The following is a 72089-nucleotide window of genomic DNA, read 5'->3' on the forward strand; positions in this document are numbered from 1 at the left end:
AAAATAATCAGGCAAAAAGGGTTAAGAGCTGTATGAGGTGAGTAACTCCATGCATTTTAAGGATGAAAAGTGGCCCAGAGCTGACAAACTCAGCAGATTTTTTTTTAATACTGAATTTCCACCAATACTACAAGGCACTTTAATACATTTTTTTCTCTTCCTTTTAGTCTACGCTTAACAAAATCACTCCAATGAAAATGAAACTTTAGATTAGATCTAGAATGCTCTTTGCGATGCTAAAAGTAATTTGACTGTTTTAACTGACACATTAAAAACAGCATAATTAGTCATCTGACTTAGCTGAGAAAAACACTTGGACTGGGATTTCCTTGTGCTAATAGAAAAGGCTAACCGGAGGCTCCAAGACCATTTTACTCTGTCGTAGACACGTGACTCTACTCTCAACGAGACGGCATTTTTAATGAAAATTTCAACAATAGCCTAAAAGCATCGGTTTACCCCAACCTTTGGTCCATGCCATTCTGAGCACTTCTCTGCAGTATATATTCATAAGTCAGTGAAAAATGTGTTATAATTTTAATCCACACATTTATGTGCATCAGAATTCTTAAAATAGTATGATACTAAGACAGATAATAGGAATTTCCAAGAGGCAGCATCTGTTGTGTGACGAAGGCGCAGTTACCCACACATGAAATATTATCTGATTCTGGAGTTCAACAAGGTGCTAGGCCGTGTGCTAGGTATTTTGCGTATGACATTCCATTGAAACTTCACAGCAACACTTACTATGTAGTAAGTGCTCTTTTTCTCCCAATTACACAAGTGGGAACAACCCTACATAGGACATGCTATTTTATCACCAATTGGTAAGTGATGAAGCCAGATTTGAACCCGGGATTTTTGACTACACTTTCTAATCACTACAAACCCTGAAACACTGTAAACCCCTAACATGGGTATAAAACTCCTTTGTTTTGGGGCCACCTCCACGGCCGAGTGGTTAAGTTCGTGTGCTCCGCTGCAGCAGCCCAGGGTTCGGATCCTGAGTGCGGACATGGCACCACTTGTCAGGCCACGTTGAGGCGGCGTCCCACATCCCACAACTAGAAGGACCTACAACTAAGATATACAACTGTGTACAGGGGGGGTTTGGGGAGACAAAGCAGAAAAAAAAACACAAAAATAAAACTCCTTTGTTTTGATGATAAATAATTTAAGACAATAATTTGTTAATAAAGCAGTCCTTGGGAGCACTGCTAACCACTTCTGGTTTGGTGCTGCCTCGTTGGAATTGAGTTTTATTCAAATAAACTCTTAAAAATTTTAATATGTCTCAGCTGATCTTTTAACAGCTCTGGTGTCAGAAGACGGAACCAAAAGAGACCCTCAACAGCCCCCAGGAGCAAAGAGCAGCCAGGTGTAGCCAACTGTGAGCCCCTTCCTTGAGCTCTCCGCTTTATCACTGCCCCTGAAGGTGGTGGGCATGTCCCTCTCAGATCCTGGATCCTAGCTTCACAGCTTTTGCATTATGAGCTTTTAGACTTAATTTGAATATTTCTTTTTACGGACTGGGTCTGGAAACTGGTCAGAGTAGGACTAGGTCTGGGGTCGGGCTGGGTTCAACTTAGAAACTGGACTGGGGACAGTGTGATGCCTCAGTGAATAAGCTTTTGATTTAAGCCTGAGCACGTAGGTTAACCTTACCGGAGATAATCTTGAATTACAGTGGCCACAGTGGAGAATTTTATCCATCTTAGATAAACTTATCCATTTATAAAGTGCCCTAGAGAAGAGGGTCTTAGCCAGGCACGCATTACAAATGGCAGAGAGAAAAGTATTTTTCCTTCTCTATAGTTTCTCGTGACCTGGATGAGACCTGGTCAGACACTCCACTTGCTCTGGAGCCTGCAGATGGAATCCTGGGAAAACTGATAGAAGCTAGCAAAGGGTAAGAATTCTTACCAAAGTCAGCTCTCTCCCAGATCTCTGTCTGTCATGCCTGGTTGAGAGAGGAAGGTAAAACTTCACACTGTCCCTTCCTTTCCAAATTCAGATCAGCAGGAAAAAAACATTGGTTATCAATCCTTTCTCTCCCAGGGAGAGCTATTGACTTCCTGTTTGTCTCATTTTGTGTCCTGAGCACTTAGCTTGGCAACCATCAGGTTCAGGACCCCAAAATATGACCAGAGAGAAATATGGGTTGCTCCCCTTTTTGGCTAGATATGGCTGGGCAGAAATGTGGTCGCACTCCATTTGCAGGCAGGGTCCTATCCAACTGTTGCCAGCTCTCAAGGGAATTGTCTATCTTTGTTTCTTTTGATTATCTTTGGGAGTGGCTCTGGAACTTGGAAGAGTAGTATCTTTTTCACCCTATTTGAGGACCGCTCTTGAGTCTGTGGGGTTGTTCATTACTGCCAAGAATATTTACTGTTTGTCTCAGCTGAAATCTGACAAGATATTCAAAAGGAGGTTTTTTTAAAGTAGCTCTGTGGTTAGAAGTTGGCCAAATTGGAAGTTGCTATTTAGAGCCTGATAAGAACATTTTTTAGGCCTTCTCTCCTAGGCTAAAATGAAACTATGTACCCAGAGGGAAAGAAAAACTTTCTATAGCCATTGTGGAAGCATTTACTAAAACATTCCAAAGAAACACAGCTCTAAATCTAGAACATAGGAATCTTTTGATTTGCATCTTAGTTGATGGTCTTCTCCTGATATAAAGAAGCAAATTGAGGATCATGTAGTTGGATGGCTTGATCAGAGTCTTGATATCATTCAAGCTGCAACCCAATTCTTTGAGTAATTAAAAACAACTTTGCTTGTCTTATAAATTCACTCTTTAGAAGAACAGAAATGTGGCTCTAGAAACAATTCAAAGCCCTGCTATCCTTTTTACCAATTCCAAAACGTCTCCTATCCATCTCAAAAGGCATGGAGATATTGTAAAAGATCTGCATTTAGAAAACAAAAGCCCTTCCTGGAGAAACTTACATTCTTTCTCTGTGGCTTTAAGATGTCTATGTTCTACCTGGTCTTCTCTAGGGTCCTAGAGCCATGTCTTGAAACACAAACTTCAGGGAGGTAATTTTCATAGAACAAAACCTGAATGGATATTTTAAAAAGTTGTAGAAGGTTAGTGGAAAAGGAATCTTGGAAAAGGAATTTTCTGTGTGGTCAAGCTGACTATAAATTGGAATGGATTTGTTTATGTTTTTAAAAAATGAGTTTTAGTATCAATAGTACTAAAAATTAGAATTTTCATTTCTCTCTATTAAAAGGTCAAAGTTTTCTTGGACTATTGGTCTTCTTCTGATAAGAGATTGTGAAAGTTTTATAATTTTGCTTTTTAACTTTTGGGTAATATGCCTAGAAAACAAAGATTTTGTCTCTTACCAATATATAGGTTTCTGATAAATTTAGTATTATAAAACAGAACTGGGTAAGAATTTCCAGAACTAATGGAAAAACTGAATTCGAGCAGAATAAGAATTAATAATATGAGATTGAATGAACTGATAAGGATAATTGTGTCTTTTTTTCAATTTTCTTTGAAATACTGCTTGTTCCTTAATGTTTTACTTTTCCACGTTAGGGGAAGCTTTTTCTATTTTCTCTTAAGCTGTCTATGATTTATAGTAATTTTGTAAAGTGTACATCTATAAACAGAATTGAGACATTTAATTTTTCTACCTATTTGATCCCCCCAGAATTTGGAAACCTATTAAGTATACTTATTTTCATCTCAATATAGTTATTTGCATAAGTTTAATAAGAATCTGTTCCCTTTGTAACAGGACACAGTCAAAAACATTGGTTATATTACTAAGAATTTGACTGAAATGTCATAGTTCAGAATACGCATAAAATCAGATATGACGAGACAGTTTTAAGGAGCTACGGTTGACATTATGAAGCCAATAAAAAACACTTGGAAAAATTGGCCTGGTACCTTGCTTAAAGGGTTCCTGGCAGCCTTACCAGGTGAGTAGGGAAAGTCACTTCCTGACCAACCCAGGAACCCCAGGATATGGAGATCTCAGAAGAAAGAAATTCATAGAAATCTATAAATATTGCAGGCAAATTCTGAGAGTGAATTCCTGGCTTGTCTTCTTAGCCTGGAGAGGCTTTTAAAAGTCCTTTCTAAGATTTCTTATAAAAAGTTCCAGCAAAGCAGATTTAAAAAGAGCCTATAGAGTCAATCACTATTCTTGCTGCACTTGTGTAAATAATCAGGCCAAGTTTAATGAGATTGGACTTATTTTGCAAATAAGTTAGCCTTACTGTGGTTATCACTGATAGACAAGAGGATGATTATGGAGGAAAAGATTTTGTTTTCAGTAGAAAATAGTAATACACCTTTGAGGATATCAGATTCTAGTCTTATTCATTGTCTCTGAGGTTTTGTTATATGTCTGTAAACTGAACCAGATCCTGTACTGTATTCTTCTAGTTTCCTAAAATATCTGGCTATAGCTCTCCAAACGAACATTTCCAATTTTCTCCCACTCTTCTGATTTGGAATCATTAAGAACAGACTGCCTTTAACCTCCTTGATGGGACCATACCAGGTTCTCCCCACTACCCAGACAGCAGCCAAACTTCAGGGACTTGAATCTCGAGCTCACATCTTCCAATTATAAAAGGCTCCTCTGGACTCTTAGAACTGCATGCCAACTGGAAATCTAAAATCAAAATTGATTTAGGAGGTTCCTCCCTGGAAACAAATAGCATCTTGAGATGGACAGCTCTCCTAAGATCATAGATCAAGGTCTTCATCTCCAATATGAAAAATTTATTCCTTTGCCTTTTTGCTACTTGCTTTTTCTCTCTGTTAATGCGCAGGAAACAATGCTCCTTGATTCTGGTAATTATTGCTGAATCCACTGCTAAGGCTATAGCTTCACAACAAAAGTCCCTAGGCTTTCTTGCTAAGATGGTTTTAGACGATAAAAGTGAGTTAGATTATTTATTGGCTGGAAAAGAAAGAGTCTGTGCCATAGCAAATATCTTCTGCTGTACCTCAATGAACACCCAGTGGCAAATACGAGAAACTGACAAGCCACTTGACTAAAATTGATCTCCCTTCATATACGTTCTTTGATTTATTTGATAGCAGCTGGTTTGATTCATAGGGGCACCAGCTAAGGAGTATACTTCAGTCTCTTGGTATTATCCTGCTTATAGTTATCATTGTAGTCTCCCTGGTGTGCCATGTTCTCTCAAAGGTCTTACATGCATGTTCACAGCCATCAGCAGTACATCAGATGGTCTCACTGTGCTTGGAGAAACAGAAACAAGATGAGAAACAAACAAGATGAACAGCAAAAACAATTCTTCCGCGGATCAGACATCATAACCTATGAGTTTCATAGTGAAACAAGAACAGCTTAACTCTGATGACCAAGAATGGCACCGATACCAATTTTTGTCAATCTTTAATGTATGAGAGGATGACCAAAAGGAGAATTGTTAAATTAATTAAACAAGGAGGCCATTAGACTGATGTGGCACTAGTTCACGGCAGGCTACACGATCAAAAGAAAATCTAAATCGGTAAATGCCTCAAGCTTACAAAATCAAAATGCTAAGGGCAACCAATCACAAATAGCCAATTCAGCTTTAAGCTACAGCCAAACAATAATTTCCTTACCTCGGCCTTTTCTCTATAAAAGTCTCTTCCCAAGCCCCTACAGTGGCCTACTTCTAACAGCTTCCCGTTTGGTGCTGCCCAATTCCAACTGATTCTTGCTCAAATAAACTCTTAAAATAAAAAAGAATAGAGAAGAAAAAGTCCTTATATGTTGGAGTAGATTACAAAATACTATAAGTTTTGTGATGAAACTTGAAACTTTAAAGAAAGTTTGAGGAATATGCATTCTTTCTCCTCTTCAGCCTAGTAGCTTGATAAAAGATTGAGAAGCACTCTTCCTGGTGTAATTATTACGATTTCTTATCTTCCTCTTAGTGCTGTCAAGCTGATTGCAGCTCCTAGTGACCCTGTGTCTAGGGGACGGAAACCCTGCCCTGACTTTTTGCGCCATCCTGTCACCTTCCTGCGCTCTATCAGACAATGCTCCACTGCTATTCATAGGGTTCTTATGGTCAATTTTTTTGGAAGTGGGTGGCAAGGTCCTTCTTCCTAGTCTGTCTCAGTCTGGAAGCTCTGTTGAAGCTTGTCCACCGTGGGTGACCTTGCTGATATTGGAAATACTGGTGTCATAGCTTTCAGCATCACAGTGACATGCAGCCATCACAGTATGACAACTGACAGACAGGTGGTATGGTTTGCTGACTGGGAAATGAACCCAGGCCATGGCAGGGAGAGCACCAAATCTTAACCACTAGACCACTAAGACTGGCTTTTCCTCTCTGACCAATCCCAAATTTGGGGGAGGGTATAAAATACAGATAATTTTTCTCCACCCCATGAAAACCTATGTCTTCATATGAACATAGAGTTTGAGCTACATTTAAAAGGTAATGTAAAGTACTCAAGAGCATTTAATAAGAACATATGATAATACCCTTATGCCTAAATATGGCCTTAAAATGAAAAGAAACAGCCATTCTTCCCACAAATGCATGCCTTTCAGATTTACCATCAATACAGAAAAATAAGAAGCTGTTTCTTTTTTTTTCCCAAGATTTTTTATTTTTTTCCTTTTTCTCCCCAAAGGCCCCTGGTACATAGTTGTATATTCTTCACTGTGGGGCCTTCTAGTTGTGGCATGTGGGATGCTGCCTCAGCGTGGTTTGATGAGCAGTGCCATGTCCGCGCCCAGGATTCGAAACAACGAAACCCTGGGCCGCCTGCAGCGGAGCGCGTGAACTTAACTACTCAGCCACGGGGCTAGCCAAGAAGCTGTTTCTTTTAATACACAGACTGCAGGGCCTTTTCATCGTCTTTTTTATGAAAGAAACGTTTGCTTAATAAAAAGGTTTTGTTTTTCCTAAGGACATGTTATAATTTGTTTCTACTGTAATGTAAACAAAATTGAATCACTTATACACTATAGGATTTGCATTTTGAGACAAAGAGAGCACACTAGATGTATATGACAGATCAACCCAAAGCATATACAACAAAGCTGTTACCAAAATTGTACCAAAAACATAAAAATGAAATAGACATGTCAGTACCTGAGGTTGTATAATACATTCCATCTGAAATTGTATATAAAGGATTGGAAAACCACTCAATACTGCAATCTATTTTAGAACTTCAAAGGACAAGAAAAAGCATGTAAATGGTTTTGTTTTCCTTTGTTCTTGCTTCCTTGAGTTGTGAGATAGAAATTTACTGATTACCATCAGGAGCCATGTCTGAAAACCATTGAACTAATAATAGCACCATAGAATCCTAAAGAAAAGACTTTCTTCTCTATCATTAGCTGGTCCCCAAGGCTTACATGCAGCCTATGGAAATATATTATTTAGGCCACACAATATTAAGGCTTTTTAAAAAGTGACGTTATTTACCAACATTTAAAAATGAAGACGTATCTCTATTTTCAGAATCTCTTGGCAAATCCGGTAATCCAGTAACTCTGATCCCCCAATGGCTGGAGCTGACTAGAAACCGCCCCGCTTAGCTTCCCATCATTCTCCTCACTCCTTCCCCCACCTGCTTCACTTCCTCCTACTTCTTGCCGGGTTCTTGCAAGCATTTGAGTTTACAGCCTTCACTTTTACCCAGGTTGCATCCTCTAATTTTCACATTTCTGGTCTTGGCGCACCTATTTCCACAGCTTAAGTTCAACCAATTTTCAGTCATCTTTTTTCACCCCATCTTTATCCTTTATTTCCATCTCCAATCAGTCACAGAATCTGCATGTCCATAAGACATACTACAACTGACCTCATCTAGGATATAAGACTTCATACCAACGTTGCTATAAGCAGACTCCTGGTTTAATTCCTGACTCTCCTCTCTCCCAAAACTTAACCTATTATTAATCAGAGCCATTTTCCTAAATTTGTTCACCTTTTTACTTCTCTATGTACACATATTAATCTTGTCAGGTATTCTGAGGTTTCTTCTTAGTAACGTTACACATTTGGGGGATCTAAGTACTTTATTGTGGATGAAAATGGTGGAGTCACTTTTGCCCCCTTCCCCAGTGACTTTTACTGGAAGTCTTGGGACTTTCCTTCTTTGCCCTTTTAACCAATGACTTCTCCCTTTCCCAAGATCTTTTAGCACTTATTATCTGATGAAAAAATACTAATTCTCCCCTCTTAGCTTCTGTTTTTCCATCCTCTAATTCTCTATCCCCTAACAGATCATAAACTCTTAAGTGGTAAGGACTATATTTTCTTCTGCATACTCAGCAATGTGATGGGCAGAACACTAATTTTCATTAAACACATGTTTGAAATTAGTGAATTGAATTAGATAAATCACAAATACTGCTCCTTAGTCTAATTTTTAATCAAAATAAAGAATCTTTGAACAAGGAGAAGGAATCAGCAACACAGAGAGTGTGGCATTGAAACAAGTTTGAAGTAAGACATTCAAACAGACCATGATTCGGATCCCTACCCCTGCCTGAGAGCTGTGAGACCAGAATCAAATTATTTAAACTCAGAACTTCATAGTCCTCAGTTATATGCTGAAACTAATGATTCAGAATAATCATATCGACTTCCTAAAAGTGTCTCAAGAATGAAATAGGTTCATCTATTTAACATGCCATTTGCATTGCCTGAGGACACGCGGCACTGGGCACACTGAGCACCTTATAATATTACAATTGTATTTTAGAAAAGGAAACCAAAGTACGGTCATTCAAATAGTTAAAATTCATCTCAGAGCTAGATTCCACATGCACAGAAGTGAAGGCATCCTTGAGAGAGTGGGCTGACTACCAAGAGGAGGACAATAAATTAAAATTGACTCATATTCACTTATGAAATAAATATTTCTGTATCTCCTGGTCTGTGCCAAGCACCATGGTGGACAGTGGGGATATTGTAGTGAGAAAAAGTAGACATGGTTCCTAGCCTCATGGGATTTATAATCTGGCAAAGGAAATAGAGGCAGACATTTAGGAAACAACAAGCGTCATGTGTGTTAGGAAGAAGAAATGCTAAATGCCATGGCAGTATATATCTGGAGAGTCTAATACAGCAGGAAAGGGTTTCTGTGATGGTTAATTTTATGGGTCAGCTTGATAGGATGCCCAGATAGCTGATAAAACATTATTTCTGGATGTGTCTGTGAAGGTGTTTCCAGAAGAGATTAGCATTTGAATCAGTAGACTGAGTAAAGACGATCGCCCTTGCCAATACTGGTGGATATCATCCAATCCATAAGGCTCTGAATAGAACGAAAAGGAGGAGGAATGAATTTGCTCTTTCTGCTTGAGCCAGGGCATCTGTCTTCCGCTGCCCTCAGATAATCTGTGCTCCTGGTTCTTGAGCCTTCCAACTCAGACTGGGACTTACACCGTCCTCCCGGTCTCAGGCCTTCGGGTTTGGACTGCAACTTCACTTCTGGCTTTCCTGGCCTCTAGTTTGCAGAAAGAGAAGGGGGGACTTTTCACATGGGAATTTCACAGCATGATAATTGCTGAGAGACAATCTTTCATCATAAATATCTTTCGTATATCCATATATATCCTATTGGTTCTGTTTCTCTGGAGAAGCCTGACTAATACAGCTTCCCCAAGAAAGTGGTTTTTATTCCAAGACCTGAAAAATCAATAAGTGTTGACCAGGCTAAGAAGCGGGGTGGGGGCAGGGAAATAGGAAGTAGAGTAAGTGCGGGAATGGAAGAAGGAGATGGATTTAGGAGAATGTTTCTGAAAGTGAACACTAAGATGCGTGGTAGACAGTGAAGCCACGGAAAGAAGACCAGCATGGCTGAGTGGGGAGCATGCACTGGAGGAGCTGCATGCAGCAAAGCCGGAGAGGCAGAGGCCACGTCATAAAAGCCTTGTAAACACATTCAGGATTTTGGAGATGATGGTTAAGGGCAATCGGAGGCCATTGAATCCATTCCTATTCAAACATGGGAGTGATGTGATCCTACTGACTTCTGTTGTGTTTTGAGTTTTTTTAAATTTGTTTTTGTTTTGAGATAATTGCCATGATGACTTTTAAAAATGGCTTTTTCTGGGGAAATGATCAGAGAGGAGAATAGATATGAAAAGATGGGTATGGAGGCTACTATAGTGGCTCAGGTATAGTGAGTATATTTTTAATTTCATCCTTCATCTCTTTGTGGGACAATCCCATTCCTATTCCTAATCTAAGTGGTGTGAGTGGAGCTAACTGGCAGTAGGCCCAGACTAGCCACCTTCCTCATCACAGTATTGGTCCTAGAGTGAATAACATGCCTATATGCTGTTAAATAAAGAGGGAAAGCCAATTGTTTTTGAGGGGCTGATATGGATGCTGAGAAAAACATCTCTCCCTTGGGGGAAAGCAGATGCTAAGGATCATGTAAGTTGGAGCTCCTGGGGCATCTTTGTAGCAGCACAGAGGGAATGTGCTTAAGAAGCTAACCCAGGAGCCAGCCCCGTGGCTGAGTGGTTAAGTTCTTGTGCTCTGCTTCAGTGGCCTGGGGTTTCACCGGTTCAGATCCTGGATGCAGACATGACACCACTGGTCAGGCCATGCTGAGGTGGCATCCCGCATCCCATGTATCACAACCAGAGGCACTGACAACTAGAATACACAACTATATACTGGGGGGCTTTAGGGAGAAGAAGAAGAAAAAAAAAAAAGATTGGCAACAGTTGTTAGCTCAGGTGCCAATCTTTAAAAAAAAAAAAAAAAGAAGCTAACCCAGTAAAAAGCAGAGCTAAGTGGTCATTTGTATTTCTGACACTGAAAACTACAAAAGTCCTAAGTATTAAACCAAGTGAGGGATGATGGTGGTTAGACCAGCATGGTGGTAGAAAAAAGAAAAAAATAAGAGCAATACACTATATAAAACTGAATTTTAAAAGAATTAAATATGAAGTCATCTTTATTGTTTAGTTAAAATAGGTGCACTCGAATTTAAGATATTGCACATATGTGAGAGCACTTACCACAGGTAAGGTGTTCAACAAACAAAACAAAATTCAACAAACATGAATTTTATCAGATAAAGAATGAAAAATGAGAGGGAGACTATTGATTTATTTTGTTGGCAAAATTCTGGCATAAACATGGAATAAAAATGTCTAGCCCTAGCTTTCCAAAGCACAGATGGCATTTACAAGTTTATTTTCTGTTTTTCTGTCCTTCAGTACAGCTCTGCAGCCGTGTGCTGCCCAGGCGGCAGAACCCAGTGGCGCTTCTGGATTGGTTTTATATATAGACATTCCCAAGGCAGGCCGCTGCAGGGCTGTAGTCTTTGTTGCATTTGGCGATAACTCTCTGTTGGTTCTGCAATTACAAACTCAGTGAGTCCATGTAGTAACAAGTCACTTCCTTAAGTGGTGCCAATATCCAAGCTACATGATATCAGTGATACTTTTCCAAGGAGTCATGCCTAACACAGAATGATTTTAAAATTGACTCAATAACCAGGACCTAGATTAAGTCAATTTCATCAACAACAACTCTGTGCTTGTTTTATCACATTTGTATTCGACTGATTACGTGGGAAACAGACCAAATTGCGCCTAAGCATGTCAGTGGAAACTATCTAAATTTTCTTTTGTTTTAGGGCTTGGTATTTCCAAGAAGGACAACACTTTTGTAGAGTGTGGTTTACTGGATTACGTCTCATAGCCCCCGTTATCATGTACCTAAACCCTGGGATTAACGATTCCCTATAACCATGGCCTTTGCTTTGCTCTTGGGCTCTTGAACCGTATCTTCACACCCACGTACCTAAGCCCTGATATAACTTTTCTAAGGGATTTATGATTCTCTGTACCCATGGCCTTTTCTTTGCTATTGGGCTCTTGAACCACACATTCACACTCTTATCTACCCACTTGGGGAAATATTTTCTCCTAGCAGTTTCTTTGACCCTAAGGTTTTCCGGTTCTCTTGACTGTTGACACTTCCTTTTTCAATTTCTGATTCTGTGAGCCACAAGATTGTATTCAAACCTGTACATACCTTACTTGCTGCATCTATTTCTCCCTGACTTTAGTTCAGGTCCCTATTTCTTGCTATCAAAAAGAAACCTCCAAATATATATCTGTACATCATGTTAAACTCAACATCCTCAAAGTAAAAAAATCAATTTTCTCTCTAACTATGCCTTTAGATATGTTCCCTCAAATAAAGTGAGGCACAAACAAAACATCATTTATTTTGAGTCCTAAAAAGAAAAAGAAACACATTTGACTATTTCATTTTCATAAACGTGGTTAAATGAAATTTCTCATAAAAACCTATAAATTATGTTCCTGAAGACATCCTATCCTCATTCATATTAAATTATGTTTTAGAAAAAGATGCACCTGTTATTTTCCACCTACATTGTTTTTGTTGACTTAACGATTTGCATTTTTCACAATTGCTATTGCACCATGGCAAAAATGTTCATGTGTCTACCATTTCCCAAAAGTTGATCTCCAGTAGCTTATACAATTTATTTTCATCTGCATTTAAGTGAAAGGTCCTCATCCATATGCATCCCTTTACTATGTGCCACTTTGCATTTGGGGTAGAAGAACTAATCCTGACTGCTGCTTTCTAGGTGACACCGAGTCAGTCGTTTTAAATGACCCACCTCCTTTAATCATCATGATGACTTCATGAGGTGGCTATACCAAACGATGCAGCCAGCATTTGAACTCAGGTCAGTTTAATTCAAAGACTACACTATTTCCGCTTCACCAAGCTGACATCCTAAGAAATAAGACTTATTTCAGGAATGTGCTACATAGTTGGTATTTTTTTCTCTTTTAAGAGGGCCATTAGGTTTATAAAGTTCTGGAAATACACTGTGTTGATCTAGTCTGATCCCGTAGATTTTAACTTTTACGTCAGAAGCTATGAGATCAGAATTAAGCATTCCAGGCTGTGCTTGAGTAAACATACTCATGAAACCACAAAGAGATGCTTAAGGTTCCAAATGAAGCAACCTGTAGGGACTCACAAGGGGTTCTTAACGACTACCTTCGTTCCTGTAGCATGTTTGTAGAATGGCAATCCAACATCCTGACAGCAACAATTAATGGCTTTACTTTGTTTCCAATTTTTCAAATTATTTGCTTATCCCATCTGGTGAAATATGTTGACAAAATTACCTAATTTGTCACTTTACATTTAATACCTTTGCTGGTGAATGTTTTGATGCCAACGTTTGTAAAAAATGGGTTCTTACTTAATCTAGAAAGTAGGGATTATATATTTTTCCATCTTTAAATATGAATTAAGATGCCAGCTTTATAAATAGCCCCATTAATGTTGAGGAATGTAAACTCATATAGCCAATCTCTTTTATAAGTTTTATTAAAATAATACATTAACAAAGTAAAAAACCAAAATGTCACAGAACTTATTATGAAAATCCTTCTCTCAGAGGCAAAAGTCATGCACTGCCTTTGGTTTAGGTCTTTCAACAGTTGGTGCCATGGTTTTATATATATATATATATATATGTTTCAAGTCATTGATTTTAAACAAGATCATCAATTCTCCCTTGTAAATGGTGAGGAATTTTTCTCACTACCCTCCTAATCTATCATTCTGTCATTTCCAGACATATATATATATATTTTATATATTGTGTTATATATATATGTCATTGTTTTTATATATATATATTCTTATTTTTGTTATCTTTTAACTTCAAATTATATCCTCATAACTCAATTTTTCTCTTTTTGAGGAAGATTAGCCCTGAGCTAACATCTGCTGCCCATCCTCCTCTTTTTGCTGAGGAAGAGTGGCCCTGAGCTAACATCCGTGCTCATCTTCCTCTACTTTATATGTGGGACACCTGCCCCAGCATGGCTTGACAAGCGGTGGATAGATCCACACCCGGGATCCGAACCGGTGAACCCCAGGCCACCGAAGCAGAGCATGTAAACTTAAGTGCCACGCCACTGGGCTGGCCCTTTTGTAGCTCTATTTTTGTTCCACCAACTTGAATCAGGAATTTCTCAAGTCTCCTGTGGAAGATGAGAATCTTATCCCTCAACACTTCTCCCTTCTTTGTTTTCCTTCTTCCACTGAACCTTTTTCTACACTTCTAATTTATATCACCAAGATTGAAAAAAATGTATACTTTATTCTACATCCAAACATAAATTGCCCATTTTTAACTCATCAGTTGTCTCTAATTGTGGAAAACTAACAAAAGGTTATGTAAATTTCGTTCACTCTAAACCTAGGCTTGATAATAAATATAAATATATTGAAAGTTAAAACAAAATTGGAAGGAAGCTCAAACTCTAGCAAAAACACCTTCCAATTTGCTTCCCTTCCCCAATGATTGCTCAGTGTCCTTAATGTGGGATAGCTATACACTGCTAGGCGTTAGCATAATGGATCATCTGTGGTTTTTGTTCTCTTTGTTTACCCAACAAATGGCATTATAAAACCTCCATCTGGAGATGTTTCAATTAGAGACCATTTAGCTGCCCTTGGGAACAAAGATATAGATGGAATAGAAGAATAGATATTTCTCCTACTTCATCTATAAAATCTAGGTAATTTATGATTCGAGATATATGATATAGGGTCACCAACGTGGCTGACCATGGCCTTTCTGAAACAACAAAGAAACAGGCCCTTGCAAGTGAATAATGCTTAGGTTAGGACATATCCACACAGACAGGGCAGGTGGATATTTTGTTTGATAGCAAATAGTCATAAGATTCTGACAGCTAAATGACCTGTGACTCATATAATATCCTTTCAAGAGACCCCAAGAGTCATGGGTACAAGGGACTCAGTCCTCCTAGCCAGAGGCAGCATGATAAATAAATGCTGAAAAGTTGAAGAAATTGCAGTATACAACAGATGATGCAGCTTTGTCATGTCTCAAAAGGACATATTAGAGTGGATTCACAGTTTGTGGCAATACTAAAAATAAGAAGCCCCAGGCCTTAATGGGCAGCTCTATTAACATCTTCTCTAATGTAGCTAAAGCAATTTCTATCCCCCATTTCCCATTCTTACTCATGCACACGTAAATACATCATTCACTTGAAAGTAGGGCTTTAACCTTGTTAAGACAATTTCTCAAAATCAAGAAAAGCAATTAAGTTCGCTTTCTGCATATGTCTACCAATTTATGTGAATCAGAAAAGATGACCTGATAAAAGTAAAAAATGTCTTTTAAAAAGATATTCTATATCTAGCTTAACTTTTCTCATCTGTTACATACACTGTTGCGTGTAGTACAAACATCTAACCTCACATTTGTCCCAACATGGACCAGTTGGACATATCAGAGATGAAGGGAAATAACCCAAAGAAGCAAGAAAACAAAATTCAAAAATTATATAGCTATCTGTATTATAATATATACAGTCATGTCATTTAATGACAGGGAAATGTTCTGAGAAATGCATCATTAGGTGATTTCGCCATTGTGTGAACATCACAGAGTGCACTTACACAAACCTAGATGGTATAGTTACTACACACCTAGCCCGTGTGGTACTAATCTTATGAGACCACCATCGTATATGTGGTCTGTCATTGACTGAAGTGTTGTTATGGGCAGATGACTGGAATTATAGATACATAATTATTTATCTATGTCTATCTATCTTTCTGTCTATACATATACACACACATATATATTCACTGCCACAGACTACAAAAATAAAAGTCTTCCAACTATGTGAATAAAATAAGAAAGGACACCAAAGATTGTATTTCCCTCTCCAAATATCAAAAGGACTTAACTTTCATTGAAAAAAGCAAGCAGTTGCTGAGAAACACAACCAATAATCTTTTAATTCAAAGTAAAAGGACATAAAACAAATAATGCAGAGGAAAAATGGATAAGTTGCCTGCCTGAAGAATCTATGGCACATAGGAATGAAGGATGACAAGAAAAAGAGGTAAGTTTTTCTTTTACCATTCCATTGAATGTACTTTGCAATCTGGACAGGTAAATCAGATAAACCAGATGGCTGTGAAAAGGTGGGGAATCAAAAGAAGAGGAAATTAGCTTTGCAACTGACGATCGAAGTGAGCTGGACAGAGATGGATAAAATACAAACTAAAGACCTATAACTTGCAAGACACAAGTTTCACTCAAACTGACCGTCGTGGTGATATGCTGACACGTAAAGAAATGCGGCAATATGAAGCAAGAAGTGAACCCACAGCGTAGGAAAGGCTATAGTTAACAAGAAAGTGTTTCAGGACTGAGTGACCAAATGAACAGCCACACCAAGTCATACCTCTGACCATCATTACACAGTCTAGAAAAAACCAAAAAATTAGAAGTTCCAAATAGAACCTCTTTTATCTTTTATTAATCATAAGCAGAAACATCTGATACAAAATAAAAGCTTAAATACTACTCCCCACCCAAAAAAATGTACAAGCGAATAAGGAAACATAAGAAAAAAGACAGATGAATGCATTTTAGTAAAAGACTTTCTGAAGGAAACAGAAGTTCAAAGAAATTGAAAGCAAACTCAAAGAAGAAAGAAGACATAATTAAACATCCACAGAATTTGAAAAAAGTACAGTAAGATTTAAGTAAAGAAATAAAAGTTGACAATATACAATGTTGGCATTAGGGTCTTTTACGTCCAGCCATTATAAGGTAGTAAGAAATGAATTTACTGTCTCATCTTAGCCAGAAAACTAGACAAAATGCATGAAGTAATAGTTTTTATTTATTGGATAACAACCAATGCAGCAATGTGACCTCTAAGAGAAGGAAAATAAAGGAAGACCTATAATCTTTCCAACTTTCTTCCTGAAAACAAATTTCACACTGCAGAGCTGTTAGCCTCACTGAGTAGAGTAGACAGACATCAGATTTCAGGGACTCTGAGGCAGCTGGAAGTTGCAGGACTGAATTCCAGATTGGAGGGAGTTAGACAAAAAATGAGCTCCAGAAATCTTCACAGAGTCCCATAGAATTCTTGCTGTATCTAAAGATACATACAAGTGGGTTCAACTCTATGAAGTCAGGCAAAAGGCAACCCGTGATCTTTTAGTGAATAATCCTTAGAGCTCATGCAGAACCAGAACTCATTTGAATTCCCATCAGCTAGAGTGGGGAGATTCTGTTGACCTCTCCAGGCTCACTTTATGAGTGTCTAACCTACCCCTAGCACAATGGCTACTCTAGACTTACTCTGAGCAAAATTTAAAAGTAAGATCCAAAAGGTTCAAACTGAAAAGCAAAGAATTTAACTATCAACCAGATAACAGGCCAACTCTCTTGAAAATAAGACAACAAAATCAAACACTCAACAGCATAAAATCTGTAATGGTCAGCATTCAATGAAAACTAATATACATATAAAGAAGCATGAAAATGTGGTCCACACACATGAGAAAAGTTGTCTGATAGAAACATACTGGGAAATGACAAATTATGGAATCAACATAGCAGGATGTTATCACAGCTGCGATAATTATGTTCAAGTATGGAAAGGAGAACATGAATGTAGTAAGGAGAGAAATGGAAGATATCATGAATAAAAAATGACAGATATAATACTTGGAACAAACAGCATTATTTTTTTTACTGGGTAAGAGTAACAGGAGATGACATTACAGGAAAAAAAGGTCAGTAACTTGAAAACATAAGAATATAAACTGTTCAAAATAAAACACAAGGAGAAAATGATTTTAAAAAATGATAATAATGACTTATGGGACAGTCTCAAGTGATCTAACATATTTGTAATTTGAGTCCAATGAGGAGAATTTGGGCAGACAAAATATTTGAGAAAAAAACAGCCAAATATTTTCCAAATTTGATGTAATTTATAAGCCCACAGACACAAAACTGTACACTGTCTGCAAGAAATTTTTTCTAAATATCATGATAGAGGTTAAGAGCAAAAGGAAGAAAAGGTATATAACACGCAAACACCAATTATAAGAAGAACGGAATGGCTTTATTAATATCAACAAATCAAGAATATTACCATGCATAAGGATGGAAATTTCATAATTATATCAAGGTCAATGTATTAACAAGAAATAATCTGAAATGTGCATGTATCCAAAAACAGCTTCAAAATACATGAGGCAAAAATTTACACAGCTGAAAGGAGAAATATACAAATCTACAAAGCTGTTTGGACACATTAATACTTCCCTCTGAGTAATTTAGAAAACAAGTAAACAGAATTTCAGCAAGGGTATAGAAGACCTTAGTAGTTTCCTCAACCAACTTGACCCAGAAGACGTTTGTAGAAATGCGCTCCCAACAGTTGCAGGATGCACATTGTGCTCTGGTTTATAAGGAAGATTCACCCAAGCAAACCATATGCTAGGGCATGAAACAACCTTACTAAACTTAATAACAATTGCAATCATACTGACCATGTTTGCAGCCAAAATGAAACTAAAGTAGAAACCAATAGCACAAAAATGTCTGGAAACAAAGACAAAATATGTGGCCATTAAACAATGCACTACAAAATAACAAATGAGTTAAGGAAGAAAGCATAAAGGGAATTTGAAAATATTTTTAACTAAATATAAATGAAAAACATCAAAAAATTGTGGTGTGCAGCTAAAGCAGTGTTTAAAGGGAAATTTATAGCTTTAAATAACTATATTAGAAAAGAAGGAATGTCTATCAACGTCTTCAATTTCACTGTTAAGAAGCCAGAAAGTGAAGAGCAAATTAACTGCAAGGTATGCAGAAGAGTAAATAATAATAAGAACAAAAATCAGTGGAACAGGAAGTAAAAAACATTAGACAAAACTAATGAAACTGAAAGCTTGTGTCTAGAAAAGATCAATGAAATTGATAAATTCCTAGCTAGACTGATTAAAAAAGAAAAACGGAAAGTCAAATTACCAATATAATGAGAGAAGAAATAATGCTATGCATTTGAAAGATATTAAAAGAGTAATAACAGAATGTTATAAGCAACTTTGTGCCAATGAAATATGAAACTAAAATGAAATGGACAAATTATGTGAAAGACACAAGCTATCAAAATTAAGTAAAAAAGAAAACAGAAAATCTTAATATATCTACAACAATTAAAGTAATTCGATTCATAGTGAAACATCTTCCTACAATGAACTAATTAGTGTCAGATTGCTTTGTTGGAGAATTCTTTCAAAGACTTAAGGAAAAAAATAACACTGATCATCTACAAACTCTTTCAATAAAAAAAGGGGAAGAAATACTTCCCAACACATTTTACCAGGTGAGTATTATCCTGATAACAAAGCCAGGCAAAGACAGTAGAAGGAAAAACATTACATGATGAAATGCTAAATATTTTTTTCCTTAAGATTGTGGACAAGATTAAACTCTCACCATTTTGATTCAAAATTTTGTCACAGGACCTAGCTGGTGCAGTAAGACAAGAAAAAGAAATGAAAGGCATACAAGTTGGACAGACAGAACTAAAAACTATGTTTATTCAAAGATGACATGACTAAGTATGTAGAAAATCCTAGATAACCTATAAAAATGCTACTAGAATTAGCATGGGAGTTTAAAAATGTCACACGATTCAAGGTCAATGTACAAAATCGAGTTTATATACTAGTAATAACAATTGAAAATTGAATTTAAAATAACAATATCACTTATAATATCTTCACATTCATAAAAATGTAGGATACTTTTAACAAAATATGTGTCATTATTATCTACTGAAAACAATAATATATTGCTGAGAAAAATTAAGACCTAAATGAATAGAGAGATACAGCAAGTTCGTGTGTGAGATACTTCAAATTGTTAAGATGTTAAACCTCCTGTGCAGATTCAACATTAGTTCATTCAAAATGCAAGCAGGTTTTTTCCAATAGACAAGATGATTCTGAAATGTATATAGAAATGTAAGGGGTCTGGAAGAGCCAAAACTCTTTTTAAAAAAGAAATATCCATTAGGAAGACTTGAGCTACTTGATCTCAAGATTTATTACAATGCTGTAGTAATCAAGACACTATAAAATGGCATAGGAATAGACGTAAACACTGATGGAAAAGAATAGAGACTCCAGAAATGCATTCACACGTACATGGTCAATTAATTTTCAACAAAGAAGCGAAAATAATTCTGTGTAAAATGATAGTCTTCAACAAATGACTGTGGAATACCTGGATTTCTAAATGAAAAACGTTGGCCCACAAATCTTACCTCAAACCACATGCAAAAAATTTATAGCAAGTGGATTATAAGCCTATACATTGGAACTGAAAGAATAAAACTTTTATAAGAAAACATGGAATATTTTGGCAACTTCAGCACAGGCAAAACCTTATAAAATTAAACAGGCACTTAGCATATGACCCAGTCATTTCACTTCTAGAGTTTTACCCATAAAAAACGAAAAACTATTTTCACACAAAGACATGAACACAATTTTTAATAAAAGATTTATTCGCAACAGCCAAAAACTGTAATGGATTTTAAAAATTTAATATGTTAGTGCAATGGGATAGATTCACCAATATCAAACAACGAACTTCTGATAGACAACGTGGATGAAGCACAGTAACATTATGCTGAGTGAAAGAAGTCAGACCATAAATAGTATGATACTGTATGATTCCATTCACGTGGAACTTTAGGAGAGAAAAATCTAATTTAGAGTAATAGAAAGTAAACCACAGGCTGGCCACGTGGCGCAGTGCTTAAGTTCGCATGTTCTGCTCCCATGCCCTGGGGTTTGCTGGTTCAGATCCCAGGTGCAGACCTACACACTGCTTGTCAAGCCATGCTGTGGCAGGCTTCCCACATAAAATGGAGGAAGATGGCCACAGATGTTAGCTCAGGGCCACTTTTCCTCAGCAAAAAGAGGAGGATAGGTGGCAGATGTTAGCTCAAGGCTAATCTTCCTAAAAAAAAAAAAAAAAAAGTAAACCAGTGTTTACCTGGGGGAAAGAGTGACATTGAAAGATGGGGACTGATTAGCAAGGAGCAAAGGGGAAACTTTTGTCGATGGAAATGTCCTGTATCTTGATTATGGTGATTATATGAGTGTATATATTTGTTAAAACATCAAACATAAAATGTGTTCATTTTAATGTGCTTAACTATACATCAGTGAATTTTAATTAAAAACAAAATGTCATTAGGAGTAGCTAAACATAAAAGTCATAGCTGAAAATGAAATCAATAAAATGGAGGGCAGGAGAAATAACAGATATAAAAGCAAGAAGATATTTGACAAATGCATAATTGGTACTTTTACCAAAAATCAGAAAGAAGAAGACAAAAAATATTCAAGACATAAGGAAACAACGTTTTTATGAATGAAAGCAGAATCTGTATATGCAGACTGACATTGTATTATGTGCCAAGAAAATCCAATATAGACTAATGACTGAGACAAGTTTTGAATTAGTACTGAACCTATACAGAAAGAAAATAATAATAATAATAAAAGTTAACACAAGCGTAGAGGATTGCATTGGGTCCCCTCAAAAGATATGTCCAATTCCTAACCCTGATATCTGTGAATGTGACTTTACTTGGAAATAGGTCTTTGCAGGTGTAATTAAGTTAAAGATCATGGGGTGAAATTATGCTAGATTTAGGATGGGCCCTAAATCCAGTGCTTGATGCCCCTAAAGAGAAAAGTGAGGGAGATTAGAGAAACAGGCTAGAAGGTCATGTGCAGAGAGGAGCAGAGAATGGAGTTATTTAGCTACGAGCTGAGGAACACCAAGAATTGCCAACAGCCACTGGAAGAAGAAGAAAAAGACAGTGAAGGGTAAGTAGAAGGAGGAGAAGGAAGCGGCAGAAGAGGAGGAGGAGGAGACAGGAAGAAAGAGATGGTGGGCGGAACTTCAATTACATTAATATTTTCATATTTCATAGTCTGGGAGGCAGAGGATAATGTTCGTATTAACAAATCAAAAAAATATGTATGCTTTAAATTTATAAGAACTGTCACCAGGAGAACAAATTTATAAAAGGGACAAAAACAAAAGGAAACAAAATAATCTTACAGTATATGGTAAAATATATATAAAACAAAGAGAACGAGATTTTCACTTAAAAAAAAAACCTATTTTACATCCATTTTAAGTAAGGAATATTATGTATAGTCAAGCAAAAACAATAATGTCATCTATAAGTGTAGTCAAGCAAAAACAATAATGTCATCTATAAGTGAAGAAGTTCAGACTTCTTCATAGCTATATTTGATGCTGGAGAATCGTGAAACAGTATCTAAAATGCTCTCAGAGAAATAAAGTGAATCCTCATAATAATATCCTCAGAAAACTTGTAATCTCGGGATCATTAATTCTAGTTCTGTATGTTTGAGTAACTCAATTTCTCTTTCCCTCAGTTTTCTCACCTGAACATTTGAAATAACAACAGCATCTACCCCATACAAAATTAAATGCTATAATACATGTAATACCCAGGGAACAATGGCTTGCACATCATAAGCACTCAAGAAATGTTAACTAGAGCCTAAGTCAGACTGTTTCAAGCATGTATGAGCTCCAGGAGCTCAGAACGTACTAGCTCTCTTTGAAAAAGCTATTTAAGGAGGAAATATAACCACCCAAAATATGAATAGAAGAACTGAGTAGTTATGATAAAGAGACTGGTTGTGAGTAAACAATTATGCAAATTGTGGCTACAGAAATTACTATAAATGTCATAACCCTTGATAATGTGGAAATAATATTATTGATGCATCAGAAGCAGAAAGATGCATTATGTGGAATTTGGCTGATTTCCCCACCTATTAGGGCAGGAAGTTAAAGATATACGTATAGCTGATAAATCAAATATTTATGATAAAGATAATACTTAAAGGTTTAAAGTTAATCAAAAAAACCGCTAAAATAGCTATAAATCTTTCAACTGATCAAAGAGAAAACATTCATTAGTTTAATAGAAAAAAAAGACAAGAAAAACACGGGCCATAGAATTATAATTTTTGAAAAAAGCAATAGGAATCTTAAAAGCAGAAATCCTAATATAAAATTAAATTAAAAAACTAAAACTAAAAATATCTGGCAAATCAATAAAGATAAATGGGAAGAACTTACAAAACGAAAAATTTTCCATATTGATTAAAAATGCAAAATCAAATAACGTGCTATATATAAGAAAAGCTTCTAGAATAAAGTGAATCAAAAAACAAAAAATAAAGAGTGTTGGCAAAAATATACAAAGGAATGCGAATTTTTTAAAAAGTAGGTCGTGATTATCAGAAAAAGTTGAACTGGCAGAAAGCAATAAAGGGAAAAAAGACTTTAGTGATAACATTTACACACCACATTAAACAACTAAGTGACATGAATATTTATGCCCCAAACAAACAGAGCATCAAAATTTATGAAGTACGCAAAACAAACTAAACCAACCTGGAATGGATGGAGAGGATTTAATATGATTAACAAGCTTGTTCCCAAGATGCTTATACTGAACTCGAAAAGTAAAACATTGAGTTAATAAGTCTCAAAAAGAAAATTTCCACTATTCTCCAAAGTAGAAATCATACTTTTGATCACAACATAACAAAATTAGAAGTTAATAACAGAAGTAAGAAAATGAGCATCTCAAGTATACACTATGAAGGCATATTCTCTGGGTTGGAATCCATCTGATTAGGGATAATTAGTTAAATTCTTTGAAGCACAGATTTCTCTTATTAAAAATTAGAATAGTAATAGCATATACAACATATGGTGTTTTAGAGCTATATTAAAGCTCTAAAATCTATTAGTCAGCTAGGGCTGCCATAAAAAAAAAAATACTATAGATGGGTGGTTTTAACACAGAAATGTATTTCTCACACTTCTGGAGACTGGAAGTTCAAGATCAAAGTGTCTGCAGGGTTGGTTTCTCCTGAGGCCTCTCTCCGTGGTTTGAGATGGCCACCTTCTCATTGTGAACTCACATGTCCTTTCCTCTGTGCATGTATGGAGAGAGAGAGATCCCTGCTGTCTCTCCCTCTTCTTATAAGGAAACTAGTCCTATCAGATTAGACCAACCCTTGTGAGCTTATTTAACTTTAATTACTCCTAAAGGCCTTGTCTCCAAATACAGTGATAGTGGGGGCTAAGACTTCAACACATGAATTTTTGGAGAGACATATTTCAGTCCACAAGAAGCAGATTACACAAAATCATGTAGACCTTAGCGTGATCACTGGAACCTAATAAACATGCAATGCATGTCTACTTTTAGTCCATTCACCCTAATGTGTATTAATAGAATAATGGAAATTCAGAATTTTAGGTATTGAAACACCATCTAGGTCATTTTTATCTTTCTTAGTTATGGTTCCCTCATGGTGCAAATCAAATAGGTCATCTCTGGGAAGGTTTCCTATCACCCTCTTTCCTTTCCCAGCAAATTTTATAGCTTAGTCCTTGGTGAAATTCTATGCCTTGTACCTACCTATATTGTAGTACCTAACAATCTCTCCCTGAATGTTTCCCAAAAATATCTGTCTCCTTTATTGTCTTTATAAGATGCCTGCCTACTATGTTATATTCACACTTAAACACTCAATTCTTAGTTCAGTGTCTATTGTAAAGTAGATATTGAATACATGTTAGTTGAAAGAATGAATGACTCTTTTATTATCTGCTTGGATTCCCATGGTATATAGGACTTGTCTCGATAACAGTATCTTTCTATCCACTGATGGTATTTAAATGCAGTAGAACTTCCAGAGGAAAATGGACAGTGAAGAGCAAATATTGGAGACAGTGACTATTTAGTCAAAGAAACTGCTAGAATGAATGAGCTCTTTTTCCCCCTTATGTTAAAGAGTGTGGATAAAGCAATCTAAAAGGCAAGAGGAAATAAGTTTTAAGATCCAGTTTAATTTTGACTACAAAATATACCTGTAACTCAAAAGGTTATATACTTAGATATGCTAAAACCAAAACAAAAAAAATGGAAGAGGAAAAATATTCATTGCAGTATGAAACCATCAATCATTCTAATTCCTTAATAATGTACCAAGAATCTTTGGAATAATGTACACATTTGCTAGGTTTCCAAGCAATTCAGTCTTGGGGCTTACATTTCTACAGACCACATTATAAAAATCAAAGATGTATACAGTATCATTTGAAAGTGCCTCACAAAAAGAATTATTTTATCTGTAATTTAATTAATAATATAAAATTAAAAAATGAAAAAGCAAAACATGAGACGGTAAATTCAAATTGTTAAAAGAAAAAATCTGCCAACCAAGAATAATATCCCTGGCAAAACCATCCTTAAAAATGAAGGAGAGAGAAAGACTTTCGCAGATAAGCAAAAACTGAGGGAGTTCATCACCACTAGACCTGCCTTATAAGAAGTGGTAAGGGAGTTGAAATGAATAGGCGGAAAGCAGCAACAGGAAAGCACATGAAAGCACAAATCTCACAGGTAAAGGGAAATATAGGCAAATATAGAATATAGTAATACTGTAATGGTGGCACATAAATCACTTTTAACCCTTGCACAAAAGTTATAAAAGAATTAAGAATAAATATAACCCCCAGAATTTGTTAGTGGATACTCAACGTAAAAAGTAAACTTTGACATCATCAACAAAAGAGGGGGGCAAGTGAAGATAAAGTACTTTAGTATGTGATTGAAATTCAGCTGCTATCAGCTTAACATAGAATGTTGTAACCATAAGAGATTCACTGCAAACCTGGTAGTAATCACAAAGAAAAAACCTATCTTAGATACAGAAAAGATAAAGAGAAAATAATCAGAGCATTTTTGCTACAAAAAATCATCAAACCACAAAGAAAAACAACAAAAGAACAAGAGAGGAACAAGGTAACTACAAAACAGAAAACAATGAGCAAAATGGCAACAGTGAGTCCTTACCTATCAGTAATTATTTAAATGTGAATGGATTAAACTCATGAATCAAGAGACAGAGTGGTTGAATGGATTATAAAAAAAAACAGGACCTAATGATATGCTGTCTACAAGAGACTCACCTTAGACTTAAGGACATGGGCTAAAAGTGAAGGGATGAAAAAAGATGTTCCATGCAAATAGCAACCAAAAGAGAGGAGGAGTGGCCACACTTACATCAGATAAAATAGGTTTTAAGTCAAAAACTGTCACGAAATACAAAGAAGATCATTAAACAATGATACAGTTCAATTCAACGGGAAGATATTACAATATAAATATATTTGCAACCAACATCAAAACACTTAATTAAATAAGGAGACATTCACAGATCTGAAGGAAGGAATAGGCGGCAATACAATAATAGCATTTCAATAATGGATAGATCATCCAAACAGAAGTTCAATGAGAAAATAGCAGACAAGAACGCGACTATAGGAAAAAATGGACCTAACAAGCATACGCAAAATTGTTCACCCAACAGCAGCAGAATACACATTCTTTTCAGGAGCACATAGAACATTCTCTATGATAGACCACATGCTAAGTCATAAAAGAAGTCTTAACAAATTTAAGAAGATTGAAATCATTTGAAGTATCTTTTCCAACCACAATGGAAAAAAAGATCTCAATATCATGAATGTAGAGAAATACAACAGCATACTCTTTTGTTAAAAAATTATTTTATTGAAGTCATATTGGCTTATAACGCTGTGTAAATTTCAGCTGTACATTATTATATTTTAGTTTCTGTATAGACTGTGTCCTGTTCACCACCAATAGTGTAGTGGTATAAAAATCCATCATCATATATATGTGTCCCTTTACCCCTTTTGCTTTCCTCCTACCTCCTTTCCCTCTGGTAACCACTAATCTCTTCTTATCTATGTGTTTGTTTATCTCCAACATATGAGTGAAATCATACAGTATTGTCTTTCTCTATCTGACTTATTTCACTTAACATAATGCTCTCAAGGTCCATCCATGTTTTTGGAAATGGCATGATTTTGCCTTTTTTATGGCTCCATTGTATACATATACGACATCTTCTTTATGCATTCACCCACTGATGGGTGCTTGGTTTGCTTCCACATCTTGGCTATTGTGAAAAATGCTGTGATGAATATAGGAGTGCAAAAAATATTTTTGAATTATTTCATGTACTTTGGATAAATACCCAGTAGTGGATCATATGATATTTCTATTTTTAATTTTTTGAGTAAAACAGCACACTCTTGAGTAACCACTGGGTCAGTCTTTTGGTATCTATAAGAGGTGATGCATGTTAACTAAACTTGTTGGGGTAATCATTTAACAATACATGTAAGTCAAATTATTATGCTATATATCTTAAACTTACACAGTTCTGTATGTCAATTATATCTCAATAAAACTGGAAAAAATACTCATACTACCCAAATCCATCTACAAATTTAACACAATCTCTACCAAAATACCAAGGACATATTCTAGAGAAATAAAAAAAAAAATCCTAAAACTCATTTGGAACCACAAAAGACCCTAAACAGCCAAAGCAATTTTGAGAAAGAAGAACAAAGCTGGAGGCATCACACTTCCTGATTTCAAAATATATTACAAAGCTACAGTAAGCAAAACAGTATAGTATTGGCATAAAAATAAACGTACAGACCAAAAGAACAGAATATAGAGCCCAGAAATAAGCCCATGCATCGATGATCAACTGATCTTTGACAAGAGTGCCAGGACTGCACTGTAGAGAAAGGATAATCTCTTCAATAAATGATGATGGGAAAACTGGATATTCACATGCAAAAGAATGAAACTGGATCCTTGTCTTAGACCATACGTAAAAATCGTCTCAAAATGGATTGAAGACTGAAAGATAAGACCCGAAATCATAAAATTCCAAGAATAAAACACAGGGGAAATCTTCCTGACATTGGTCTTAGCAATGATCTCTGGTAATGACACCAATGAATCAGACGACAAAAGCAAAAATATAAAACAGGACTACATCAAACTGAAAGCTTCTGCACAGCAAGGAAATAATCAATAGAGTGAAAAGGCAACCTGCGGAATAGGACAAAATATTTGCACATCATATTTTTGACAAAAGGTTAATTTTCAAAATATATAAGGGACTCCTAGAACTCAATAGCAAAAAAATAAGTAACCTTGTTTACAAAACAGGTAAAGGACGTTTATAGACATTTCATCAAACACATGCAAACATCCATCAGGTATATGAAAAGATGCTCATAACTGCTAATCATCAGGGAAAGGCAAATCAGCAATACTGTTTCTGGATATCTGTCCAAAAGATTTGAACTCAGGATGTCAATAACACAAATATCGATCAACAGATGAATGAATAAAGAAAATGTGGTATATGTATACAAAGAAATATTATTTAACCTGCAAAAAGAAGGAAATTCTGCAATATGCTATAACATGGATGAACTTCGAGGACATTATGCTAAGTGAAATCTCCAGTCACAGAAGGATAAATACTACTTGATTCCTTTTATATGAGGCATCTAAAATAGCCAAACTCATAGAAGTAGAAAATAGAATGGTGGTTACTCGAGCTCGGGAGGAGGTCATACAGGGAATTGTTCAACGGCTATAAACTTACAGTCATATAAAATGAGAAAGTTCCAGAGATCTGTTGTACAACATAGTGCCTATAGTTAACAATAAGGTATTGTGCACTTCAAAATTTGTTAAGAAGGTAGGTCTAGGAAAAATTCTCTGTTTTTTCTTCACTCTCACACTCGCAAGTCTTCTGACACCAGATGTGTAGGTTTTCTACACCAAGCAATTCTCTGACACCAGCTAGGTGTCCTATAAGCCAATTTAATTCTGATGCTAACAGGAGTTAGTGCAGACTCCAAGGTTAAGGGCTCATAAAACTGCCCTCCGCCGCTTCAGAAGCCAATCACATTTGAGGCTATCATCCGTGCTTCTGACCAACCAGCTATAAATTGCAGAGGTTCCCAGGACCTCCTCCTCAGGTTCGATCAATCATTTGCTAGAACAGATTACAGAACTCAGGGAAACACTTAGATTTATTGGTTTATTGTATTATAAGATATAGATGAACAGCCGGATACAGAGATACATAGGCGAGGTCTGGAAGCGTCCTGAGCACAGGAGCTTCTGTCCCCGTGGAGCTGTAGTATGCCGCTCCCCCAACATGTGGATGTGTTTACAACCCAAAGCTCTCTGAACCCTGTACTTTTGGGATTTTTATGGCGGCTTCGCCGAGTCAGCCAATTGATCATTAACTCAATCTCCAGCCTGTCTCCCCTTCCTGGAGGATGAGAGTAGGGCTGAAAGTTTTAACCTTCTAACCGTGGCTTGGTCTTTCTGGTAACCAACCCCCATGGTTAAGCTATCCAGGAGCCCACTAAAAGCCACCTCTTTGGAACAAAAGACATTCCTATCACCTAGAAAATCCCAAGGGGTTTAGGAGCTCCGTATCAGGAACCAGGGTCAAAGACAAAATATTAGAACAAAAGATGCTTCTAGTGCTCTTACCACTTAGGAAACTACAAAGGTTTTAGAAGTGCCAGGAACCAGGGTGAGTAACCAATATACATATTTTCTATTATTTCATTCTCATGTTAAGTACTCTTACTGCAAAAAAAAAGGCACACAAGGAAACTTTTGCAGGTGATGGATATGTTTATTACCTTGATTCACACAAGTGTATACACGTATCCAAACTCAACAAATTGTATATATTAAGTACGTGCAGTTTTTTGTATACCAATTATACCTCAATAAAGCTGGGGAAAGAGTACAAAACAACGCCTTCTGACAAGAGTATTTAATAAGTGGATAATAAGGAAATATGCAAAGTGAGAAGTATTACATGAAAGGGAAGCATTATCATTAAGTTGCATTAGTTTTAGAAACTATATAATTTACTAAATTCACATGCTCTTTGTATTTGGGGAAAAAGTTTTAATTAAAGAGGAGTTTTGCTTTAAATTTTCAGAATATTTTGTCACAGTGCTGTTAAAATTCCCTTACTTTATTTTTTTTTTCTCATGTGCAATTTAAATGCAATATAGCGTTAGTCTCCAGGCATAAACATTTAAATAGGTGTCTAGCCACTACCTAATTTTTTTGTCTCAGAACATTTTGGTACCATTTAAGCTCATCTTCTTATTTCCCCGTTGGGTTTGGAATAATGATATCAGATGATGTATACTCCATAATGAGAAATAAAGCCAATGGGCCATAAGAGCCACCAAAAAGTATGTATACTAAAACTGTTCATCATCACAAATACGTTCAGATTCTGTCATTTTACTTTCTTTGTTCTGCTTTAGATTCCCATGTTTCTGCAACTTTTTCTGACTCAACCATGGTCGGCAGTCCTCAGAGATGCCTTTATCTACGTTTCTTAACTATGCGCCTTGTCTTGCCTTTCCTAACAAGTAGCAGGAAACTGATGAGAGCAAATATCCCAGGTCCTAGGATTCTAGAGTTCTAATTTGCTAGAGTCTCTCTTATGTGCTTAGCTGCCTTACATCTTTTTTGGAAGAAAGTGGTAAATAAGTGCATACATAAAAATCTATACCCATTGTTTGCCTAATCAATCATTCATACATTCAATACCTATTTACTGAGTGTTAGTATATGCTTGGCAACGTTCCAGGTGGTCAGATACTTTGGGAGAATAAGGTAAACAACTTTTTTGTCCTCACAGAAGTTATAGGCCTAAAGGCACAGTTTTAATGCAGCCTTGTTCATATACCTGTCTTAATTCATTTTCCTATATTGACAATTTGCCCTGGAGACCTGAATTAGCTCTTTAAACTGAACTCCCAGAGCTGGCCATTTCTGAGAACTTTCCCAAATGTGTACTGTGGCCATCTACAAGCTAAGGAAACAACACACTGTTAAACACATATTTTATTATAGTAGAACCTCTAGAGAGAAAGAGAAATCCCAATACTTTACAGCAGGAGGACAATGCAGCTATGACTATGAGCTAGAGATGCTCTGTCGAGTTCTGTGATCCACAATAATGCTCCACTCATCATGTGAAGACAAGAATAAACCTCTGGTCTCTTTAGCTGAGACTTTCAGAGATCTTCCATGGAGCTGTTTGCTAGCAGTCAATTATGCTACTGGTACAGTTAGCAAGAGAAGCCTTTGCCAATATGACAGGATTGAGTACATAGCGGAGCTAGCTTTGAAAGCAGGGTAGTTTAATGGCAAACCTCTTCTAGCAGTTGGAGATCCCCAACTCACCTTTCTTGGGCTGAGTTTTCAACATGGATTGTGTGGCTCAGGAAATGTACAAAATAATGCTCAGAGCGGAATCTTAGGTTATTTTAATGGAGAATTATCATAATTTATCTTTAAAATTTTTTATTAGACTTTATTTCTTAGAGCAGTTTTAGGTTCACAGTAAAACTGAGTGAAAGGTGTAGAGATTTTTCATATGTTCCTACCCCCACACATATATACCTCCCCTGTTATCAACATCCCCCCTCTGAGTGGTACATTTGTTACAATCGATAAACCTACATTCACGCATCATTATCACTCAAAGTCCATAGTCTACCTAATGGTTCACTCTTGGTGTTGTACATTCTACGGGTTTGGGTAAACGTATAATGACATATATCCACCATTATAGTATCATACAGATAGTTTCACTGCCTTAAGAGTCCTCTATGGTCTTCCTGTTCATCCCTAGCTCCTCCTAACAAAGAAGTTTCTACTCTAAGCTTCCCTTTTGCTTGCCAAAATCCTTGCTGACCACCATTGTGATTCCCTTTTTGCCTCCAGGCAGGTAATAATGGTCTGCAATAGTGCTGTTATTATTATCCCAACGTTTAAGAAAAGGGAAACATGAGGTATTGAGGAGTGAAAGACAAAGATTTGGGAGCATAGTGAATAAGGATACGTACAAGGACACTTGTGCATCATGGCATGTGCGTTATAGGTACTGGCACATGTTTAAAGAAATAAGCTCTGCTGTGACCTGCCATGTTGTAGGACACATTTCTCTCCAGTGTTAACTTCAACTAGTTTTTGTGTGTATGAGGAATATTGGCCCTGAGCTAACATCTGTTGCAAATCTTCCTGCATTTTTGTGGGTTGTTGCCACAACATGGCTTGATGAGTGGCGCTACGTCCGCTCCCTGGATCTGAATCTGTGTACTCAGGGCCACTGAAGCAGAGCACATGAACTTACCAGGCCGGCCCCATCAACTACTTTTATTAAAATACTGCCTAAATATTAAATTTTGCATAATCTGCTTATCCTTACATGTCTTATATAATATAAAACCAAAGAATTAAAAGTAATTAATATAAACTCAAAGTAAGTGTTAAAGTAACTTCTATGTCAATCGAGTCAGTATGTGGGTATAACTACCATGTGATACAAAAATCATAAATATGATTCCCACATACTGACTCTTTTCTGGTTAGCTTTTAAATTTTGACAAATTATAAGGTTACTCTTTTTAAAACTTTTACTATGGAAAGTGGTAACTTCAGGTATTGCTAAATGAATAATAAAAATTTTCTTTCTAAAGGAAAAGCAACCAAATGTAACAATTTCTGGAACTTAATATACTAAAGGAAAGTAAGATCATTCTGTAATAGCAGCTGATGAGTTTTTTCTGAAGTAGAAAATTTTTTCTTATTACATATTTCTTTATTATAAGAAAGCTATTGTCTTCAAAGAGACATTGTACTTAGTAAACAAAACTGACAGAATATTTGTTCAAATTTGCCTCAAAAATTCATAGTGGTAGAATTAAAGATCACATTTTTCTCATTAGTTTGAGATGTTGGAGCATGGCTTTAAACTTGAATCAAGAGGCCTAGTTTAAATCTGTTTGGGGACCCCATGATGTCCACTGAATTATAGAAAACATTACCTTCATAACTAATCTTCTGTCCCTAAGTCATGGATAAAAATAGGAGAAAATATCTTCCATCTGTGATTACCCCCAGGGAACTGGCCTTTAGCTAAATCTTTTTTACTTCTTCAGAATTTCTCTTTTCTCTCCCTATCTGCTGCCAGCTCACTTTGAGACAAAGAATATGTACAACTAAACTGCATAAGATCATTTGGACTTGCCCATGATTAGGGTATCCTTTCATTCAAGCATAATTTTATTATATTCATTCTGTTTTACCTGTACTTAAAGAGGAGCATCTCACCCCCATGACTAAAGACATTGGCACAGGTTTTAAGGAACTAAGCAGATTCTTATACGTAAAATAACTTCTCTTTTTTCTGCAACAGTAGTCCTCAAAGTGTGTCCCAGAGACTTATTTTCACTAAGTCCACAAGGGCAAAAGCAATTTAACAGTAAGGAAAAAAGATGTTGTTTTTCACTCTCATGCTCTCATGGGTATACAGTGAGTTTTCCTGAAGCTACATCACGTGTTGTATCTCAACGGTTGAAATGCTAAAAAAGACATGAGAAATTAACTATTTTCTATTAAGGAGACATTAAAGAGATTTGCAAATATGTAAAACAATTCCACTCCTCTCACTCAAGTTTTTATTTGAGAGATATAGTTATTGTTCATAAAAATAGGTTATTTGTGTGAAAATATGATGGAGTTTTTGTTGTAGTTTTAAATGAATAAATACATAAATGTTTTTAAAATATCTTAATTTTCATTATGGTAAATATCAATAGATTTAACCCACACATACAAAGGCTCTTTGGGGCCCTCAATAATTTTTAATAATATGAAGACCAAAAAGTTTGAGAAGTGCAACCATAGTGGCATGAGGGCATAAGTCCTCAGACATGACCTGGCTCATCCATCCTATTTTAACCCTCTAAATTTAGGTTACATGTTTAAATATTATCTCAATACTTTAAGATATTGAGAGCACAATCATTCCATAAAATCTGCAGATTCACAGAAAAACCTTATTCATAGGCTCTGGGTTAAACAACTTTTGTCACCAACCTGACTAGTATACCTAGATATATTTTTCGTTAGGCACCTGGGTTTTAAGTCTCAGAATGTTATGAAAGTCTGTTCACATCTTTAAGCCACAATATATTCCCCATGAAGCAATCAGATAAGTTCTGTTAAGATGTAAAATAGGCATGTCCTTCCTTTGCCCAGAACCCTCCTATGGCTTCCCACGTCCTTCAGAATCAAAGCCAAGTGTGTACTAAGAGAGCCCTACATGTGCTGGTCCCCAAGACCTCTCTGACATCCTCTCCTACTGCCTTAAAGCTTCACCATTGCTTCTTTAACCACACTTGTTGGTCCTTGAACATACCAGGCTTGCCACCACCTCAGGGCCTTTGATCCTGCTGTTTTCTATCCAGAATGCTATTTCCCAAGACAGCTGCACAGCTGCCTCCCCACTTTCTCAAGTCTTTATCCAAAGTCACCTCCTCAGAGAGGCCTACAATACTTACCCTAGACATTTTAACCTCCTGGAAATTTCATAATCCCTTTCCTACTCTATGTGTTCTCCTTGTTAGCAGTTATCTCTACTTAACATGAAATATATTTTCATTTATTTGGTTTATTGTTTAAGATAAGCTCCATGATAGCAGAGATTTTTATGTGTTTTATTCATAACGATTTGAAAATCTATATTGTCTGTTGTTTTTAATATGGCTATTGTTTTTGTTGAGATTGCTGTCATGCATAGCTTAACGATGGGGATACATTCTGAGAAATGCGTTGTCAGGCAATTCTGTTGTTGTGCTAACATCATAGAGTGTGCTTGCACAGACATGGATGGTATAGCCTACTGCACATCTAGGCTATATGGTACTAATTTTACGGAACCGCCGTCATATGTGCAGTCCATCATTGACTGAAACACCTTTATGTGGCTCGTGACTGTATTAAGAAAGTAGATCCCAAAGAAGTGAATGGAAAGAACAAGGCAGCTCATGACCACCAGGTGGCAGCACAGATAGAGGGTGGGGGAGGCACCCAGGAGAAAGGACTTAATCAGTAGGAATAGAAGAGAATTCCTGAAGACGGTTCGCTCATATGTGGAAGAGAAAGAAACAAACAAACACATAAATACAGAAAACAGATTCGTAGTTACCAGAGGGGAAGGGGGTAGTGGTCGGGTGAAAGGGGTAAAGGGGCACATATGTATGGTGATGATGGAAACTAGACTTTTGGTGGTGAACACAATGCAGCCTATACAGAAGTCGAAATGCAATGACGTACACCTGAAATTTATATAATGTTCTAAACCAATGTGATCTCAATAAAATAAATTTTAAAAAAGAAAAGAAAAGTATTCTTGAAGACGGAAGTTCCCAGTCTCTGGGTCCTGCATTTGGACTGAGGAGAGACTGTGGTGGGTGCACAGGAGGTAGGGGAAGAGAAGGGAGGAAAGCCAAAAAGGGTCCAGGGATGCAGGCCAGAGAGGGGCTTGGTAGCCTTTCAGCATTTTTAAAAACAGTGTCTTAGAACAGAAATTACAAAAATTGAAAGAACACCTGCAGAATTGTAATCCACTTACATACTAAAGATTAAAGGCGTCTTATAGCTGAGCCTACTCAGAACCTCAAGGGCTGACAGATCATTAAGGAAAGAGAAAAAAGAAAAAGAGTGATAATAATGGGGAGAGTTGACATGTAAAATCCTGAATAGTCTCAGGTTAGTGGGGAGATCAGATGGAATCTAGCCATGAAAAGGAGCCAGAGTGAAGGGAAACAAATGTCACATCATCATTCGGTGGCTATTTGGCAGCATTTGAATACTGATCCATCTCCTGTTCCTGCCTCTTCTGGCCTTGAGGACCACAGGCTGGTATTGTGAGTGGATCCTTACAGCTCTAGCCCTGGAATAGTCTGATTTCTCCCTCTCACCTTTCTCCAGCCTGTACATTCTGGAAGTCTATTCTTCTTTCCCACACCAAAGACTGCTTGGGTTGGCCATCGACTCTGTTACCTTGATTTTCTATCATGCTCCATCCCTCCTTCCTCTTTCAGATCACTCTTGCCAGTTCTTTTGCTTCCTCTCTTTTTAGTATTCTTAGCTCTCTTTTCCAAGTCCTTGACTAACTTAATCACCTGCATGAAGCCCAGAAGAAGGTCGCTAATAGTGTCTTAAAATCTGAACATTTTTCTCCTTATACTATACATTTCTATCAGTACTACAGTTTATCTGAATTGTAAAGGCAATTACATGTGCAAAATGCTAAAGATCCCACACTTATGTCCTAACATCCACACCTCTGGGTTTCTGGTAAAGGTATGTACCCCAGATTCCTTTTCACTGTTAGTGAATACGATACCACTATCATTATCTTCCTTCTGGCATGGCATGCAATAAACCACCTGATATTTATAGCAACGCCCTTTTTTTCTACATACAAACCACCTTTAACTGAGAATTTTGATTCTTGTTCTATGGAACATTGGGTTCTTAGTAGCATTTCTAAATTGGGGAATTGGACTGTTAAACCTTGCTCTATAACCCACGTTCAATGTCACCTTTCAGACTGCTTTTCAGCATGAAAGATTTCTGCCACCTGTCCTCCTGCCTGCTGCCAAGTCTAGAATATTAGGTGTCTCTTTTCGTCTGACTCTCTTCCTTGTCTGACCATTGAAATTTTTCATGGGCTGACCTGCAGCATTCAGCCAAAAGCCATGACAGCAACCTCCTCAAATGTGGTTTGAATTGAACATTATAAGCACAAATGTAGCTAAAAAGCCAGGGAGTAGTTTTAAGTGCTTGTCAGACTAAAGGGCTATCCATTTGTCTTTGATGAATGGTTTTGACCTTGGATAAAATCACTGCCCAAACTACTTTCAGACACACACACACACACACACACACACACACATACACACTCCTAGAAGAGCTGAAGGGGTTTGCAGCTTTTTTCAAGTTGAAGTCTTAGAGACCCTTTCCACATTATTTGTCTCAGGGCCCTCTGCTTAGCTTTTGACACAACTTGTGCCAGTTCTTTGCAAAGCTATAGCTCTCTGTGACTTAAAAATTTTATACCGTGGACAACTTATAAGTTTCACTCAAATTTAGTCTATCTCTATTTCCCTTTGACAATATAGTTGCCATGAATGTCATTCAACAGCAGTTCATTAAATTGAGCCTCAGTGTTTGTATATCACATCTCTTCCATCCACCGTTTTCAGATTGTTCCACCCTAGTTATGCCTACAGCCGCCGTGTTGTCATTCTTCCTTCCCACAAGAGCAGCACAGTGAATCCAAGGTCCACTGAGCCTGCCTTACATGCCAGTGAGCACATTGACAGCTCCAGGACCTCATTATCTTGATGCTCTGTCCATCCATTTGATGCTAAGCCTAGCAAGCAAGAGTGCCAGCAAAACTGGGAGATGAATAAAATGCCCCATCTCCATGTGGTAGATTGAGCAGAAGCACTGCTCTGTGACTCTAAAATAGAAAAGTCTCTGAAAGAAATATACTTTAGGAAAGCTTTCCTAAATACAAATATATTTTGCCTCAAATACTTAACTTTTCTGCATGACCAGTGGATGACAACTCCTTCTGAGCCAGGCGCTGAAAGGGAACATGGGAGGATTTGAAGGTAAATGTCATGTGAGGAAATCACAAAATAAAAATGTGCTGGAAAACTATAGGATTTCCTCAAGTCATTTTAAATGTTCACAATATTTGTATCACCAGCAGCCTTGGTGGTCTAGTGGTTAAAATTCGGTGCTCTCACTGCCTGGCCCAGGGTTTGTTCCCCAGTCAGGGAACCACACCACCCATCTGTCAGGTGTCATACTGTGGTGCTGTGTGTTGCTGTGATGTTGAAAGCTAGACCACTGAGATTTCAAATACCAACAGGGTCACCATGGTGAACAGATTTCAGCGGAGCTTCCAGAATAAGATGGACTAGAAAAAAGGATTTGGCCACCTACTTCCAAAAGAATTGGCCATGAAAAGCCTATGAATACCAGCAGAGCATTGTCTGACACAGTGATGGAAGGTGAGAAGATGGCACAAAAAGACCGGGCAGGGTTCTGCTCTGTGGTACACAGGGGCACTAGGAGTCAGAATGGACTCGAAGGCACTAACAACAAATATGCATATATAAAATTAAAATTCACTTAAGGTACTTGGGAAGCAAAAGTAGTCATTTGTGTTCAGTTACCCTTTGTAAGTTTCTGATACTTCCCCCCTAAGATCAATATTTTTCTCCTGCAGAATGCTTGTAACCACTGAAGACACTTCAAAAATTTCAGAAACAGAAACTTAAACAGTTTTCTTTGTGCAATACAAATTGTCTTCTTGGCTTTTCAGAAGGGTTCGCACTACCAAAATGTTTTAAATATATAATTTAATAGCAAATTATAAATGATAAGAAAAGATATATATATAGTATAATACAAAATTATTCATATTAATGCTAATCAGATATTGTAAAATCTTTACATATTACTAGGACCAATCTTTTTGAAACCGCTAGTACTGATAGCTTTGATGTATTTATTGAAAAAAGTAGCTACGAAACAGCTTTGCTGTTGTACACTCCTGATACTGCCCTTTTGTGTGAATAGGATATATTTATCTCTATCCCCACATTGGGGAGGATTAAAAGAAATAATATGAAAATAATTTATAAACCACAATATAATCTAAAAATAAAATGTATTACTACTATAAGAATATTTATGAGCTATAAGTCACTCAAGAAATGTGTTCTTATTTTTTAGTACTCCATATAATTAGATAGGCTTGATATTTTGCCTATAATTTCAACCTTGAATTTCTGTTCTGGTTGAACAGGTGATTCTCAGTTATTACCATTGGTATTTAAATTTCTATTATAGTAATTACTCTGTCCATTATAAGTGCTTAAAATCAGATGCAGAACTGTACACTTTTACCAACTCTCTCCTTACTTGCTGCCTCACAGGCGGACCACATCTGTCTGCGAATTAGCCAAGAACATGGAGGAAATCCCACAGCGACTAGCCAACCACAAGAACGAGTAAGTCAAGCTTGGATGCATCAGTTAATTCAAGATTTTTTATTGCCCTTATTTTTAAAATTCTCAAAGATATAAAAATAATTGCAATCGAACTTGGGTCCATATTTAGCCTCATTATATTATGTGGTGATTACAACTTTTAAAAAATTAGATTAATGAATCTGAATGTGAGCATAGCAAGATCTTTACACACATAAGAATTATTGAGATCTTAATATGTAAAAAGTCTTGTTCTAACTGATTTACGTATGCTAACTAGCTTAATCCATAAGACTCTCATAAGAAAGAATAGGACTCTTGTCATTAATTAGAAGATGAAAAATAAAAGGTAATAAAAGACAAATATTTTATCTGAGTTTACATAGCAAGATGTAGATGACAAACCTGGGCTTCACACTCCCACTCCTACAGTTTGGCTCACAATATACACTCGTAGTCACTAAACTACCCTACTTTTCTTTTCTGTTTTAAAGGAACAGACATTTTAAGGAAAATAGTCATCCTGCTGACCAAGGGTACTCTATATATTCTTAAAACTTCCATTGGAAACTTTGAAGGAGAAAGAAGAGACATTGTACTATATAGATCTTCCTTAACCTGCCATGGGGTTATGTCCCAATAAACTCAATATAAGTTGAAAATATGGTAAGTCAAAAATGCATTTGATACATGTAACTTACCGAACATCATAGCTTAGCCTAGCCTAACTTAGATGTACTCGGAACACTTACATTAGCCAACAGTGGGGCATAATCATCTAACAACACAAAAACTATTTTATAATAAAGTATTGAATATCTCATGTAATTTATTGAACACTGTACTGAAAGTGAAAAACAGAATGGGTGTCTGGGTACAGAATGGGTCGAAGTGTATCTGTCATTCACCCTGTGATTGCCTCTGCCCAGCGTCACAGGAAAGGATTGTACTGCTTATCACTAGCTTGGGAAAAATCAAAATTCAAAATTTGAAGCGTGGTTTCTACTGAACACTTTTTGCTTTGCACTATCTTAAAGGCGAAAAACTGCAAGTCAAACCATTATAAGTCAGGGACCATCTGTATTCACCAAATATCTGCTGCCATCTCATCATTCTCTCAAAGTGACATTTTCAAAGTGCTTCTGAAATGAAGCAAATGCATCTGTATGAATAGCTGAGTCATTCATGTTAGAAATGATCAATAAAACCTGGTGATTTTCATCACCGGAAAGAAAGAAGCATTATAAGTGGAACTATGGACAACTGAAAAGAACATATATATATTTGTGTATATACATACATATATGTATATATATATAAATTAGAGAGTATGAACAAAGATGAAGGACATGAGAGCTGACAGTCACCTCTAAGAGGAAAAGAGTGTCACCAAATACCAGAGAGTGTGGTGTAATTTAATATTTTAAGTAAAAATTTTAGAAAGATGAATCATTTTATCTAGTGCCAGATTTCCTAGATACAAATAGAATATAGCTGAAAAGTGACTCCCTATTGTCCCGAAAGCCACAAAGCCACTGTCAGAAAACCTATTAATGCACTTGAACTCAGACACCAAGAATAGACTCAGCACTGAGTCACATCAGGTTGGACCAGGGAAAGGCACTGGGAGAAGGGAAAGCACCGATTCAGGAAGAGTCCCGAAGACCTGAGGCATTTGCTGCCACCTTTCTTCTTAGCGTTTGCAAGAAATTACACAGCATTTCAAAGAGTGACATTTTGCACAGCTTTTGCAGCTCTTTTCTTTCTAAAGTAGGGGTGGAAATTGGGCTTGTGTGGGGTTGTGTGGGTAACAAAAGACTTGATTACTCTTTCGATGATTTTAATGGTTCAAGGAGCCAGCTCCATTGAGTTGATATGGTTCCCGGGAGACCCAAATCTTCCTTTAATCAAGGATGCTTAACCATGGTTGAACAATAGAAACCTTTAGGAGATTTTTAAAATTTCAATGCCCAACTGGACACAAGGACTATTAAATCAAAATTTCTGAGGGCAGAATCTATGAATCAATATTTTTTTAAGGCTATTAAGGTTGGAAACTATTTCTGTGTCTTTCTCAAACTTTGGTTTGCATCAGAATCACCTGGAGGGTTTATTAAAACACAGATGGCTGGGCCCTGAGCTCCAGAGTTTCTGATTCAGTTTCTGATTCAGGTTTCTGATTCAGTTTCTGATTCTGATTCAGGTTGGGGCCCAAGAGTTTGTATTTCTAGCAAGTGCCACGAGGATGCTGCTGCTGCCGAGTGGATGACCTGCAAAATGAGAATTTGACTTCTCATACTGAGAACCAGAGCTAACCAGAGTAAGAGGCACCTACATTGAAAGTGAGATGGACTTGCTCCCAGGCTGGCCTAACTTTTTACCTGTGCGCTTTGGAAGCCCTGCAGAGCTGGGACTAGGTAAGTAGCGTGTTTGTACTGTGGCTAAACCCTAACCTCTTGCAGTGTCCTCTCTAGACCTGTGACTGGCTAGCTTCTTGTGAAACAGATCTTCCAAATTCATTGTCAACCTGGTGACATCTACATTGTATCTGTAGTCCTACTGGAAACCACAGCCAGTACAACTCAACAATACTTATCCTTTCCATGATCTTGTAGAATAATGATGAGGCATAAATTGTAACTTTCGAGCTTGAGAGAAGTTTGACATAAAAATCCCTGATTATCTTTCTTCTACTTTGAGGTTTAATTGCCCTGACCCCCCACCCCTCACCCCTCAGCAAAAGAGTTATAGCCACCTTTCAAGAACTTATCAAAAGAGAAGATCTCCAAGTAATCCATTCTTTCAAATCCTCTGTTCTTTGACTCTTGTTAAAAAATATCATTTTTTTAAAATTTTTTAGCCAAGTTAAAAATGAGGGAGAATAAGAATACCACTATAGCTTGAAGTCTACCTTTATAAAAATTTCAATAATTATTTCCACAATCAGAATTAATTTGTTTTTCCCCTTTTCTTGACTTCTCTCATAAAATATATATGGTATTTAAAATATGCACCAGGCTTCCTAGAGTAAACAACTATTTCTCTGCCATTTTAAAATCTCTTGCGTCTTCAACTGCTCTATATCATGACTCAAGTTTCATATAGAATGAAATAATAATAACTAATTTCAATAAAATCCACTTTTAAAAATAAAGACATAAACTAGATTCTCCATGGGTTTAAATGTGTAAAAAGAGTCACACAAACTCCAGATAAATAGTATTCACGTGGTTGTCAGATTTCTAGGGAGATGATCCCCTCTGGAATTGGGTAAGAGTTAAATTTGAAGACAAAACTCAAGAGAACCACAGCAGTTATAGTTGTTCTGCCTATTCCACATCCTTTTCTTAGAAGAGGATGTTTCTTTTTACTTTCTTTCAAAGATGAAGAGAAATGACAGAATTAATAATTCGTTATTTTTAGTCTTTGATAGAAATAAGATGTCTGAAGAAAGAAGCTGAAATGCAGCGTTATTGACTAAGTAAAACTTTCTCTCTCTAGGATTTCACCTAGGTACTCCATTAACTGAAGGGAAATCCAAACTAAGTGGATAAGGAATATTATTTCTAGTCATAACACAACAGCATGGATGTAATCTTTTAATAATATTTAAAGTAATTAGGAACACATTTGAAATCCAAGAAGAGATTTTTAGTAATGACTATTTACAAGGAGAATATGAGTTTTTTTGGACACTATGATGAATGAATCATGCAATAAACTCTAAAGTTGAGTTAGTATATTTCTTTCTTATGGGTGAAAAAGAATTATCGTAAGTAGCATTCTAAGGCTTTGTTTATTTTTTAGAGGGAGCTTCGATTCAACATCCACTTCCTTTTTGACTAATTGAATGTATCCTTATTTCTCAGTTGTACATTGGATTCTACTCTTTATGTTTCAAAAGGTTTTGAATGTGAGAAAATAACAACGGAGGATTCAAGCACCAGCATCATAAACAGTGCTTTCATTTATTTGGAAAGATTCCAAAAGAACAAGGAACTAGAAACACACGCAAATTATGGGACTCTTCCGTGGAAGATTTTGTGCTTCATTATGTAATTTCTTCCCCATCGCTGATTAATCACTAAGTCCTTGGAGTTCTATCTCCAAAAATGGCTCAATCCATTACTTACCTCTACCACCATTTCCTCCATGCAATCATTTTTTTCTTTAGAATATTTCTGGAGGCTTCTAAACAGTCTCCTTAGCTGCACCCTTTCTGTTCATCCTCCACACAGAAAGCAGAGTGCCCTTTCTGAATATTATTTTCCTTCGCTTAAAATCCTTAGATGGCCTCTTATTGTACTTAACAAGAAATCCTGCAAGCTCAAGTAAGGTCTTTCTCTCTATCTCTATAATTTTATTTCAAACCACTTGTTCTCTCACTCACTAAGCTCCAGCCACCCCATCCTTTTCTCGGTTCCTAATCTCTTTTCTGACTCAGGACTTTTGCTAGGAGCACTCTTTCTCCCACTCGTTGCTTGGAGAGCTTCCTCTTATCACTCAAGTCTCAAATTAATTATCATCTCTGGTTTTTCTTGACCATGCTGTCTAAACTATTCTCCTTTATATTTTATATACCACTATAGTATTTTCTTTATAGTCTCTCTTTCACAAATGTTTTCATAGCAGCAATTGCATTTTTACTATTTGACCTCAGACATCACAATTCCCATGGTAGGAATACATCCCATGGTAGAGCTGACCACAGATTTAATTATAAGTTTATTTGTTTACTTGTTATTGGTCTTCCATTACATTATAAGCTCCAAGCGGCAGGCATCATGCCTGTCTGGTTCACCTATTTGTCTCCAATAGTTAGCACAGTGCAGGGCCTAAAAGAGTCATCTGTAAAAACATGTGAAATAAAAGGATAAACTCGAAAATAAGTTAATGCCATCTACCACATAGCCCAAATATTCCTCTCTTAAATAGCAATAAGTCCTCAGTTTGCATCCATCTCTTGCATTAATACAACCTCTAAAAAAAAGAGTTAAAAATAAACCAAAAAACAGCTAATTTTTATCAGCCTAAAGTTGTATTAACCAAAACTCCACTATTCAGATTCATATTCAGATATGTTGAATAATCAACTGTTACAACATGACGTATAGTTAAATCAGCTGGGTTACAGAAAAATTCCATAGGCCCTTAGATAATGTTAGCATTCTTTTGAAAAGCTATACTTCTAAAACAACGCCTTTATGTCATGATATAAAAAAGTGTACTAATCAGTTTCACTAGTAATTTAATTTATAAAAACAATTCTTCAGTTAAAATTCTGGAATGTAATGTGCTGTGTCCTGAGGAAATCTGTTGCAGCATCAAATGAAAAATGTAAATAGCTCTCTGAAGAACTTATTCCTGCTTTATGGTATGTAAATTTTAGAGGCGTGTTCTTAGACTATCTTGTCCATGGAGATGCTGTTCTACACAGAAATGTCTAAAAGCACTTGGAGAGATGTCTGAGAAGGACAGCAGGGAACTTCTCAAGGTACCTTGCGAGATCACTTCCACTAAAGTTTGTGCTAAAGATTTGCTGACTTGGAAACTGGATTTAATCTTTTATTTATTTGAAAAAGATCTAATAAGCAGATTCAATCTGCCTTCTTCTGGGCTAGGCACACGTATACACACAGAAAAAGGATGAATTTTTTTAAATTCCTCACCTCCCATTCTCACTTAAACCTATTTCAATCAAACTTTTACCTCCTCCTCAATTGGGTCAAAAGTGCTCTTCATGATGTCACCACTGATCTCCACATTGCTAAATACAAGGGTCAATTCTCAGTCCTCAACCTACTGCACCTGTCAGGAGTATCTGAAATAGTTGTTCCTTTTTATAGGAAACAATTTCTTGACTTGGCTTCCAGAATAGCATACTCTTAATTTTCTGACTGGTCATTTTTTTTCAGTCTTTTTTGCTGAGACTCTGTCCCTTTTATCATATCTCTCCCCTCTAAAAGTGGGATTTCCTAGTCTTTGTTTCTTGGATCCCTTCAGCTCTGTTTCTGCAGTCATTTTCCTAGTGATCTCACACAGTTTAATATTCTTAAATACCATCTGAATGACGAGGACCAATTTTGTATCTCCAGTGTAGATTTCTTGCGTGAATTTAAATCTCCATTTGGATGAATTTAAATCTTCATTTGGATGTCTAATAGACATCTCAAAACTTAACATTTCCATATTGGTTTGCTAGAGCTGTCATAGCAAACAAGAGAAATTTATTTTCCCACAATTCTGGAGGCCAGAGGTCTGAGGTCAAGGTGTTAGCAGGGTTGATTTTTTCTGAGGTCTCTCTCCTTGACTTATAGATGGCTCTGTTCTCCCTGTGTCTTCACGTGGTCTTCCCTCTGGGCGTGTGTGTCCCAGTTTCTCTTCTTATGAAGACACCGGTAATGTTGGATTAGGGCCTACCCTAATGACTTCATTTTAACTCAGCCACTTCTTTAAAGGCTCTGTCTCCAAATAGAGTCACAACCTGAGGTGCGGGGAGTTACGGCTTCAATATATGAGTTTTGAGGGAACACAATTCAGCCTATAACAATGTCCAGAACTGAATTATTCAAATTCCCCCACAAGCCTGTACAATGTCAGTCTCTACCAATTAGGAAGTGACAATTTCATCCTTCTAGTTGCTGCGGTCGAAAACTTTGGAATCGTCCCTGAGTCTTCTTTCTCTCTTATCTCCATATCCAACCTATTAGTAAATCCCACTGGCTCCACTTGCAAAAACCCAGGATCCAATCTTTGTTCACTATCTCTACTGCTGTCATGCCAGCCAAGCTACAAACATCTCAGGTCTTGATTATTTTGATAGCTTCCTAACTGGCCATCTTGCTTCCAAGGTTGTCCTCCTATACTCTATTCCCAACCCAGCAACTAGAGTGAGACCTTTCAAAATGGAGTCAGGTTATATCACTTCTCTTCTTAAAATTGTCCAGTGTCTCACTTGTAACCCAGACTAACATCAAATCCTTAAAGTGATCAATAAGGCCCTCTATGATATGGCCCTCTTGCCCTCTCACATTATTTCCCACTATACTCCTTTTCACTGAGTTTCAGCCATACAGAACCACTTGTTGTCACTTTAAAATTCTAGGTACTTTCCTGCCTTCAGCTTCACAAAACCTGCATACAAAGACCATCAGCGAAATCTGTTGATCACACAAAGCTGGATTTATTAGAATGTTGAATGTGGGAGAGGGTTGCCTTGGTAAAGTGTCAGAAGTATCTCAGAAAGGGAAGTCAGGGATTTGGAGGCTGAGGTTAGTCATAGATTGGTTTTAGGGCAAAAGCCAGAGATTGGTGAGAAATTGTGATCTAAGCGAGTTGTTCAACCAGTCAGTGGGCTTTGGAACCCATGAGTTCTGTTAAATCAGTTTGTCTATGATTTTATCTTGAAATATCTGAGTCTGAACTAGTTGATGTTCAAACAGTTGTAACTTAGTTTTGTGTCACATGTCAATTTCACTATGTTCTTCCGTTTTATAAGTAAGTATGGGTTTATGAGCTCTGGTTTCTTGTTCATTCCTGAGGCTTTGCATCAACTTGCTTCTTCTTGTAGCAGACTTCTCCAAGATACTCTCATGGCTAGCTCCCTCATCTACAGAATTTTCTCAAATATCACTTTCTGAGCATGGACTGTCCTGACCACCATATTTAAAATCCAATTCTCGCCCCACCACTACTCTCAATTCCTTTTATTCTGCTTCATCTTCCCAGTAGAGGTTACTACCTTCTAAAATCTAACAAGTTTATTTTATTATTGGGTTTATTGTCTATCTACCCACATTATGATGTAAGCTCAGTGAGGGACTGGCAACTTTGTTCATCTTTGTTCGTTTATATCTCAAACAATTAAATGCTGCCTCATACATAAAAGTGTTCATAAATATGTCAAGTGAATTACTGAATGAATAAATGAATGAATGAGACCTACTCAGTGCTCTTTGAGAGACTTACAACAAAGTTCCTTTAAAGTGATTAAGGGCAGAGGGACTGAGTCAAACTCTTCAGACTCATGAGACAGGTAGTTAAACTTGTATGCCGACATATTAAATACAATAAGAGACAAACACACATTATTGGGATACTTAGAGTATTCTCAGTATTAAACTATTAACTTCATATACATTACGTGATATGAAACTCTAGAAAAGACAAATCTAATACTTAGTGACAGAAAACAGATCAGTGGCTGCCCAAGGCTGGGGCTAGCAGTGGGGACTGACTGAGAAGGGTTGCATGGGAACCTTTTGGGGTGATTGAATTGTTCTACGTCTTGATTGTGGTCATAATTACAAGGGTGCATACATTTCTCAAGACTCATCAAATTCTATATTTAAAGCAAGTGCATTTTATTATGTAAAAATTATACCTCCATAAAGTTGATTTAAAAACAAAACAAAGAAACAAACAAAAAATTCAAATCTCTAACACTTACATCTAGCTCATTGCTACTACTTTGCCCTGCTCAATAAGATATGCACACTCTCTATTTTGTGTTAATTTCTCAGGGTACCTGCTGTCTCACAGTTTTACAAATAAAGCAAACACTTGAAAATTGGTTCTTGTTGATCTCTACTTTCTGCAGAACATCCCAGTAATCATTTCTTTGTCAAGGCAGGGTACAATGCAAATTAATTCATGCACAGCTATCTCAAGTTTCCTTTCTGTACTGACCCTACGGTGAGTCTAACTTGACTGGGCATGATGTTTCTTAAATCTCTCAGCAATGCATTAAGTAACCATCTCCGTTCAATACATGATTTTCACTTTAGAGAACGTTTCATTCTCTAAAAGTGACATTTTCCTGACCAGAATCCCAGTTTCCCAGACAACTTGGTGTTTTCATGTACATACTAATTCTAGTAACCAAAAAATATGGATAATGCTGAAAATGTATGAAGTCTATGTTGTGGTCTCAGCTCCAACTAGTCATTCTTGGTTCCAAAGCTGTCAAATGATCAGCATCAGATTGTGCCATTCCTCAATCAGGCCTGTGGCCCTATTTCTTCCTAATACCTAACAACTCTATCTTGTTAAAGCTGCCTTGATAGAATTGTCTTTGGTGTGGCCTATTGGTGGTTGCTTCATTTTACCCCAGCAGTAAAGGCTGCTGGGGTCGCCTGTTGATTACTTCCACCCATTCTACACACACTAGGTTGCAGAACTCTGTGGCATCATTCACTGCCTCAGTGTGACAAGACGACAGCCTTGCAGGACTTCACGGTTAGTAATTCTGCCGTCCTCCTATGTCGTTAGTATGACCCCGAAGTGATGGACGGGCTGGATGTGATAGAGCAAAGAATAACAGTATCACGAAAGTTTGAAATTATCCTTTTCTATGTAGATTAGCTGGGAGCTGGCTGTTATAAAGGAGACTTCTGCTCAACGTGCTCCTCTTCTTGGTCCAACTTTTTCATTCTCAGTTGGCACATCCTGAGAGGCAGCATGGGCTTGGGAGTTAGGAAGGCCAAATCCAAACCCTGGCTCTCTTCCTTACCATCCTGTTCACCTGGAGAAAACTGATTAATACTTCAGCTTCCTGAGCTATCACCTTGAAGGGTGGTTTCAAGAAGAGTGACAATGAAGGAAGGCTACTAAAGATGCTGACATGAGGTCATATTGCAGAACCACCGTTTACTAACCGTGTGACCTGCAGCAAGGTGTTTCTCCTCTCCGAGCTTCAGCGTTTTCAAAAACAAAATGGCGATCAGAGTACCTGCTTTGTGCGATTAGTGCTAGGATAAAATAATAATACATAAAAAGTGGCTAGAACACTGCTTGCTGAATAGCATGTACTCAATAAATACAGCAGTTGTTATGAATATACTTGTACCTTACATATTGAAATTATATAGTAAAAAGCAGCTTTTTTAGATCAGACAGTGGAAAACCATGGTTGGAATAAAAGGAATGTGATCTCATTGTTTCCCTAGAACTTTAATTCTGGGTAAACTTTTGATGTAGACAAAACTTACTGTAGTCACCTACCATTTCTTGTTGTTTTCGGTGCCTCTTTATCCATCCACCTTGCTGCCCACTTTTCCCAGTGCCCTTTCCCACCCTGACCACTGCTGTACCATTAAACACCACTCTAGTTTAATTCCTCAAGATAGTTTTCTGCTTTGGAATTAAGCAGGAAGGCAAATACCAATGGCAACCTAATCTTTAATTCTCTCAGCAGCGAAATACCCTAAATAAGTTTCTGTGCACAATTCTTCAAGAGTCCTTGGAAGATCACCCCAACACTAATCATTTCTGGCACATAGTGGTCTGGGTTAGAAGGCCCTAAAGTAACTCTGGCAGATTGTTTTCCCCCTCACATTAGGCCAGTCTGGCCAGGAAATCCTAAAGTCTTTTTGATACCGAGTAGTTCCTCTGACAAATGTTCCATAATTGTACTGGTCAGGGCACTTAGCTGCAAATAATGGAGTTAGCCCTAACAGGTTTAAGTAGAAAGAGATTTATTACAAGGCTTCAGAAAGCTTACAGAATTTCTTGGAATACCAGAAAATAAGACACGGAGAATGCACAGCAAGAAGGTCTGCGGCCAAGAGAAATGCCCGCCCACACTGGAAGGTTCTAGAGGGAAGCCGTTGCCTTGCCCTATTGCTGAGCACCCACCCAGAGTGTTGGGCACCTGACAGGGCCGTGTCTACCCTGACCGCCACAAAGAACCCATGTTCTGCCCCCATTCTTGCCTAAAAAGCTGCACATTTGACAGTTCCCAGTGTTCATTTCCTCTTTCCGAGTTCCTACCCTCACATGCCTGTGTGGTAGAAGCTGGGCTACATGCAGAACCCTCCTGCAGAGGAAAAGTAGTTTAAGCTTTCCAGCTGCCAGTGACCCACAAGTGACAGAAGAGGCCTTTCAAGGCGAGTACTCTGTAAATACTGTCCCAAAATTCTCTTATGAGGGAAATTAGCAAAATTATTAATCCTTAATTTAAAAAAATAACCATTATCCTGCAACTGCCTTTGCATTCTGAAAGCACCTCACTGTCATTGTGGCTGGGTAGTCACAAAGCAGATCGTCATCCTCTGGGTAATCTTGAATTTCCTCTGATTAGATAAATGCATGGATTTAATTTTAACAATTATAGAAATCTAAAGTCTCCAGTGCAGTATTTTTTATTCCCGTCAAGAAACTGAGTGGGTTAATGGATAGATGGAAATAGAATGAAGAAGGTATCTTCTCAGAGCCAGAGGTGGGGTGGGGGGTAATGTGTATTTTGAAGGTGAGACTGGAGCATATGAAAGCAACCTCCATTCATTTCTCACTCTATGAAGTTCACCCTTGCTTACACAACTTCTATGTATGTGTGGTGTGTGTCTGCATAAAATGTGCAGTGTATTTTCGATGAAAGCAACGACTGTGTTTTTTTTGTTCTTGGGTTTTTTTCTAGTCGATGACACTTGTGCTAGGAATAAATGTCATCGAATGGATAAATAAATGAAAGTCTGAATTAATAGGATCCAGCACTGGGCGGGGGAGGAGGGAGGTGACAAGTCATTGACTGTTCTTTACCTTGTATAAAGGAAGGACTGTAAAATCAACATCTTGAGTAAAATGTTTCTAATTCTAATCATTTTTAAGGTTTAACCCCTGTGATAGGAAGAAAAGTTTTATGATAGAAATACTGAAGGCAAGTTATCTGCTGTTTAAATACCTCTCCAAATATGATGCAAAGTCTTAAAAGAGCACAAAAGCAACTCAAAAAAATCACATATACTTGCCATTCTTTATGAAAAACTTTTTTATAGTTTCCTCAAGTATTTCAAAATTACTATATCTTAATTGGTATCGAGAAAGAAGATCTGCTCCCCAACATAAGTTCGTGATGCTACAGTTCTGCTAAAGAAAAAATTTATTAAATTCAGAATTTTTAAAAAATTATTTTATTGAGATCATATTGGCTTAAAACATTGTGTAAATTCCAGGAGGACGTGATTACATATCCGTTTCTGTACAGACTACATCGTGTTCACCACCAATAACCAGAATTATTTTGTAAGAAATAGGATTAAATATTAAATATTAAAATAGGATTAAAACGGATATGACTCACTTGTCAGCTTTCTCTACAAAAACACAACAAGCATCCAATGGGGAAAGCATCAAAACCCAAATAAAAAGTTTCATATTTCTAAGTCAGAAGATGAGTGGGTGAGACTGGCTACTGGAGAAATATGAAAGCATTTTATAAGTGTAAGTTACTGTAAAAATATAAGATGGTATCATCTGAGTGCCATCTTCTCTAGAAACCACCAAAATATGACTTTCAAATTTGACAGCTGTGTAACATTAAAATAAGGACCATCTCCCACCATAACCAACTCTTAAAAGGTGTTTTTAGTAACCAAAACCCATCACATATTTGTTAACATTATGGTTTGTATACAGTTTTTCATACCACCAAATGTCATTGCTCACCCCACTTACCTGGTAAACTCCTATTAGTCCTTCAAAACCCAGCTTAGATATCCCGTCCTCTAGAAAGACAACCTGAAGTCCTTACCTAGGAGTAAATTTTCTTATAATATTGGATTGTCATTTATTGTCTACAGTTCTACCACCATTTCTGGAAGATAGAGACTGTATATTATATATTTCATTATTTCAGTGATAAAACAAATTCTGACACATAAAATAATTGCTCATACACGCTCTGAATTGTTCATACACACTACTTGTTTTTCTAAGGTTGTCTTTTTTTTCTTTTCCTCTCATGCTTTCTTTCCTCTTTCCTGCTCATTCACCTCTACCCACATGATTCTTCCTCCCCTCTACTTGCAGTTTAACAGCCTAGGATTTACCTCCCACGTGGAAGGCTTCCACCATTGTTTAATTTAAAAATACAATTAAATTATGCACACTATTCTGCGTCTTGCTTTTGTCACTCAACAGTGTCACTCATATAAATTGCTTCATATCATCTGAAATAGCTCTTTTTAATGGTTGCATTGTATTCCATATTGTGGTTGTATCATAATTTATCATCATTCTCCTCCTGACAGTCCCCATTTTGTTCTCAGTTTAGTTAATATAAACCATAACAATAATAGTTATAACACTCTAGTAGAGTTCACTATATGCCAGACATTATTCTAAAGTGTTATACCTGTGTTATGTCATTTAATTCTATGCTATGGATTCCCAGATGTGTGATTTCTTGATCAAAAGAAGTACGTATTATTAATTTTAGCAGATTTGAGAGGTTTCTTTTAAAAGACAGAAATAATTCACTTTTCTACCAAAAGTGTCCGAGTATACCATTTTCCCACACTGACTGAAACAATCAATGTTATTAATCTTTTCAATATATTAGTCCTGTGGAAAGTAATGGCTCATAGTTGTGTTGATATACATCTTCTTTACTACTGATGAGGATGAGCATCTCGTGTGTTTATGGCACACCCTGATTCCATGAAATTCCTTTCCATATCTTGCCAATTTTACTTTCCTTCTCACATAGCTATTAACCTTCTTGCTGTCCTCTGTATGGCAGGAATTATTTTCCAAATATTTCTTTTTTCATACTGACCTAATTTACGGTTACTTTACCGTACACGGTGTCTAACTTCTATGTAGTTGAATAGGTGCAGCTTTATTTTACGGTATTTTTTTATGACTACTCATATGCTTCTATCTAATCTCCTGAATTTTATTACAAAAGTCACATTATTAATTTGTCTTTAATTCATTTGGAATTTAATTGCATATATGGTATGAGGGAGGAGAATAACTTAATTTTCTTTCAAACAGGAAATCAACACTTCCAAGGTTATTTATTAAGAATTCCGTCCTTTTCACATTGAACTAAAATATACATTTATTGTTATAAGTTAGCTTTCATTATATAATAAGTATCATTTCTGTATTCTCTATTCTTTTCCAGAGATATGCCTATCTATGCATATGACAATACAGCATCGATTTGCTTATATGTTCATAAATTATTATGCTTTTCTTGAACACTTTTCCACAAGAATTATAAATTAATGTTGTTCATTTTCTCCAAAAATGAGTTTTTGATTGTAATTGTAATTTATTAAATTTATATATGTAACGTGAAATAATTTATTTTTTGCTATTAAGTCTTTCCATCCAATAACCTAGTACTTTCCACTGGTTTATCATGCTCTGCATACAGGGTTTGGCCGCTGTTGTTAGTTATTCCCAAATATTTTATAAATATTGTAACTCTTGCAAATGAAATATTTTTACCGTTTCTTTCTCTAGTTGTTCATTGCTAGAATAAGGAAGAACTATTGATTTTTTCATATTTCTTATATCCAGCCAATTTGTCTTATGATTTTAATAATTTCAATCGCTTTTTTAACTAGAGATCTTTGTGTTTTTAGAAATACAATTTTCAAATAAATCAATGGTTTTATGGGTTTTTTCCTAATATTTATACAGTTATTTATTTTCTTTTTATATGAAGTTTATCAAAACCTCTAAATTATTGTTAATGAATAATAGTTATACTGATGACAGCTATAGCAGTCATAATAACAATCGCTCTTAGTTTTGGTAAATGGTCTATCTATTATTTAACTAATCTCCTTCAATTCTTTCTTCCTGAAATTTTTAAGAATTAAGAAATGGGGAGGAGTTTGAGGAAATCTTTTCTTGTCCAGCAATTATTGCCATAATCAAGTGATTTTTCTTTTATTTTCTGTGTGTAATGGGTTATGTAATAAATATCCTAAAATTGTACCATAATTGTATTCCTGAAATAGACCCCTTTTAGTATTATTCTATTATTTTAGATACACTGCAAGATTTTATTTAGAATTTAGGCTATAGCTTTTTTTTCTTATTTTATCTTTTATTTTAAAACGTCATCCTGGTTTTATACAATTTGTTAGAAAGCTGTTCATGTTTTCCCATGCTTAGAATGGTTCATATATCCTTGAAATGATCTGTGAACCTATTTGATGTTTTTGTTTTTCCAGTGGTAGAGTTTTAATTTTTTCCAATGTTTTCAAGAGTTACTGGTCAATTTTTCAGTTCTTCTTAATCAATTTGACCATAGATGTCTTAGTGAGAATTGTTCATTTCTTCTGCATGTTCGTTTTTCTTCTGTAGGGTGACCTAGAGTAGTCTGCTATGACCCATTTCATCTCTCCTGTATTCATGGCTAATTGTCTTTTCTCATCCCTACTCTCATATGTACTCTCTGCTCTTGATTTCTTGTATGTTTTTGTTCTTTTCAAAAATTCCACTTTTAGACTTATTCTACTTTTGTGTTTTTCTGCTTAACTTACTTCAGGTTTTATTATCATTATTTTCTCTTACAATCTTTTTGGGGGTTTTGCTTACTTAGTTTGAGTTTTTAAAATTTCCTAAAATAGATACTAAATCCTTTTTTAATTTTTTTTATTGAGAACACTGGTTTATAACATTACATAAATCTCAGGTGTACATCATTATATTTTGACTTCTGTATAGATTACAAAGTGTTCGCGACCAAAAGTCTAGTCGCCATCCATCACCATACGAATATGCCCCTTTACCCCTTTCGTCCTCCCCTTACCTCCATTCCCCTCTGGTAACAACCAAGCTATTCTCTGTTGCTATGTGCTTGTTTATTGTTGTTGTTTTATCTTCCAAATGTGTGAAATCATACTGTATTTGGCTTCTTTTGACTTATTTCACTTAGCATAATACCCTCAATAAATCCTCTATTCTTATTCATCTTCTAACAATGAAAACATAAAGTATGAGTTCCCTGAGATTCGGGAGTATGTAAGGTCTCATTTTCCTCGTTTCTGTGTAATTTACAATGTCCTATTTCATTTCTCCTTGATTCAAAGTTTATCTAGGATTCTGCTCCTTAATTCTCAAGTAGGTAAATTATTTTTTATATTATGTACTTTATTTTTACTATTATTTTATTGTGTTAACCACTTTATTATTTATTGCTGATTTTTCGGAGAATTATTAGAGAATATTAGAGAGTTGAGAAGGCCTTGTGTGAAAGTGCTCACGTAGCTTGTGGGGGAACCACCAGGAGAGTTCTCGGAGCTGCAGGGACTCCCACAGAGCCAAGGTCTTATTTGAAACGAGCCCCCTGTAAGCCTCAGAGGCTGTATGGTCAGAAAAGGCAGATAGGCTACACTTGCTATGGGAGTGGAAGGGAGTTAAGCTCAGGTGGTCTCCTTCCCAAAGTTCTCAATAACAAATATTCAACACACAGGTATGTAATTGAATTATGCATCTTCACTCCTCTAATGTTGTTTATTCATTCATTTCTCTTTCCAAGACCTATTTGTGGAATATATTTTTAAATTTTGACTGTAATTATAATCTTCTATCATTAGGAACCTAAGATCCTATTGCTAAAAAGTGGCAGAGTTGGGACTTGATCCAAAATTTTATTATACTAGATCTCTTTGTTTCTATCACAGGAAATTATCTTTGTCCCACCTGAATCTAGGTAAATAATTCAGGAAACATATTTTGCCATTATCCTTATGTGAATACAGTACCAATAATTATGTATCTGGAGTTCTTTTTCAGCATTAGATTGAACTATCGTGGTTTTCAAACTTTGTTAGACATTTAAATACTTAATAAGCAAGTTAAAGTAAAGACGCCTGGGGCGTGCCCCTTGGAAGTCTGATTCACAGGTCAAGGATTTGTCTTGTGTATCTTTATCTTTTTTTTAATTGAGATATAATTAACTTATAGTGCATGTTTATTTTTAATTATTTTAATTATCATATTATCTTCGTTCATAGGAAAGTTTAAGAATCATTTTACTAAGCAAAACCCATACCATTATTACTCGTAATTCCAATATAAGGCCAGCTGCCTAGAGTTCAGGTTTACTCCTTCTGACCAGGATAGGTAGGGTGATCATCTAGTGAGGATGCTCAGAAAAGTCCTGGTTTACATTTGTTGTGAAGATTTCATTCCCTTTTAAAGCTTTTTAGTAAAGCTTTTCACTCTCAAAAGTGTCCCAGTTTGCTTAATAAATTATAATGTAACTTTACACATAGGTCACATCTGTTGGCTTTGTCTTACCGACACTCACTCCTTCATTTCATGAGTAACAATCTCAATTCTTTGGGAAATTACTCCTTCTCATTTTCAATCTCTGTGATTCAGAAAGCTGACATTACCCTCAATCCACAGTTCCCGGGGTAGGCATGTGTCCCCAAGCGGGCCAATTAGAACAATTCATTTTTCTGGTTCCAATTTTGGTTCTAAGATGTTCATGCTACCCAATCTGGGACAAAAAACATACACATGGGGCCCTCAGCTAGACCTTTTGGGAATTTCTTTTCCCCTACAGAGATATTACACCTGTTTAGGTAAGTTACTGGTTAACGTCCTGCCTGAGAACGAAGTTAACACCAAGGAAAGCAGATTTCTGATGACATTATTTGAACATCCCAATTCATTAGTAAATGTAGAAAACCCGGTGGTTTTCAGTTTGCCAACAGTGTGAGGCAACAAATTTTCTTAAAAGCCTTCTGCCATAAACAACTACAAATCTGGATATCAGAAAACTGTTTCATGCGGTGGAAATGGGCATGCCAGTCTGTGATTAGTGAGGAAAAAGACATTGGTGAGTTCAGCCCACAATCATCCTGTTCTCTGCCTGGGGACAATTTCCTGCCCGCAGGTCAGAGTCCAAGCACACACAGTAGTCAGCGCGCAGAGATCAGTGTTTACAATGGCAGAAACAGGAAGGTAGCACTTCAGAAAGAAGAAACTTATGCAGACGAGAAGCTCTAAAAGTCCATGGCAAGGTACTTTCGAGCCCATTGCTGAGCGATAGGTTGTACAAGCACAGGGTGAGGCCACCTCAGGCTGCTAAATAGTTGAGCGGAACAGATACATAAGAAGAATAACAGTCTAGAGGAAGTACATTAGTAGAGGATATTGGAGTTCTGGCCCCGCCAGGTTGGCGATATCTTCTAAAATCCTCAATAATATTCACAGCATCCAGTTTGAACACCAGAAAGCCTGGCCTTAGGAGTCAGAACCATGCCCTAGAAGAAAACCATAACAAAACCAAAAACTATTCTTTTTTTGTTATACCACTTTATTGAAGTATGAATGACATACAAAAAACTGTACATATTTAATATATTCAACTTGATGAGCCATGAGGCCTGCTTACATTTGAAGGTCAGAAAGAAAAGGAAAAGCCAGCACAGGAGGACCAAAAGGGCAAGGTCAATAGAATAGAAGGAAAACGGGAGAATGTGGTGCCCTTGAGGTCAAAGGCTAAGACGGCACTAAAAAAAAAAAGGTTAACTCTGATGCTCTAGGAAGATCAGTTAAGATGAAGATTGAGAATTAACTATTGGATTTGGCAAAACGGAGATCACTGATAAATTTTAAAAGAGCAATTTGAATGGAGAGGTCAGGAGAAAAGCCTGACTTAAGTGAGATAAAAAGAGAAGGAGAAGCTCTATTTAAACATAGGAGCTAACCACATTCATTTATTTTCTCTCACTCCCCAAGCCCACAACAATAACAAATGACATAAAAAGAATAATGCTATTAATTCATAAAGACAAAGAAAATGTGAGAAGGGATATAGAGGAGAAGAGAATTTAGCAAATATTTGGAAGAGAGAAAATTGACACACTGGTTGTAGCTGACTTAGAAGAACTGGTGACACCCACTCACCTTATCCATTCCTCTTATGTGATTGCTATAAGGATTAACTTTTAAGTTGCTAATGTCCATTAAATCATATGCAACCAAACAACACCACATTGGGGGAACCAACACTACATAAAATGAGTAGTATATTACATCATCATATATTACATGGGATGGTTTGTAAAAAGCTGAAACTAACCTAAATGTCTATCGTTAGGAAATAGTCAATAACTATGCTGCATACATCCTAAAGAAAATTAGGATGACTTTTGAAAAGCAAAATGCACCTGTATTTACTGCTATGATGGGATATCCAAGATTTTTTTTTTTAAATAAAGAGAGGTAGTTGCCAATAAGAGGACATTTTGACTAAGAAAAACAAAGCAAAAATAAGCTCTATATATGTGCATTTATGTGTGTATACATTTGTATGAATATGGCAATATTTTCAGATGAATACGCAAATAAATGGAAAAATCAATTAATTTGGTTACAGTTGGGGTAGAATAGAAATGATTCCTAATTTACTACTTATAAATCTCTATGCTAGTTTACTACTACAGGAAGCGTGAATTCATTTTTTAAATTAAAAAGATCTAAGCTAGAGAGATTAATGGAAAGGGAGGCTGGAGAGAGAGAGAGAGATGCAACCATGACTTGGTGGCAAAGCCAAAACTAGAACGTGGGCCCCCTGTGCTTGTTCTTTGCACCTCCCCAGGTCTTCTCCTCTTAGTCAAGGAGACAAATCAACTCAAGCACAGGAGGAAGGTCACGGTAGAGCTTAGTCATTCAGCTTTCTGGACTGAATGGAAGAGGAAGGAATAGTTTATGTAAAGATATAATTAAAGTGATCATAGCTACAATGAGGTATGCCAGTGGACTATCAGAAATAAGATAAAAAATGGGTATTGAATGAACATTAAGGAAAAGAGGAGAAAATGCAGGCACTAATTACATGTTTAAAACTTTTCATTTTGAAAGCATATTCAGAACAAAGAGGCAAATATAAAAGGTCAGTTTAGAGGGCAAGAAATGCAGAGGAAGGCCAAGATTGACATGTGCGGTCCTGATAAGGAAGGAGAAGCTGGAGAGACTTCAGTGAGATAAAGTGATGGCAACAGCTAGAAAGGAAATTTTAGATTAAAGCAAGACTGAATAAATTAAGAAAATGAGAAGGAAGCATGAAAGGGGATTACTTTATCTGTTGCTTTCGTATAAATATTCAGTACCCACAAAAGCTAGAGTTTTAAGAGAGTAGAAGTTCTCCCTCTACCCTCAAGGAATAATCTGTTCCAGCTAAAGTGATCAGAAGGCCATATTTATAAAGTATTTTGACCCTTTCACCATGTGTTTGTTTTCCCAACTAAGCTCTAAGATTTTTTAATGCTGACGCCATATGTCCATCATATTTGTGTCACCTATATCTAGAAAAGTAATAGGTGCATGCGTGTAGTAAGTTCTCAATAATTGTCTTTGCTAAATTGATTTTTGTTCTACTGTAGACTCCCGTTATATTAATTTGCATATTTCTATTTTTAAAAGAAAAATTCTCCAAAGCCTAAGATGTAACTTTGTAGAGAAGGAATTCAGGAAACAAGTCTATAGGTGCCAATATGTACTCTTCCTTTTAAAAACACGTATCTATTTAATATAAAAAGTACTTAGTTGTGTACATAGATATCTGTTTGGAAATGCATACTTACATGTACATTTGTGTCCATATATGTAAATATCACAAATATATAAAATAGAACTCTATTTTATCAATAAAAGTTGAAAATACTGTATATAAATAAGAGTACTGATTAAGTCATTGCCATGTAAACGGGAGAAATCTTAATTTACTAAAAGAGATAGGAAAAGTTATTTTTTTGTTTTGTTTTCTTTGTGTCTCCTGACCCATTTACCCAAAGGTATTTATTTATTTGGAAACTGGGAAGCCATGTCGCTACTGCTCCAGTGCTCCTTCACTTCTTTCTTTTCCCTCCTGCTCATCTCCACCCACCCACCTTTCCAGAGCCAGTGGAATCCTACAAGAACCAGAGAACAGGAATTGGAAGAACCGAGGGTACAGTGATCAATACACTCAAGGAGACGGAATCCCTCCGAGTAAAGCACTGAGCCACAGCGCTCCCTTCAGGATGGGGAGAATCAGGTGGTATAACCAGGAAAATATCCCACTGAACACACGTTAAATCAGTGTTTTCAAACCGTGTTCCTCGGAACATTTAGGAGCATATTTCTCAAAATAAAAGAACGCAGAGATCCATTTTAATGGGAGAAAACTTATTAAACCCTAGTGTCAACATTATTTTGTTATATTACAACCAGAACAGATAAGCATGGGAATCATGATATCACAATACATGTAAACTCTATAAGCTTATCGTACTTACACAATCATGGAAAAACAAAACACCATCCACTCCACACTTTGGGACATGGCTATACCATCCTGAGTTCGTAGACTCTGCTTCTTTCAATGGGATTAGCCTTCCAAGCAACAACTCTGGCGGGAGTTTGTGTTCTCTGCCGGTTCCATTTTGCCTGTGAAATTCAGAAACCAGTAATTAACCTCAGCGTCAAGCGTATCTAGCCCAACCTACAAAGACCGACTGTATTCTAAAATGTGGAAGACAAGATATTTTTGCTTCTTTAAAGTCACTTACAACAGTGACACAAAGAAAAAATTAATATCTCAAAGACATTCTTTCCAAAATATCACAAACCAAATCTGTTAGCAAACTTAGTCTAACTATTTTTCGCCTGGGTGAGGACTGGATAAGGAAGTAAACCACATTGAAGCTTAGATGGCATCATACAAAATGAGGGTAAATTAACAACAATGCGAAGATTCATGGAAAGAGCACAAAAATTAACATGAGTTGCCAGGGTCGTCACTAGTAGAGAAAAGAAAAATGTGGCAAAATTCCCATTTCCAGGCAAAGTTAAGTGCACAGTGTTGAAAAGATGATAAATTGAAAATAAAAATAATTTCTAAACTAGTACATGAAATTAAAATAAATTTATTAAAATAAATGAAACCTCTGTAGTTCACATGCCAAAAGATAGAAAATAATGGAAAAGTTTGAAAATAGTAATTACTATATAAAAATAAAGTGAAAAAGATACCTTACAATTGCTATCAATTGCTATCAATTATGCTATAGCTTATACTTTAAAGATACAAAATTATCTTACTACTCAATGACAGCCAATGAGATACCTATAAGAATAAATTACCAATTATCTCTCAGAAATAGTAATAAAAAGTTAAATAAAATGAAAGATATACCCCACTAGAATATCAGCTTCATGACTGTGAAAACTGTATCTACAATGTTAACTGCTGTATTCCTCATGCGAACTTACACAGCAGGGACTTGGTAAAAATGTCCATTCTTGCTAAAGCTTAAAATATGCATTTCCAATTAAAATATCAATAAAATACATCTCAGAAGATGATTAAATGATTATAAATTTCATCTCTATGAATAAATAGGTAAGAATGCTAAAATGTATCAAAGGAAGAAAAGTAATAGAAATCTTGATCTATAATGTATTAAAACATATCCTTTTATGAAATTACAAAAACTAAGATATCATGGTAGCAGTAGGATAATGAGCAGGCAAATTAATGAAATAGGACAAATGGAGATATACAAACGCATGCACTCATGTACACGTGCAACTGTATAATTTGAGAATTATTTCATAGATACTGCTCAGTACTAGGCTAAGGATTTATTTTAAAAAAAGAGGGTTTTTTTAAAAAATTTTTAAGGTCTTTGCCTTAAATAAATTTTGATTTAAAATAGAAAAATCAGGTTATTTTTTAAAGAGAAGAAAACACAAGTGATCTTTGAGTGGATAATATCATGTTAAGCATAACAGCAATGCAAGTGTGGAAGACAATACAGAGGAAAGGACTGACATAGTTAACTGCTTCCTAATTAAAAGATCACGAATTTAAAAGACAAATGACAAAATGGGAAACGTGCTCATATCAACTATAAAAGAAATATTTACTATCCTTAATTAAGATCTCATGAAAATTTAAAAAGGAAGCCCTAAATTCATGGGTTTGATAATCAGTCTTTATATAGAACACTAAAAGCATGATATAAGAAAGAAAAATTGATAAATTAGACTTCATTAAAATTAAAACTTTTGATATGCAAAAGATACTTTTAGAACAAAAAGGTAAGTCAGACAGTGATAAAATATTTGCAAATCATATATATGACAAAGGACTTGTATCCTAAATATACAGAGAACACACACACACTCAAAATAAACCCTAAGAAAACAAACAAATCATTTTAAAAGGTGGGCAAAAAATCTGGACAGACACCTCACCAAAGAAGATAAACATATGGCAAGTAAGCATATGAAAAGACGAGCAAAATCATTTAAGGCCTTCCCAGTGGCTCAGTGGCTAAGTTTGTGCACTCCACTTAGGCAGCCCAGAGTTCCCTGGTTGGGATCCTGGGTGCAGACCTACACACTGCTTATCAAGCCATGCTGTGGCAGACATCCCACATATAAAATAGAGGAAGATGGGCACAGATGTTAGCTCAGGGCCAATCTTCCTCAGCAAGAAGAGGAGGATTGGCAGCAGATGTTAGCTGAGGGCTGGTCTTCCTCAGGAAAAAAAAAAGACATAAACAAAATCATACATGATTAGGGACATGCAAATTACAACAAGATACTGCTACACACATTAGAATGGCTAAGATCCAAAAAACTGACTGGTGTGGATACGGAACAGTAGGAACTCTCATTCTTTGCTCATGGGAATGCAAAATGCCACAGTCAACTGGAAGACAGTTTGGTAGTTTCTTTCAAAACTAAAAATAGTCTTACAGTATGATCAACCATTCACACTACTAGGCATTCACCCAACTGATATAAAAGCTTACATCCACACGAAATCTATATGTGAATGCTCATGACAGCTTTCTTCATAATCATCCAAAACTGGAGAAATTTTCTTTAGAAATGGTCTTTAGATGTGAAAGGACAAACTGTGGTACATCCACACAATGGAATACTATTCAGTGATGAAAAGAAATGAGCTGTTAAGCTATGAGAAGACATGGATGAATGTCAAATGCATATTGCTCAATGAATAAAGTTTGGAAATGGCTAAATCTGCTTGATTCCATATATGTGACAATCTGGAAAAGGCAAAATTATGGTAATAGTAATGCTAATTTGATCACTGGTTGCCAGAGATTTGGGGAGGACTGAAAAGACTGAATAAATGAAACACAGGGGATTTTGAGGGCGGTGAAACTGTTCAGTATAAGACCGCAGTACAGGACACACAACACTATGCATTTGTTCAAACCACAAAGAGTGAACCTTAAAGTATACAAATTAAAAAATAGTAATAATTTAGGAGATCTGGTGATCCCAGAATGAAATATAGACTGTGACAAATGGTCTAAATGTATTGAAAATAACCTCTCTGAAAGAGATGGGGGAAAAGCTGCTATTCTAAGTAACTTGAAAGTGAGTGGAGTCTGTAGGACTAAAAGTAAAAGAAAGTGTACCTAAGATTGTACTCTAGCTGATAAAGTCATTCTTCCTGGAAGTACAAGTTAACAACTCTGACACGGCTGTACGTGTGTACTGGAATTGAACAATTAAGTAAATGGATGAGGGGGACCAAGAGTGGAAATTTATGGATAAGTATGGGGAGGCAGTGAGGGTGATCCACGTGGTAATGGATTAGAACCAAAAACTTTAATATGAACTCCTTTTTAGTTTAATATAAACACAGATAGACACATATAGAAATGTTTATAGATATGTATATATACAAAATTTAGTCTACACACATATATTTCCTTGCTCTGTCAGCTGAGACGGACTAGAAGCAATGCCACCCTACTAGTAATGAGCATACCCAGTGCCCAGATATTATTTTCTAATACAATTCCTTATAAAAGAACCAAAGATCCTTGGAGAAATAGCTGACTCTAGGGCTAGAGAAGGGAATAAAGATGATCCTGGAGCAATTTCTAGTGCTGGAACATAAGGCAGTGCTAAACTCACATGCATGTGCACACACACAATGAAGGGGGTGCGTCAAAGGGGCACGGTAGCCAACCTAAAAAGCTCCCAAAGGGCAAAGTTGTAACAATTTGAGCAATAAAAGAAAGTAGCCTTGAATTATAACCCAAAGCATAAACAAATATCCATGAGTTCATAGTCATAAATTATTGAGGGAATAAATAAATAGGGGAGAAAAGACAAATGCCCCTGGTAGAAAAATTCCAAGTAACTTCTGTAATTTCCTGCCCTCATGGCAGTGAACCATAGCTCCCTATTTCTTACGTGTGGCCTGAACATATTAGCTTCCTTCCGAAGACTATAAAAGAATACAAAGCACTAAAAGAAGTTCAAAATATTAACTTTGTAGTGAATAAATACAACAAACATTACCTCTCTCTTAAAGATTACCATCAATAATGGGAAGCCATGGACAGCATACACCATTGACACAAAGTGTTGAGAATCACCTCTGTGATCTTCTTCCCCAAAACCCACAACCCCAGTCTAATCATGAGAGAAACATCAGACAAATCCTGATTGAGAGACATTCCACAAAATATATACACGGTGTTGCCCAAACCTAAACTTTGGCTCTCATCAAAAGCAAGGAAATTCTGAAAAACTTTAATAGCCAGAATAAGTTAAGACATGGCAAATAAATGTAATTGTGGTATGTTGGATAAGATCCTGGAAGAGAAAAAAAATTCTGGTAAAAAGTAAGGAAATCTGAATAAAATATAGACTCTAGCTAATAACACTGCATCAACATTGGTAAATTAATTGTAACAAATATACCATGGGAGCATCAAATGTTAAGAATAGGGGAAACCGTGTGGGTATATGGAGACTGTACTAAACTTGTAAGGTAAGAGAGGAAATAGGGAAACACATTTTGTAGGACCTGTGGGCATTTTAAGCAATTTCACATTTACTCCAAGTAATATGGAAGCTATTAGAAGGCTTTGAGTTCAAGTATGACATCATCAGATGCATATTTTTAAAGAATCACACTTACTGCTGTATTGAGAAAAGACTCTTGGGGTGGGTAGCAATGATGGAAGCAGTGAGAACCGTTGGAAGGCTATCAGAATAATTATACTGAGAGACAATGATGCTGCGACAATGTCAGATGGACCAGTGTACGGTATGAGAGAAAGTGAGAGGTCATGAATGACTTCAAAATTCTTGGCTTGAGACAGCCAGAAGGATGGAGGTGCCATCAACTAGGATGGAGAAGTCTCACAGTAAAGAAGATTTTGAGGGGAATATAAAGACATTAATAGGACTACTATTAAACTCTCAAGTGCCAAGTAGATAGCTGCATATTGGGTCTAAAGTTCAGGGAAGATCTCCAGGCTGGACATACCAATTTGGGAGTGCTTAACATATATGCATGGCGCAATCAGGTGTAAGAGACGCTGTGTCTACCAATGGATTTTAACTTCTTGAGCTCAAAATCTATGGCCCACTGTTTTTGTAACTATCAGTGTACATTGCATGTAGAAAATGCACCTCAGACTGAATTAAAGGGGTGGATCACAACTGTTCCTCAAGTAAGATTGACTCAATGACAATACATTTATTCTGTATTTTAATTTTTCTTTTTCCATTTTAATCGCCAGAGAGTATTCCTAGCCTCATTGGCACTGCCCTTTGTAGATAACGAGTATTTATCAGTTCTGGATGTGGTATGTGCCAGAGAGTCTAGAAAGGTTTTCTCAAAATTTGTTGAGCTTTGGACCAAGGAAAAAGGCCTTATCTCCAGCACTCTAGTTTATATTCAGGGGACACAAATGTCATTGCCCAAATTTCTCAGAATTCAGCTTTTTCCCTTCAGATTGTTATCAATGCGGAGGAAAGTTTTTAAAGGTATCATGTATTCCAGAGGAATAACGTCAACATTTAATTTCTCCTTTATTGCCCAAGAGGGCAAACTACTAACAATTACCCAGTGACTTGTAGTAACCATATATATTATTTATAGGTTAGCCAAGACTCAATTTATAGTCAAATATTTTATTGTGCATATAGCAAATTTCCTTCCTTGCCTTGCTGGCTGCAAGTGAGATTTAGTTGTGATCTGGCTGCAAGAAAAAAAATGTGGAGATTTTAGTATAAATATGTCATTGGAAAAGAGAGAGAAGGAGCCACATAAAAAGTGATTCTAAAAAAAAAGTATACCGCAGATATAAGGAAACTTATTGCTTTGGGATGATTTTTTTTCAGGCAATAAACTGGGTCCACAATTCTGTTGCTGGTTAAAATGCAACACGCTTTTCAACATATTAACATACATAATTTTTAGAGCATAAACACAGTGGGTGCCATTCCTATTATCTGTCAACATTTGACTACCCCAAGCCAGCAAACAAGTATCACCAAGAGACAATAAATTTGCTATATAATTGAATGTTACTCTATTTTATTTAATACAGAGTATTTATATAAAGAAATCCATTTAAATATATTATTTAATTTTTAAAAATAAAATAAAAATAATATCTATTTAAATAAATGCTTTACATTTATTAGATATTTATTAGACATTTATTAAATGTCTATAAATAAATACTATATATTTAATTTACATAAATATTCAATTTATTTGTTATAATATTTTTATTTTATATACATATTTATTTAAATGGTAATACTAATGTCAAGGCTGAGTTTTAGATGTCATAGTGAATTTTGTAGGGGGTGCAAGTCTTAATATAACAAAAGCCAACCCTTCTTTGGTGGTAATAATCTTTAACGCAACACGTTCTTTTGATGAGTATACTCACTCTGCTGCTTTAAACAAGAGTCCGCAAGATTTAATGTTTATGAAGCACTTAATGCCCTTTTCTATATCGGTACTAACAAAAAAGATTCTACAAAATACGTTTGCATCCAGGTGACAATATGAAGTACAGTAAAGCACAGTGTTGTTAATTGGGCTTTCATTTCATGCTGGAGTGAAAAGGACAGAGCTCATGCGGTCAGGTCAGGACACTTTGTACATTGGTGGGGCCGGAGGGTTAACTGTCTATGTGGATTCCATCGAGCAAACCTTTTTCCACCTATTTCACTCCGACTGACTAAATTTCCTCTTACTCAGGAGGCAGTGGGGACACACTTGTTAAGGAGCTGTGTAATTGTTTATTCATTCCATCTGCCGTCTTGTCACCTCCCTGGCTCATTACAGCAACCAGAGCAAGATAATGAGTTTAGAGTACACCGGGAGCCGAGAAGGCTCAGCTCAGGGATACAGGAGGCTGATGAGGGCGAGTGTCCTTCATAAGCACTCTTCTCAAACAGGCTTTCGTCACCCTTTCTGTTCCTTGTTCTTCCACTCTGTCATTGACTTGGTTCTTGATGTTTATGAGTAGATTAAGTCAGACAACAATTTATTATACTAGATTACAGTCTAATACAGGTCTTCCAATTGTGCTGGAATAGTTCCCGAAGAATATATTCCTTCCCATACAACTCTGCCCAGGATGCTGGTTTTTCTGACTAGAAAAACACTAAGGACGTTCAGCTGGCTTATATTTTCATTAAATGAACAGTGGAAGGCAAATATGAATAAATTAAAGAAAAACATGAACATGGCATGACCTAAAATTTCCAAAATTCAATAATAAAAGGCTCTGTAAAAATCCAGTCTGGTTAGTATCAGTGAAAGATTCTAACACAACCAGAGGAAGCTATTCATTCCAAATATCGCGGTGTCTGCCTTGGGCCAGTTAAAATATGAATAACCTCAGTACGAAATTTCAAAACTTTATAATGAAATACACGATATAGAAGACAGAAATCCATGATATGCACTCAGGATTGCTAATTGCTAAACAGTTTTGCACCTTTAATTTGCTTGAAAACTTAACATCATGGATACCATTCTTGCCCTTTAATATTCCAAAGGCACTGCTGACATTTTAATAGCTGTCAACAGCTGCTACAAATCTGCTCATCTCCAACTCAGAAAGCCATTCCCTCCAGCTCTTTCTAATTCTGAGGCTCTATATTCTAGCATGACCTTCTTGAACACACTATATCTGAGCACATAATCTGTGCAGGGTGTGTGATTCAAAGCCCACACAAGACAAACAAACAGCTCGAGATACTAAATGAGTTAATAATAATATTTGATTTATTCAACTTAAAGATGAGTAGAGAATTTTCTCAGAGCCTGTAACACCTTATTTTACAATATAAAAACTGTAATATGTGTTTAATTTTACACCCAACTAACTGAGATTGGATATCAAGATATTTTAGGGGGCTGGCCTGGTGGCATAGTGGTTAAGTTCACGCACTCCACTCTGGTGCCCCGGGTTTTGCCAATTGGAATCTGGGGTGCAGACCTACACACCGCTCGTGAAGTCACGCTGTGGCAGCATCCCACATAGAATAACTAGAAGGACTTACAACCAGGATATACAACTATGTACTGTGGCTTTGGGGAGAAGAAAAAGATATATTAAAAGTTAAATATGTAGACAAACTCATATGAATAACCAAATTTCCTTTTCAGAAAACCTAAGTATAGCCATTGCGAATATTATTCTGAAAATAAATTGTTTTAGTAACATATTGGTCATGGAAGAGGTGTTAAGTTCCAAGTTTTCTGAGAAAGAAATATTATTTTGATAATGTTGGATTCCTCTCTTTAAAATGATAGTTCAACAACTGATGTATATCACTTCCCAAGGACATACCAATATATAAAAATACCATGTCCTTAAATATCTATTTTTCTGTTTTTGTTGGCAGCACCAATTGCCTTTTGATTCTTAGATATGGGCAATAGAAATCTTCTTACAGGAAATTATACTAAGTAAAAACATTAATAATAAGTAGTAAAGTGTATCATTTTCTAACTCCTGCTAATTCCCTCTCTCTGTTTCAAGGATGAAGAGGCATTCTATAATCATTAACACAACTCTATACATTACTGCCCTGGTTCATCATTATATTAATATATTTCTTATTTACACTGCTAGATTGGAAGTTTCTGACGATCAGGGACCCTCTTTCACTTTTTTTAACAAAAAAATGCTTTTAGAAATTGTCTCCTTTTTATTCCGTTGCCACCACCATGTATCCAGCTTTCCTCCAATATTTCTGCCTTTCAACTGGTCTTTGCATTTCCAGTCACTTCTCTCATTTAGTAGATCTACAGGATCACAGTGAAGCCAAATTTCTTCTACAAATCTTAAATCTGAAAATGCCACTCTAGTTAAGAAGCTCTAATGGCTCTCCCAACAAACCATAAAGGAACTTCTTGGTATGACATGTAAGACCTTTTGCCGGTTGGTCTCTCTCTTGTTTTTGAGATTCAATTCTAAATATTCCCCCAGCCTCTCCTTCACCCACACCAAGGATCCACCAGCCCTCAACAGCTCCTAGAATGATGTTATGAATACACCAGACCCTCATAAACATTTGCCCATGAACAAGGCATGTCTTTTGTTCTGTTTTCTTCTACTCACCTCTCACTTTGTTCCCATAAAAGATACTGCAGCTTTCCCCCTCTGGAACTAGAAAATTTGATTAAGAAGCTAACATGGAAATATAATAAATATGAAAAAATACATAAAGTCCAAATTATTAAAACAGTGTGGTATGAACAGATGAATAAATAAAGCAAATAGGACAGAATAGACAGTACAAAAAAAAGAAACTAGAAAACATGGAACTTTTTACATTAAAAGAAATTAACATCCCTGGGGCCGGCCTAGTGGCGCGGCGGTTGAGTTTGCACACTCTGCTTCGGTGGCCTGGGGATTGCCGATTTGGATCCCAGGTGTGAACCTATGCACCCCTTATCAAGCCATGCTGTGGCAGGCATCCCACATATAAAGTAGAGGAAGATGGGCACAAATGTTAGCTCAGGACCAGTCTTCCTCAGCAAAAAGAGGAGGATTGGTGGCAAATGATAGCTCAGGGCTAATCTTCCTCAAAAAAAAAAAAAAAAGAAAGAAACTGACACCTCAATTAGTATGGAAATACAGACCTTTTTTTCCATTTACAATGCTTTAATTTTTCTCACCACAATATTAACATATTTGGAGAAATTCAAACACACACAAATTTGTTTTTATGTATACCTATTAAAATTCACTCTGAAATTAATATATGTACCATCTTCACTTAACTTAAAATAATCTCAAATTAAGAAATAAATAATTCGATGAGATAAGGAAGAAGAAAACACAGATCCACTATTGCTAGCAATCACCTCTTTAAAAAAATTTAATAGACTAATGTTAGAACAGTTAGAATTACAAAAGCATTCAGCAGAGAGTAGGGTTTCTATATGTGCTCCCTCCACACACATGGTTTTCCTTATTACTAAGATCTTACATTTATATGACACATTTGTTCCAACTGATGAGACAATATTGATATTATTATTAACTAATGCCTATAGTTTATTTAGATTTCCTTAGTTTTTACCTAAATTTGTTTTTGTATTCCAGGATCCCATCCCATTATATTTAGTAATGATGTCTCCTTAAGCTCCTCTTGGCTGTGACAGTTTCTTGGACTTTTCTTGTTTTTGATGACCTTGACAGTTTGGGTCAGATATATTGCAAAATGTCCGTCTACCTGTGTGTCCAGAGAAAGAAATAATAATTCCATCTGAATTACATCATAGTGTACTCAGCAGGATATATGCTAAGATCAAAAAGAAATATATAAAAATCATATTTTAGGTTTTTTGTCATTTTCTAGTAATAATTATATTATTATTTTGAAATTTTTATACGAATATTGTAAAATAAAGCAAAGGACTATGTTAATGATGAACTATACACTTTTAAAAGTTGAGATGCTGTATTCTTAAATATGAATTGGCAGTGTCAATATAAACTCACAATATTTTTATTTTTTTAAAAACACATATTTCTTGGATTTCAGTTTCTGACCATGATGGAGTAACAGGAATTACATCCATCCTCCCACCTTTTAAACAGCTATAAAATTGAATATATGAAACAATAATTTTTAGGTTTTGGACAACAGGAAGCACAGGATTGTGATCCCTGAGAGAGGGAAGAAATGAAATTCTCGCAATGGCGCCTCAGCCTATGCCTGGAGGCAGTTTCCAGGCCACGGAGTGGAGCAGAGGAACCCACGTAGAGTGCAGCAGTCTCACTGAATTGAGGAGACAGAAATTCAGTTTCAGAAAGTCCAAGGCAGCTAGAATTTATAAGGCAGAATAACAGAAGAGGAAGCCACACAGAGAAGAGTTTCGGGTTCTTTGCCTGAGTCATAATGTGTGCATGCATGAGAGGAAATCACGCAAGATCATGTCAGAACCACCTGAAATCAGTAGGACAAAGGGTGCCGGGGACAGTTCCTGTAGGCAGTGGTAAGTCATAGCAGGCTTCCAACTGAGGAATGAAAACAATTGATGTTGAAAACTAGGAAGCTCACTCTAATAATAATATGGAGGACAGCACAGAGAAATAACTAGATTAGAGGAGGGAAAAAGTTCGAACATAGTGAGATGAGAAGAACATGGAACGCTGGTGAACCAGCGCAGGTGAGAGAGGATTTAGAGCCAATCTAAGCAGTGGCTGTGAGAATAGAGCAGAGGGGTCGGATGTGATAACGTTAAAGAATTGACATTGACAATACTTGTTCACAAATTGAACATCAAGTGATGAAGAAAAGGAGGACTCTAGAACAGCCTCCACAAATCTAATATGGGTGTCAAGAGGGATGGTGATGATATTCACCAAGAATTATACATGGGGAGAATCAGAACTGAGGAATAATAGTAAGTACAGTTTCAGCTATTTTTAGTTTGAGGTCTCCAAAGTTTGGCATTTAGATGCAAAGATCTAGCACAAAGTTATATGTTGGTGCTAGAACTGAGGGAAAATTGTTCAACTGTAGAGCCTCATTATAAATCATTAGCTAGAAGTGGAAGTAAGTCTGATGAAGTTTGATGAGGAAGCCTGTTCTACAAGCAATTTCTCAAAAGGGTCAGTCACACTGAGAAAAGAGAATGTATGTTTCACAAGCACTAGGAATTGTCAAAGATTCTTCCCTCCTCAAAGAAACGTTAGAATTGAAAAGGCAAGGTGATAGGTCTGAGAGTGAATGGCACCCGGGGAGGGGAGGGGACCTTAGAGCTGAGGGATGGAACCTCTGCAACCCCTGCCTGGTCTCAGCCAGCCCCAGGCCCATGCGACCTGTTCTCCTGGCACTGCGGAGTGCACCGCTTGGCCTCACCCCTGCACCCTCCTCCTCCTCCTCCTGCCATGGCAGGGTTAGAAAGGGACAGATTTCAAAACCCTTGCAGCAGTTTTGGTGGGCGCTGCAGTTGGCTTCCACTTGGAAAATCCCCTCGCTTCGGGGTAGTCTTAGGAGCTTAGGACGTGAACTGCTGCTCTTCCTGCCCCTGCCTTGCTCATTTGTGGGCAATTCCTGCCAGGGGAATAGTTCTCCACAGAAGGGCCTGAAAGCTGAAGGGGAGTTAACAGCCCAAGGTGACACTGGTGTGAGGAAGGGAATTGGAAGTGAATAATCAAGGACGGTTCTGTGTTTTTGACATCTTCCTTGTGAACTT

General features: G+C 36.6%; 1 long non-coding RNA gene across 1 annotated transcript; it reads left to right on the forward strand.

Annotated features, from left to right (window-relative positions):
- The first annotated feature begins 40449 nt into the window (after nucleotides 1-40449).
- Nucleotides 40450-59724, forward strand: LOC139046049 (uncharacterized). Its single transcript, XR_011505608.1, has 3 exons — nucleotides 40450-40585; nucleotides 41019-41232; nucleotides 59475-59724. It is a non-coding gene; the product is annotated as an uncharacterized lncRNA (long non-coding RNA).
- The last annotated feature ends 12365 nt before the right edge of the window (nucleotides 59725-72089 follow it).

This window comes from Equus asinus, chromosome 8 (genome assembly GCF_041296235.1).
Source record: "Equus asinus isolate D_3611 breed Donkey chromosome 8, EquAss-T2T_v2, whole genome shotgun sequence".
NCBI classification, from domain to species: Eukaryota; Metazoa; Chordata; class Mammalia; order Perissodactyla; family Equidae; genus Equus; species Equus asinus.